The 72,089-nt window shown below is 41.1% G+C and overlaps 2 protein-coding genes across 3 annotated transcripts in view; one reads left to right on the top strand and one right to left on the bottom strand.

Moving 5' to 3' along the window:
• The window catches only part of itih6 (inter-alpha-trypsin inhibitor heavy chain family member 6), a 55,984-nt gene extending 32,792 nt beyond the window's left edge, over positions 1-23,192 (top strand). For both annotated transcript variants that reach the window (XM_034007056.3, XM_034007055.3), the window contains exons 13-18: positions 2,426-2,449; positions 4,465-4,518; positions 6,624-6,668; positions 8,142-8,255; positions 13,159-13,542; positions 16,627-23,192. In XM_034007056.3, coding sequence (XP_033862947.3) covers positions 2,426-2,449; positions 4,465-4,518; positions 6,624-6,668; positions 8,142-8,255; positions 13,159-13,542; positions 16,627-16,883 — 878 coding nt within the window. In that variant the 3' untranslated portion in view covers positions 16,884-23,192. The remainder of the gene's footprint in view (positions 1-2,425; positions 2,450-4,464; positions 4,519-6,623; positions 6,669-8,141; positions 8,256-13,158; positions 13,543-16,626) is intronic.
• Positions 23,193-31,494: 8,302 nt separating this feature from the next.
• On the bottom strand, positions 31,495-70,976 carry LOC117404317 (rab GDP dissociation inhibitor alpha). Its single transcript, XM_034007159.3, has 11 exons — positions 70,769-70,976; positions 60,016-60,123; positions 58,205-58,304; positions 57,562-57,696; positions 56,683-56,881; positions 52,243-52,374; positions 52,052-52,151; positions 51,578-51,749; positions 43,536-43,680; positions 37,682-37,736; positions 31,495-36,494 (listed from the first exon to the last, which is right to left on the bottom strand). The coding sequence occupies exons 1-11, from the start codon at positions 70,811-70,813 to the stop codon at positions 36,342-36,344; spliced, it is 1,344 nt and encodes a 447-aa protein (XP_033863050.3). The 5' UTR covers positions 70,814-70,976; the 3' UTR covers positions 31,495-36,341.
• Between the last annotated feature and the right edge of the window lie 1,113 nt (positions 70,977-72,089).

Here is a 72,089-nt window from a genome sequence, read left to right as displayed (position 1 = left end):
AGAAAACAGAAAGTACTGATTAGAGGAGAAACCTCAAAATGGAGCGAGGTAACCAGTGGTGTACCACAGGGATCAGTGTTAGGTCCTCTGCTATTCCTAATCTACATTAATGACTTAGATTCTAGTATAGTAAGCAAACTTGTTAAATTTGCAGACGACACAAAAAAAGGAAGAGTCCACCATTTCAATTTCGTCCATCGTGCTCCCCATCGGGTTTTCCCATTTTATATGGGGGAAGTTGAAATCTTCATTAGTATGGCTTCTCCTTTGCTACGTGCATTTCTAATGTAATTGTATAACAGATTATTCTGCCCTGTATCCGAATTTGGCGGTCTATAGCATGCCCCTATTATTATGCCCTTTTAATTTGTGTCCATTATTCTGACACATATTGATTCTGTGTTGTTTTCTTCGTCCAGATTTAACACCTGGGCTTCAAAACTATTTCTTATGTATAGCGCTACCCCTCCGCCTCTTCTGTTCTGCCTGTCTTTCCTATACAGTGTATACCCACTAATATTATATTCGTCTCCATCACTCTCAGGCAACCAAGTTTCTGTAACACCTATCACATCGTAGTTACTTGTTAGTGCAGTAGCTTCAAGTTCTAACATTTTGTTTCTGAGACTTCTAGCATTTAGATAAATACATTTAATAGTGGTCTTACCTGAGTTGTTGCCCTTGTTTTGATGTGGTCTCCCTTCTGTTTTTTTGTTTTCTCCCCCCTTCCTTTCTAGTTTAAATGCTTCTGGACCTCCTCAAGGAACCTTTCTCCGAGTAGATTGGTTCCCTTTTTGTTTAAGTGCAGTCCGTCCAGCCTATATAGATAGTCCTTGTTGTAGAATGTGCTCCAATGTTCAAGAAAGGTGAAGCCTTCCTGTGTGCACCACGATTTCAGCCATGCATTTTGATTTTGTATTTCCAGCTGTCCGTATGCTCCTTTGCAAGGTGCTGGCAGTATCTCTGAATTTGTTTTGCAGGGATCTTGGCCTGTCTCTTCCAATGCTGTTTGTACCAATGTGGATGACTACTACTGGGTTGTCTCCTGTTCATTCTAGGAGCCTGTCCATGTTCTCAGTGATGTGCGAGACAGAGGCTCCTGGAAGGCAGCACACTGTTCTAGTAGACTACAAACTGAACTTGCTGTGTTTCTCAATATGGAGTCCCCAACAATCATGACCTTCCTTCTTGTTGCTGCCTGGCCAGCACTATTTATAGGGTCCTGGATGTTGTTCCTTTCGTTCTCTAAATGTTGGTGTTGATCATCAAAATTTTGAAGTAGCTCAAATTTGTTGGATGTTTTGATTTCTGGTGGTTGTGTTTGAAGAAGTTTCTTTTTTTCCCTGCTTCTGCCTACCTGAACCCAGCTGCTTTGACCCTCTTCTAGCTCCCTGGTGGCTTTCAGTCTGCTAGGGGTGCAGACTTCCATGAATTGCATGAATTGTGGGTGCAATTCATGCAAAAGTTGGAGGCAGTCCGAACAATTTGTTGTCTGCTATGTGGTGAAGTCCCATTGTCAAGCCCTGTGTAAGCAAAGGCTGTCCAAGTGCATAGCAGGCACAGTCAGGACTGCCTAAGAGCGAGTAAACTTACCTGCTCCAGAGAAGCTCACTGCCCATTCCACCAGGGGCATAGCAACTTCGTGGTCTTTATTCCAGGGTGCATCTATCAAGGTCATTTGCAATGCAGTGGTGTGGGCTACTACCCATACCTTTACTAGATTCTACAGACTGAATGTCGTAGATCCTCAAAACCCTGGCTTTAAAACTATCAATCAATCAATCAATCAATTATTTTATATAGATCCTTTCATAGTGGACCACCATCACATAGCGCTTTACAAGATAGTGAGGAACAATGCAAATACATTAAATACAGGCAAGTGTCAAGGCCAGCTTCTGAGTCCACCCTTACAGCACAGGTATAGAGGTGAATTTCTCCCTCCATTTTTTAGCCCTAGCTACCTGTTACTGGGGTTCTGAATGGTAACACACAAGGCTTAGCCTTGTAGCATTCTGGTTGTGCAGCAATCTTGCCCTTGCAACGTCTTGGGTATACTGACCCATTCGGTAATGGTTACATTTCATACTTCAAAGGGAACGTTAGGTTATTATCATAACCCTGGTTCCCTGAAATAGAAATGTAACCATTAACCTTCAAGGTCGCTGCGTCCATGATTGCAGCAGGCTTCAAGCTAAAATGCAGTTGAGTTCTGTGTGTGTAGTCCTTTATACCCTCGGGGGCGGGCATGACTGCGTCACAGAGGATCGGATGAGTAGCTTTGTTATATCTTATTCAGGTTTCGGGTCTTAAAGAGGCTAACACCCATTCAGTAATGGTTACATTTCTATTTCAGGGAATCAGGATTATAATAACCTAATGAAATTCTAGAAGTAAAAATGGTTTGTGATCTCTTTCTTTTCAGGTGATTATGACTACTCACAGTATGGTAAGTATCAACAGCCCTTCATACCATTAACTGGGCAACTGAAGAAAGTTGTTAGGCTTCTATTTGTGAGACATTTAAGATGGCCTTTAAATGCTTCAGGATCTTTTTACTATTTATCTTTAATATTTAAGATCTAATTTCAAATGCATTTTAAAAAGTAGAAGGACGGTGGGAAGTCGATCTAATCCCAAAAATCTAGCCAGCAACATTGACTCAAATACCTCGAATTGATTTAGAGTGTACTGTGCTCTAATAAAACCCCTTCCACTATTTTGTAGTAGATTAACCATAGGTGATATCTATAGCTTGAATTATATTCCATGCCTGCACATAATGTATATATCTCAAGAACATGGCAGTGAGACACAGCTCTGCCTTCCTCTCGATTTCCTTCATCTATACAATGAGACACAGCTCTGCCTTCCTCTCGATTTCCTTCATCAATAGAATGAGACACAGCTCTGCCTTCCTCTCACTTCATCTATACAATGAGACACAGCTCTGCCTTCCTCTCGATTTCCTTCATCAATAGAATGAGACACAGCTCTGCCTTCCTCTCGATTTCCTTCATCTATACAATGAGACACAGCTCTGCCTTCCTCTCACTTCATCTATACAATGAGACACAGCTCTGCCTTCCTCTCGATTTCCTTCATCAATAGAATGAGACACAGCTCTGCCTTCCTCTCAATTTCCTTCATCTATACAATGAGACACAGCTCTGCCTTCCTCTCACTTCATCTATACAATGAGACACAGCTCTGCCTTCCTCTCGATTTCCTTCATCTATACAATGAGACACAGCTCTGCCTTCCTCTCGATTTCCTTCATCAATAGAATGAGACACAGCTCTGCCTTCCTCTCGATTTCCTTCATCTATACAATGAGACACAGCTCTGCCTTCCTCTCACTTCATCTATACAATGAGACACAGCTCTGCCTTCCTCTCGATTTCCTTCATCTATACAATGAGACACAGCTCTGCCTTCCTCTCACTTCATCTATACAATGAGACACAGCTCTGCCTTCCTCTCGATTTCCTTCATCTATACAATGAGACACAGCTCTGCATTCCTCTCGATTTCCTTCATCAATAGAATGAGACACAGCTCTGCCTTCCTCTCGATTTCCTTCATCTATACAATGAGACACAGCTCTGCCTTCCTCTCACTTCATCTATACAATGAGACACAGCTCTGCCTTCCTCTCGATTTCCTTCATCTATACAATGAGACACAGCTCTGCCTTCCTCTCACTTCATCTATACAATGAGACACAGCTCTGCCTTCCTCTCGATTTCCTTCATCAATAGAATGAGACACAGCTCTGCATTCCTCTCGATTTCCTTCATCAATAGAATGAGACACAGCTCTGCCTTCCTCTCACTTCATCTATACAGTGAGACACAGCTCTGCTTTCCTCTCGATTTCCTTTATCAGTAGAATGAGACACAGCTCTGCCTTCCTCTCACTTACTGACTCGCCTTGCAGGGGATTAACCTTATATTTGATCTAAAAAAGATAACGTGTATTTACACAGATATAGACCACCTATAGCCCCCCTATCTGGTGCATTATCCTAGGGGACCCTTTACCCTGTGCAGGGCACCTCTTATCTACCACATGCAAATTTTTCAAATTTTTCTTGCTGTGCATCCATTTTTAACATGAGCTCCATCTATAAACAATTCAGTCTTCAGTGTGTTAAAGAGATGATTTTATTTAAAGATGGTGCTTGCATTCGAAAATGGAGTAAAGTAGGAGAAAGACCTGATCAAAAATGCACCTGCAAAGGATTCATTACACATGAAAAAAATAAATGTGGCAATAGTTCATTTTTTGCAAGTATACCCTTAGGTAGTTCCATTAAAGGTGAAACTTTAAATGTGGCAAAATTCCCATCTTAGAGAGCCTTGTCCTGTCCATCGAACCCCTGTGTGCCTTCACCGTTACTAAATGATTTGATTAATGTGTGGTTTTGGAGCCCAGTTTTGTGATTGTCCGCTCACATTGCAGATGACCATATGAACCCCCATGCGAAGGGTTTGAAGATGAAAGCCTCAGTGTCTGGTAAGTGGATGGATCACTCAGGGGGCTGCAGCTGGGACATCGCAGCATTTCATTGTGCTTTAGTGCTGGGACGGGCATGGGCTTTCATTTTTTAATATTCTCCAAAGTTTGAATATTATCATAACTAGGCTGTATTTTTTTCATGGTTATCATGATTTCCGTGAAATGTACCCATTGCTGTGTAATATGTAGTTACCCGTGAAAATTCACATTTCTGAAAGAATAATGTAAATATACTTATGTTTTTATCATTTAAAAATACCGTTTGCCTTATTGGCGGTTTAGTGTGCTTCCGGTAAATGATTGAACACTGCATAGAGCTGCACAATCTCTTTAACAAAAAAGACACCAACAGCATGAAAGATCAGGAATATTTCAGCTAAAGATCGCTCTCTCCAGTATAAGAGGACATTTCACATGTCTGTTGTTATTTTTACATTTATTTATGTTTTTATTTAGTTAGGTAATTGCATTTACTGTTTTTCAGGTAGCATTTCAATATTTTTTTATTATTTATTATTATTTGTTTATTTAGCAGACGCCTTTATCCAAGGCGACTTACAGAGACTAGGGTGTGTGAACTATGCATCAGCTGCAGAGTCACTTACAATTACGTTTCACCTGAAAGACGGAGCACAAGGAGGTGAAGTGACTTGCTCAAGGTCACACAGTGAGTCAGTGGCTAAGCCAGGATTTGAACCGGGGACCTCCTGGTTACAAGCCCTTTTCTTTAACCACTGGACCACACAGCCATTTAGGAACATCTGTTGTATAATAACTCTGCTTTAATAAAAATTGTGTTTAAACGTGAAATCCCTATTTTTAGATGGTAAAAGCAGTGAAATAAGCCATTTGTACCATGAAAAAAATACAGCCCTATCCATAACTGTTAAACACTCAAATTCAATGACAAAGTAAAAGCATTGCCGTTCTGTCTGCATCCTGAATTCTTCTTTTTTTATGCACATGGATGCTACACTTAATCATGAAAAAGACAAAAAAGGAAAGAATAATGAACTTGCTGAGCCCAATTTTTGGTTTTCTTTTTCCAGTCAACAGTGTGCCTTACCCTAGATCTGCCGTTCTGATCGCACGCCTGCTTGACTACCATAGTATTACCATACTAAACAATGGTAAACTATGTGCTTTGTGCAAGTGTTGTATTCACCAGTGGCAGGCAACCTAGCATGTGGAAAAAAGTCTTTTAAATAAAACGAATAATGTTAATGTGGGGAAATGTATGCAAGTGACGCCACAAAATACAGCGAGGGAGTTATTTGATATGCAAACCATATTCACTTAAGGGCGCTAACTTTACTAGGTAACGCAGCGTATGTTTTGTGTATTTGGTTACTACACCAACAGGGTCAAGCAAATACCGGCTTCACGATTGGTGAATTCCTCACACTGTACAATGACATAACATGTGAGTCACAGGTGGGAAGTTTAAAATGGTTGATTTATTAGCTTGCAGTGTATGATTAACTTTAAAATTGCAGACAACTGACAAATCAAAAAAGCTAAATTCATTTCAACAGAAGATCGCGTTCAGAGCTACGAAAAGGGGGCGTTGCGTGCAGATGGTGGGATTTTGTTCAACTTGTAATGTGTCTTTGGATCATCTAAGAAAAGGTACTATTGACAAGCATCTTGACAGTGCAGTACCCAAAAACAAGAAAATCAAACTTGATGTTCAGGCTAAACAATTACCGAACAAGCAGGTCACAATCACAGGATGGTGAAGTGGAGAAACGCGTAATGTCAACACGTCTGAATTAGTGGAGTTTTTTAATGAAAAAAATCCTGAATTGTGGAGCCGTGCCCAACAGTGACACACTCAGATGAGAGTATCTACCTAAAGTGTATGCAGCACGCGAAGAATATTTAAATGGCAAAATGAACGAGATTGTTGTGTATTGCCAGGGATTATTATTTGGTCACCAGACCTGGAAATAAAATAAACCTTTTCCCAAACTCGATTACAAACCTCTCTGTCTGCTTAATTACGCACTGCATCACTCCTGCACCTGTACCCAATCAACCACTTTGCCACAGGCCCACAGTTGGCTAATGATACAAAGACATGACATTGTTTTTCTTTTTAGATTTGGTCATTGCGCCCCACCCAGGCACAATGTTTTCATCTTCAGGTAAGCTAGAGAGCCAACAAGTTGTTATTACTCACTGAGCCTCCTCTTCAATGTGTTCTATCTGTTTCTGTTCGTCACTGAGCCTCCTCTTCACTGTGTTCTTCTATCTGTTTCTGTTCCAGTCACTGATCCTCCTCTTCAATGTGTTCTATCTGTTTCTGTTCCAGTCACTGAGCATCCTCTTCAATGTGTTCTATCTGTTTCTGTTCCAGTCACTGATCCTCCTCTTCAATGTGTTCTATCTGTTTCTGTTCCAGTCACTGATCCTCCTCTTCAATGTGTTCTATCTGTTTCTGTTCATCACTGATCCTCCTCTTCAATGTGTTCTATCTGTTTCTGTTCCAGTCACTGAGCCTCCTCTTCAATGTGTTCTATCTGTTTCTGTTCCAGTCACTGAGCCTCCTCTTCAATGTGTTCTATCTGTTTCTGTTCCAGTCACTGAGCCTCCTCTTCAATGTGTTCTATCTGTTTCTGTTCATCACTGATCCTCCTCTTCAATGTGTTCTATCTGTTTCTGTTCCAGTCACTGAGCCTCCTCTTCAATGTGTTCTATCTGTTTCTGTTCCAGTCACTGAGCCTCCTCTTCAATGTGTTCTATCTGTTTCTGTTCCAGTCACTGAGCCTCCTCTTCAATGTGTTCTATCTGTTTCTGTTCCAGTCACTGATCCTTCTCTTCAATGTGTTCTATCTGTTTCTGTTCATCACTGATCCTCCTCTTCAATGTGTTCTATCTGTTTCTGTTCCAGTCACTGAGCCTCCTCTTCAATGTGTTCTATCTGTTTCTGTTCCAGTCACTGAGCCTCCTCTTCAATGTGTTCTATCTGTTTCTGTTCCAGTCACTGAGCCTCCTCTTCAATGTGTTCTATCTGTTTCTGTTCCAGTCACTGATCCTTCTCTTCAATGTGTTCTATATGTTTCTGTTCATCACTGATCCTCCTCTTCAATGTGTTATATCTGTTTCTGTTCCAGTCACTGAGCCTCCTCTTCAATGTGTTCTATCTGTTTCTGTTCCAGTCACTGAGCCTCCTCTTCACTGTGTTCTTCTATCTGTTTCTGTTCCAGTCACTGAGCCTCCTCTTCACTGTGTTCTTCTATCTGTTTCTGTTCCAGTCACTGAGCCTCCTCTTCAATGTGTTCTATCTGTTTCTGTTCATCACTGATCCTCCTCTTCAATGTGTTCTATCTGTTTCTGTTCCAGTCACTGAGCCTCCTCTTCAATGTGTTCTATCTGTTTCTGTTCCAGTCACTGAGCCTCCTCTTCAATGTCTTCTATCTGTTTCTGCTCGTCACTGAGCCTCCTCTTCACTGTGTTCTTCTATCTGTTTCTGTTCCAGTCACTGAGCCTCCTCTTCAATGTGTTCTATCTGTTTCTGTTCCAGTCACTGAGCCTCCTCTTCACTGTGTTCTTCTATCTGTTTCTGTTCCAGTCACTGATCCTCCTCTTCAATGTGTTCTATCTGTTTCTGTTGACAGTGGATGGAGATCCTCATTTTGTGGTTCATTTGCCAAAATCTGGTGAAAATATCTGCTTTACCATTGATGGAAAAGCAAATGACGTTCTCCGACTGGTAGATGACCCTATTACAGGTGACCTCAATTATTATTAGAGCTTTGTTTTTCGGTCTTTGTTTCAGTATGACTGGATTTCATTTCTCACCCGTATCTAGTGATGTAATTGTGAGGGATTCCCTGGTACTATAAAGTGACCCAATAAAACCCAGCTTTGGCTCATCAACCCCTCAGTTTTCTGTGGGATCTGTGCTCAGTGCCAGATGTTTATTTATATTATTGTTTAATAGGAATAAACAATACTACTTTGTATTAATTGCATGTCGAATAACACAAGTTGATGTCAGTTTTTGAAATTAATTGTGCTGCTGAACAGTTCCTAACATGTACCCTCACATGTGCTCTGAAATATACTGACACATGCCCAGTGAAGCGTTGTATAAGCTATATTACCTCCATGTGGAAACACACTAGTCTGTGTGACAAACATGGTCTGTCTAATTTTCCATAAGGAAGGAGCTTGTACCTGCTTTCGTTTTGTTTAGTAGACATCTTTCACACCATACACGTTTCCTTCGCATGTTGTATTTTGATGTATTATTATGATTAATGTTGCATTCAGTAAAAAAAAAGGCTGTCCTGTGTAAGTGGTTGCGGGGAAAAGAAAACCCAAGATGGAGTTGTTCTCATTTCCAACTAATGAAGGGACCTACCCACAATTACAGCAGCACTGTGTTACTTCAATTACGTCCCCAAAGTCTTAGATACAGCTCTAACTGATTCAGAATGTTTGAAGAATGGACATGTAGCAAATAAACTAGCAAATGAGATTCGGAAACGATACATTTCCTTTAGGAATGAGGTCTTTGAGGATGATTTGCATTTCCTAACACAAAACACGCATAATCATCTACACACCGTTGAGTGGGAAAGTCAAATTCGGACTCAAATTCCATCTCCCTATCAGTTTCTGGACAATTTCATGTTGAAATATTGTCTGGCATTATTTCGGATGTTCCCTGTGTACAGTCACACTGTGTTGCTGAGGAAAATTTGAATTTAAACTGTTAATGACACAACTTCTATATTTATCAACGAAAACGCACATATTGCATAATTTACTATACGGCATGAGGTTCCATTATAATAACGTTCGTGGTTCCAGTTCACCCTGCAAATCCTGCAACTTGTGGCAGTGGAATGGTAGAGGGAGGAGAGTGGGGGTGTTTATATCAGTTCCATTTTTTTAGTAGTTCTGTTTTTTTAGTAGTTCGTTTTTCTTGAACAGGTGGGGATAGGATGATTCTAAAATTCGAATGACGTGCATATACATTGACACCAGTCACGCAACCCGCGACTCTCAAAAAATGAAAGCGACGTTTAAAAATACAAGCCCAATTCTGCTTCTTGTAAGTGGACTTAGCACTGCCATATCGAAGTTTCTTTAATATATAATTTTTCACAACAGTCTGGGACTGACAAATTGCTGAGACAGAAAACCAAACAGTAGGCTACATTCTTAAAACTTAATTACATGTCTTTGGATCCAAATAATTAAAATGCAGTATTTAGGAATCTTTGGAAACACTCATATTCGCTTTCTATTGGGCAAAGTCGTTATAAATAATACAAAATAGTCTGCACTGTAAATGTTTATCACATTACTATTTACTTCCCACCTCAGCATAATTATGTGTGCCATTTAAAATGTTTACAGTATCGAAAACATTAACACTGAAAACATATTCAACCAGCCGCTATTACTGTTAATAAAATGCAACCACGGTAAGAAACAAAATCCGTCAAATATGAGTATTGTGATGACTCTTTATATTTACCTGAGCATTTATACTTCTAAAAAACGTAGAAACACTGTGCTTCACTGATACGACAAGCTGAAAACAGCAAAGATCATGAGCAGCACAGAGTGCTCTCCAGGCACAATCGCCAGATGCCTGCTTCACCTATAGGGCTTCTGATTTTCAGTTTTAACCGATAAAACCTGATAAAACACCCCCGATACAAAAAAAATTTAATCGGTGGATAGCCAATAAACACCGAAAAACACCGTAAAAACTCGTTGACTTTACCCTTTTCACATTTAAAAAAATAAAACCTACTACAAAAATAATAATAAATACATTTCCCAGTGCTGCTGGGCAATGTCCCGCCTTCCTAACTTGTATCTGTCATTGATTCGTTCTGAATACTTTAAACCCGCCCCAACTACTGAGTGACAGCACATTCCTACATTTCTATTGGAGACTCCGCTTGCGAGATTTAAAACGAGATTACAATCAGGATGGAGGCTTCTTAGTGGGATTTCAAGCTGTATTACAGTTAAAAACTGGAGGATTTAAAACAGAATTGTGGCGAAATGTACAAAAATGCCTACACACAAAAACCGCAGAAGAATGTGCCCGTGACCATAGGGGTTTCGTTGTAGAAGACAGCAAAGGAAAGAAGGTACAACTTAAGTGTGCAAGTACTGTCGACACACACACAAAAAAAGAAACGCTCAAGCATTTTGGAAAGTAACCAAAAACACTAATTTCATACAGTATATCAAAAACGAAAGCCCCGAAATAAAACGATTTACATAAAACTCGAAAATAGCTAAAAATAAGCACCGAAAAATACAATTAATAAAACCCGAAAAACAGAAGCCCTACCTATATATCAGAGTGGAAATCCATGCAATCGAAATCACGCATGTGTACAGGTTCGAAAATGTGGACATGTCACAAAGACGGCCGGAGTGGGTGGCGTCAGACCAGAAGCAGGAAATAAACAGACAGAGAGGTGTGGTTTGGTGAAGCTGAGCGAATGCTTTCGCTCAGCATTTAATAAACAGAACAGAAAATAAAAGGTTTGAACACACAAAAACACTGGACACGGCACTATACGCCAAAATAAAAAGACAAACAAAACGAACTAAACAGTGCACAGACAGACGAACAAAACACGGTGAGCAGATTTATATTTACGTTCTTTTACTATTTTAGTTTCTCCTTCTCCACACTCGTTCTCCACTCACCGAACACCCAACCCCGAGTGAAAGAAAATGTGTCTATATATACTGTTGTGCTGGGATTCAATTACTAATTAATTATTCACTTGAATCCCAGCACGTGAATTAATTCTGTGCAACCCCGTGCTCACATATTACATTTAACCAGCACGTGAAGTGATTTGTGCCCTCCTCGTGCCTAAATACAAATCTACATTTTAAATCACACGTGAAACACAGACCTGTTTATATCCCGTGTACCAATCTATACACCAACATTAACACACGCACGCAACATACAACACATAATATGCACACAGGGGCAGGGCACATTGCCACAGGACATGATAGTTTTTTTTTCCCCCATTAGCGGTTCACTTTTCATAGATTCCTTCTTCAGTTTCAGTATCTCCCATATGATATTTATAATGCACATTTTTATTGCCTGCGTGCAGTACCTTACACTTTTCTCTATTAAATGTCATTTGCCATGTGTCTGCCCAGACACTGTCTGTTAGGGATGTAAACTTCCAAGAATTGTGAGTGTGCCACCTATTCAAGCTCCTGTTGCTGTCTCATTTCCTGCAGCTCCATTTCTAGCATACTTACTAGTTTAAGCAAGTCCTGGATCGTGCGGCACTTTACACATACTTGGTTTAGCACTGCTGGGTTTTCTCAGATTTCCCATATCATGCAGGTGTCACAGACTACTGGCTTGAAGGCCGTGTTATTCATTTTTGTTTGTTTTTTGTTTTTTGTAAATTTTTGTTTAATTTCTGAAGATGTCAACCTGCTTCAAACTGCTTCTAACTGCTCTGTACTTGTCCCACAGAGTCCTTCTCCCACGCTGTTGCTCCCACGCTGTTAAAACTGCCTTGCTATAATTGTGGGTAGGCTCCTTCTTTAGTTGGAAATGAGAACAACTCCATCTTGGTTTTCTTTTCCCTGCAACCCCTTACACAGCAAAGATTTTTTTTTTCAACTGAATGCAACATTAATCATAATAATACATCAAAATACAACATGCAAAGGAAACATGTGCAGCGTGAAAGATATCTATTACACCAAACAAAAGCAGGTACAGATTCCTTCTGGAAAATTGGACGGACATTATGGAAAATTAGACAAACCATGTTTCTCACACGGTCTAGTGTGTTTCCACACGGAGGTAATATAGCTTATACAACGTTTCATTGGGCATGCGCCGGTACGTTTCAGAGCACATGTGAGGGTACATGCAGAAGTCATGTTCTTTGGCTCAGAAGAGATGCTTGAGAACAGTGATTTTGGACATAGCAGTGTGGCATTATGCAGATGTTTGGGCGCATACAGATTATTATACAAAGACCCAATACATTCGGAACAGCAAGGTGGGATAGTTTATCTTTCATGTAGTGCTGATGTACCCTTTAACTGCAGTACAGGAACCAGGACCAGAAATTAAGTGGAGATTAACTTAGGACAGAGGGAAGGAGACACTTCTTCACACAGAGAGTGGTGGGGGGATGGAATGGGATACCTAGTCATGTTGTTGAAAGAGACACTTCTTCACACAGAGAGTGGTGAGGGGATGGAATGGGATACCTAGTCATGTTGTTGAAGGAGACACTTCTTCACACAGAGAGTGGTGAGGGGATGGAATGGGTTACCTAGTCATGTTGTTGAAGGAGACTCTTCTTCACACAGAGAGTGGTGAGGGGATGGAATGGGTTACCTAGTCATGCTGTTGAAGGAGACACTTCTTCACACAGAGAGTGGTGAGGGGATGGAATGGGATACCTAGTCATGTTGTTGAGGCAGAATCACTTGGATCCTTTAAGGTCCAGCTTGACAAAGTTCTCAGATCAATCAACTTGTGGGATCAGATCAATTGGGGAGAAAATGGGGGGTAACATAATTGGCCACTCTAAAAGTAAAAAAAATGTAGGATCCAGGCTGACGCCCAACTCATCGTGTTGACCTCTGCTACAGGCGTGAAGGTGACTGGACACTTGATGTGGGCTCCCGCCAAGATTGGTTTTGAGGATCGAACCCGCACCTACTTTGACCAGCTGAACATCTCCATGGAGACAAGTGGTTCAGACCGCTGGGTCGTCCTGGTAACAATGGATTCCATTACCCTGATTGGGGAGGACCGTCTCACGCTGCGTACCGATAAGCCAGCCACCATACAGAGGCGGGGCTTCACGATCACTGTGGACCAATTACTGAGGGTCTGGATCCAGTTGGACCGAGGTGTGGAGTTCCTGGTCCTGTTTCATCACTATAAGCACCCGTCCTATTTGCAGCTCAGCCACCTTGGCTTCTATATCTCACAAGGGAAGGGGCTGTCTGTACAGACGCATGGGCTGCTGGGTGAGTATCCCTTATACACTGCCATGAAAAATCACTCACAGTTTTACTAATGTTTGCAAATCATGTTGCAGTATATTATATTTTCCTAGCTTCAAATGTTATTGCATTGCTTTTGTCCCGTACAGTTTTATGTTGCCTGCAGTCATCCTCAGTAGTTCTGGGTTCTGTTGCTATAAAACTGGGTTCTCATTTTTCTTTACCTGGCTTTGAGCTTGTCTGGGGTATCCTAAGTGCTGGAACTGAACTGCTGCCCTCATTTGAATCACCCCACCTCCCCCACAGGCACGGATCTGCCACCAGTTCTGCACATTTTACACTACATTCTGAATATGGTTTTTTTTTTATCCTGGACCTACCACATTTTGATCTCATCAGATCAAATTCTCTGCATTAATTAGGCAACTCCTTTGAGTTGCACATTTCAACAAACAAAATGCATTTCTTGCACACTCCAAAACATGAAGTTATATTCTATTCCTAGAACAATGTATCCACTAACTTAACAGCATTAACTACAGTTAATTTTTCGAGTCATAAAACGTTTAATATTTGATATGTTGAATACATTCGGTTTTCAACAAAGAAGTCTCCTTTAGCGATGAAAACACTGCAGTTCCTCCCATCTCTCTCAGTTCCCCCAAAAGAAAAGGGTGGTTCTTGGGAAGTAGGCATTATATTGCATCGGCTCTCGGCAAAGCAATAGTTCTTTTCAAAGGGAGGCAGCTGTTGATTTCTAATAGTCTTGCAACATTATCTTTAAGTTGTCGGAAGGTTTCCAACTGGAAATAGTTCAGTTGATCAGACGTAACGTACAGTTCAAATAATGTGTTGCAATTCTTTGGTATGGTTACGGAACCTTCCAGAGGCCCAGCTGCTGGCTAGTTGCTTCAGTTTGTTTCATGGTTGATTTCAAGCAGCAGGGCAGAGAGCAGGGCCCTCTTCAGAGCTGATTTCATCCTCCTCTTAGCCTTCTCAGAACATGATTTTAGCCATTTTCATATCCCCACTTCAGAGCAGATTTGAGAAATGATTTCAGACGCTATTTCAGAACCACTTTCAGAACACATTTCAGACCCATTTCTGTCCCATTTTCCGTCCATATTCCAGACCTTGTCCCGGTATTTTGAATTAAACCTCGACCCGTCTTTATTGGATCATTGAATTCATGGGTGGTGTTTAACATCGCACAACATGCCTAAACATTGGTTGGTTCGTCTCTGAACCACTCCTTGGTCTTGCCCACAGCTCATGATTGACAGTTCGCGCAAAGTCTTGTCAAGCATGATTGATGCTCTTCCCCCCCTCTCTGCATTCTTGAGGGTGGAAGAGAACTGGTTCTCGTCAATGTCCAGAACTGCCTGTTAAAAAGCAAGTGTGGTTTTTCTGTTTATTTATTTTTAATTTAGAGTGACCAGTTATTATTTTGATTTATTTTTCCCCCAATTTGGAATGTCCACTTATGTTGTGAGTCCCCACACAGCACAGACGTTCTGATCTCACAAGCCTAAAACCAGAATCGCTTTCTCGCCGAGCAACCCAGAGCAGAGGTGGGCGAGCTACCGATCCCGGAGAACAGAGATCAGCCCTGCAAGTGTGGTTTTTGGCTGGTTTAAAAAACAGAATGTGGCTACTTTTTGGCAACACTGCCCTTGATTAACCTCCCCCAGCTGTCAAAACATGGACGCACATTCCAGCCCACCGGCAGCACATTCCTCCCCCACCAAATCATAGCTTAACATACACTTTCTTTCCCTTATCAAATTTACACTGTTACCCCCAGGGCACAAAGTGCCATACTAAGCCAGTTGCAAGGGCAGTCATTCATTCCAGTACACGGGCCTCTGCACTGACCGATATACAAAGCAGATTTAAAACCGTGTTTATGGTCGTAGGATGCACTTTTGCTGTCTATGCATCAGCATTTTTACAAAAAAAAATGGTTAGTCTTCTTAAAGTAGTAATGTAATTTGTAATATAATTCTCTAATGTTCTCTCATTGCATCACAAGGTGCTGGTAGCTAATTCCAAAGTGTGGGGGCTCTATAACAAAAAGCCCTTCCTCCCCATTTAACATACTCATTTTTAAAAGCCAATAAAAGTGCACATTTTTCATTTAAATGCTGGATCTATAGACTGCACGTATGGTTCGGTTTATATTTGCTTATTAATAAACCTATTTTTATGCAACTTTCATAATCGGAAAGAAAATGTCTCGATGCTGCTAAATGCACCACCTGCAAACCACGACTACTGATACTACATAAAATGATGAACCTGTTTTGAGGTGCGACATGTTTTGAGGCGAGTGTTTGATGTGTTTCAAGGGTGTTAACCTTACTTCTGATTGGTCAGTTTCATTCCAGTCGCGTGACGAAAAGAAAAAATAGAAACAGGTTCTATTTTAGCGATGCAAAATTTTCTCAAAGCGAAGTTGCTCGCGTCGCTCGCTGCTGGTGTGGATACTCCCATTTGTCTGCAGTGACATCTAAATGATTTGGTCGCGTCGCTCGTATCCAGTGTGGATGCAGCTTAAGCATTTTCATAACAAATTGGTAAAGATTCTTAAGTTAATTAAGTAAAGACCTAGAGAACAAAGTACCGGAATGGCGTCCCAGCGCGTTCTGGCTCGACTGTACCATCGCACTTGATATTGTGTTCTTTTTATATTATTTCTATTCCAAACCACTGTTACCATCTAGAATACACTATACAAAATACATACTAGTCTTCCGTGCTAGCACTGCCTCTGAATAACATTACAAAGAAGAATTAGGGAGGGCATGATTTGAAGTCTTTAAAATCTTAAAAGGAGTTCACATCGTTAACCTAAACCATTACTTTAAGAGCAGTACAGAAACTAGGACCAGAGGACAGTTTAAGTGGAGACACTTAGGACAGAGGTGGTGAGGGTATGGAATGGGTTACCTGGTCATGTTGTTGAGGCAATATCACTTGGATTCTTTAACAAAGATCATTCAGCTACTGGGAACCGGACAAGCTTAGAGGGTCTGAATGGCCTCCTCTCATTGGTAAATGTTCTTCTCTTCTTCTCTTCTATTACATGCCCTTTCCACACTACTCTAGGTCAGTTCCTGCATGCTGATATCTCTGTTGTGAGAATGAAAGACACGTCGGGGTCCCCGGGGGCCCACAGTGGTGAGAAGCTGGCGAGTGGAGAGCTGAGGAGGGGAGGGGAGAGGATTCCTGTGGTGCTGGAAGCCAAGCAGCTGAAGGACACAGTGAGACGGAGACATAATGGACAGTGCTGGATCCTTACCAGGCAGTATGTGGAGCGGCTGATTGGTGGCTCTTACAAGAACTATATCGTCGAGCACATGTAAACTACCAGACATTTATAATAACATATTCATTTATTTTAAACCATGATATCTAGTTCTAAATCTGTTTAAAGAAGTATCTGTTTGCAAGCTATGCTTTCAGTTAGTGTTGCACTTTCATGGTCACCTGGAGGGTGAAATGTTTCCAACCCTTTCAATGGCTTTTTTCCTGTAATTAACTAGCTTCTAGAAATATTAAAAGAAACAAAAAAAATGGCAAACTAGAAGTCTTTTTCAGCTTTGTCAGTTTGCTGTAACATTTCAGCATGTTGAGACCTATGTAACTGATGAAAGTGTAGAACAGTATGTAGGGAATTAGTCTCTGATCGGGCATTCCAGCTGCAACAAAAGAATGGCCCATCTGTGCTTGTCCGGTTTCTTGATCCCAATACTTTGTCAAGTTGGGTCTTAAAGGATCCCAATAATCTTAAATATAGGTGCCACATTTGCAAACTGTGTCATCTCCTCAAACATGTCTGCCAGCGGCTTGGCAATGACCTCCCTTGTCTCTTATATTGCTGTGTCCTCTGCACTCCTCGTGCTGTCTCTTATATTGCTGTGTCCTCCTCCTCTACACTCCTCATGCTGTCTCTTATATTGCTGTGTCCCGCTCTACACTTCCCATGCTGTCTCTTATATTGCTGTGTCCTCCTCCTCTACACTCCTCATGCTGTCTCTTATATTGCTGTGTCCTCCTCTACACTCCTCATGCTGTCTCTTATATTGCTGTGTCCTCCTCCTCTACGCTCCTCATGCTGTCTCTTATATTGCTGTGTCCTCCTCTACGCTCCTCATGCTGTCTCTTATATATTGATGTGTCCTCCTCCTCTACACTCCTCGTGCTGTCTCTTATATTGCTGTGTCCTCCTCCTCTACACTCCTCATGCTGTCTCTTATATTGCTGTGTCCTCCTCTACGCTCCTCATGCTGTCTCTTATATTGCTGTGTCCTCCTCTACACTCCTCATGCTGTCTCTTATATACTGATGTGTCCTCCTCCTCTACACTCCTCATGCTGTCTCTTATATATTGATGTGTCCTCCTCCTCTACACTCCTCATGCTGTCTCTTATATATTGATGTGTCCTCCTCCTCTACACTCCTCATGCTGTCTCTTATATTGCTGTGTCCTCCTCTACACTCCTCATGCTGTCTCTTATATTGCTGTGTCCTCCTCTACACTCCTCATGCTGTCTCTTATATACTGATGTGTCCTCCTCCTCTACACTCCTCATGCTGTCTCTTATATTTATGTGTCCTCCTCCTCTACACTCCTCATGCTGTCTCTTATATATTGATGTGTCCTCCTCCTCAACACTCCTCATGCTGTCTCTTATATTGCTGTGTCCTCCTCTACGCTCCTCATGCTGTCTCTTATATTGCTGTGTCCTCCTCCTCTACACTCCTCGTGCTGTCTCTTATATTGCTGTGTCCTCCTCTTCACTCCTCATGCTGTCTCTTATATATTGATGTGTCCTCCTCCTCTACACTCCTCATGCTGTCTCTTATATTGCTGTGTCCTCCTCTACGCTCCTCATGCTGTCTCTTATATATTGATGTGTCCTCCTCCTCTACACTCCTCATGCTGTCTCTTATATTGCTGTGTCCTCCTCCTCTACACTCCTCATGCTGTCTCTTATATTGCTGTGTCCTCCTCTACGCTCCTCATGCTGTCTCTTATATTGATGTGTCCTCCTCTACACTCCTCATGCTGTTTCTTATATATTGATGTGTCCTCCTCCTCTACACTCCTCATGCTGTCTCTTATATTGCTGTGTCCTCCTCTACACTCCTCGTGCTGTCTCTTATATTGCTGTGTCCTCCTCTACACTCCTCATGCTGTCTCTTATATTGCTGTGTCCTCCTCCTCTTCACTCCTCGTGCTGTCTCTTATATTGCTGTGTCCTCCTCCTCTACACTCCTCATGCTGTCTCTTATATTTATGTGTCCTCCTCCTCTACACTCCTCATGCTGTCTCTTATATATTGATGTGTCCTCCTCCTCTACACTCCTCATGCTGTCTCTTATATTGTTGTGTCCTCCTCTACACTCCTCGTGCTGTCTCTTATATTGCTGTGTCCTCCTCCTCTACACTCCTCATGCTGTCTCTTATATTTATGTGTCCTCCTCCTCTACACTCCTCATGCTGTCTCTTATATATTGATGTGTCCTCCTCCTCTACACTCCTCATGCTGTCTCTTATATTGCTGTGTCCTCCTCCTCCTCACTCCTCGTGCTGTCTCTTATATTGCTGTGTCCTCCTCCTCTACACTCCTCATGCTGTCTCTTATATTGCTGTGTCCTCCTCTACACTCCTCATGCTGTCTCTTATATTGCTGTGTCCTCCTCCTCTACACTCCTCATGCTGTCTCTTATATTGCTGTGTCCTCCTCTTCACTCCTTGTGCTGTCTCTTATATTGCTGTGTCCTCCTCTTCACTCCTCATGCTGTCTCTTATATTTCTGTGTCCTCCTCTTCACTCCTTATGCTGTCTCTTATATTGCTGTGTCCTCCTCCTCTTCACTCCTCATGCTGTCTCTTATATTGCTGTGTCCTCCTCCTCTTCACTCCTCATGCTGTCTCTTATATTGCTGTGTCCTCCTCTACACTCCTCATGCTGTCTCTTATATTTATGTGTCCTCCTCCTCTACACTCCTCATGCTGTCTCTTATATTTCTGTGTCCTCCTCTTCACTCCTCGTGCTGTCTCTTATATTGCTCTGTCCTCCTCTACACTCCTCATGCTGTCTCTTATATTTCTGTGTCCTCCTCTTCACTCCTCGTGCTGTCTCTTATATTGCTGTGTCCTCCTCCTCTACACTCCTCATGCTGTCTCTTATATTTCTGTGTCCTCCTCTTCACTCCTCGTGCTGTCTCTTATATTTCTGTGTCCTCCTCTTCACTCCTCATGCTGTCTCTTATATTGCTGTGTCCTCCTCTACACACCTCATGCTGTCTCTTATATTTCTGTGTCCTCCTCTACACTCCTCATGCTGTCTCTTATATTTCTGTGTCCTCCTCTTCACTCCTCGTGCTGTCTCTTATATTGCTGTGTCCTCCTCCTCTACACTCCTCATGCTGTCTCTTATATTTCTGTGTCCTCCTCTTCACTCCTCATGCTGTCTCTTATATTTCTGTGTCCTCCTCTTCACTCCTCGTGCTGTCTCTTATATTGCTGTGTCCTCCTCCTCTACACTCCTCATGCTGTCTCTTATATTGCTGTGTCCTCCTCTACACTCCTCATGCTGTCTCTTATATTTCTGTGTCCTCCTCTTCACTCCTCATGCTGTCTCTTATATTGCTGTGTCCTCCTCTACACACCTCATGCTGTCTCTTATATTTCTGTGTCCTCCTCTTCACTCCTCGTGCTGTCTCTTATATTGCTGTGTCCTCCTCTACACTCCTCATGCTGTCTCTTATATTGCTGTGTCCTCCTCTATACTCCCCATGCAGTCATGTCAAGTCAATTCATATGTTGTAAATCCCTTAAAACAAACCTCAAATCTCACATTATAAAATACACACATAAATAATAACATTGTGGCAAAAACATGGTAAATATTGGCATTGCTGTCCCACTTCAGCTGAAATGACCCAGAAAGTACAGCTCCATAGAGCAGCTCTCTCGTGATTTTGTTTTTTAAATATGTAACCTTTTATTGGTTTTCAAGAATAAAACTGAAATACTTCCAAAAAATAAAAATATGTTGATATGATATCAAATATCCTTACAAAAAAATGAACTGTGTGTATTGAATACGACACACAAATACTTAATCTTAATGGATTATTGTTTTTATTGAACATATAATAGCTTTTTATTAGATATTATCAATGTGTTTGTTTGGGAACTATTTGGTCTTGCAGAATAGTTCATGTATTTATAAGAGTGTTTCATGTTAATGTGTTGCTTCCAGATTTCATTGCATTGCTTATGTTTTCCATCTATGGCATTGTGGCAGAACAGGGCTCTGCCCTTAGAAATACTGGCAGGGATGGAGTTAAATTCTCCTCCCTTCCCAGGTTGATTGCGTCAGGTGGGAGCAATCAGTCAATTAATTATTCAAATATTACTCAGCCACCTGGCACAAAAGGAGGCCTCAGCCTCCCAGTAGAGAGTGAGTTCTAGGAGAGGAAAAATAAGGCTTCCAGGCTGGGCGTTACCTTCACTGGATTCAAAAATAAAAAGAACAGCACACACACACAAAAAAAACCTCTTGCTTCCTCCCCTTCTAGAACTCTCTCTCTACTGGTGTATTTCCCTGACCAATTCTCCACGAACTAGGAAGGGGTATAATAGGTATGTGTACCCACAATGTAACAGGGTAGGTAAGGGATGGGTTGTACTGGAAACAGAAATGCAAGTGAGGGTAAAACTAGAGATGACAATTTATTAGAAAGTGAAAAATGAGTAAATTGGTGACTGTCAAATCAAATACAATGTACAAATGACAGACAAGCAGACTGAATGTTCTTGTGTTGTATTGTAATAAAAATCTTGATTCTTAATAAGTTTTACGGATAATATATTGATTTTTTTTTTTTAAATCTCCTACTTGAAAAGTTTTAGTAATTAAAAATATCTAGAAGCCTACATGTGTTAATGCTAAGAAAGAGATCACTGTCCTGAACATTGCTGAAAACAATATGACTGTATCCATTTGTTCATCTTGTCATTCAAACCTGTTGCTATTGTGGTTACTGTATTGCTGCTGACAGCAAACACTATTCTGTTTTTTTAAAACTTAATTTGCTGTACCAAATTTAAACAGATAGATTGACCGTATAGCGAGGAAGTAGACTTAGTCTACAGTTGTACAAATGTTCAAAAGTTTAGCATCACCCTATAGATATCTAATTTTGCTTCATAAAGTCAAATCAAAACTTCTGAATAATGTTACGTTAACGTATTGAAGGTTTCCATATACTTAACGAAAAACTGACACAAATTTAAAAATTTGACATTTTGAAATCTAACATGATATACTGTACTATTATTATGGCTTCCGGTAGACTTTCGCAATATCATGTTGTAGTTTCTTTGATTACATGATGTTAAATAAAAGATATAAATGATGTTCATACAGTTGTTTTTAAATGATGTCTCAATCCTAAAATTCTAGCTGATGCAAAACTCTTTGCCAGAGCTGTATTGACAGCCAGCATTCAGAGGGGTGTACTGGATGGAGATTCTTTCATCAAGCAGAAAAAAAGGTCAAATACAGGAATACTGTATTTACGTATTTTCCAACGGATTGATTTGGAACAGAGATTAAACAGAGTTTGAAAGCTAACGTTTGAGGTCCTTTACCAGAGCTTAAGGACCTCCTATTGACAAATCCAGTTAAAGGAAATCCCAACCCATTTCCTAATATGTCATAGTATCCCACCCCTTTATTTATGGTTCCTAGTCAGAGCGGAGCTTCACGTCATTTCCGTAGTTTTTAAATTGGTACAACTCAGATCAAGCTTCATTCACGCTGTATCCTGTATAAAGGAGGCACCTGTTTTCATGGGAGAATTCTTATATATTTTACACAACTGCATACATGAAATTTTATACCAGATTATAAAAAACTATCATTAATGTCACTGACTATATCGGAAAATATAAGTGTGCCACAAGAAGAGAGAGGGTCATTTTAGCCCTTATACGAATGCCAGTTTCTTACCTCATCTGAAGAACTCCACACACAAAGTGAACTCCCGGTCTCAGGAGAACAAACCCATCTCTTACCCAGAGATCATTGTGATGTAACCCTTTTTCTCACCATCGTCGGTGTCCCTCTTCCATAAAACCCCACGTCATTATAGATCATTGTCCAAATTTGAAAATAAGTTCATCATCCTACGAAGAAACCGTGTAACAGGTCTTCTTACCTCATCTGATGAACTCCACACACAAAGTGAACCACACCGCAGGATGTAGACAAGAGGGTGGGAGGCTAGATGTTAGTGGAGGAAGCCACAGGTAACACAGTGAGCAAAAGCAGGCTGAGAACAAGACACATCCCTGGTTATTATATGACCATGTTTGTATTCATTATATAGCAGAATTACTATATCAAAAATATGCAAAAGAAACCAATGCCTAAATGACATCTGAAATAAATTGGAGTGCCACCCATTCTACTGTAAAGAGTATTGATTTCTCCTCTAATCAGTACTTTCTGTTTTCTACATGTTAACCACTCCCTAATCCATGTGCATGCATTTCCTTGAATCCCTACTGAGTTCAGTTTGTGAATTAATCTTTTATGCAGGACTTTGTCAAAAGCTTTCTGGAAATTTAAATAAACATATGCTTTGTAATTATTCATTGTCAATGTTTCATCCTCAGATAAATCAAGCAAGTTAGTTAGACACGATCTCCCTTTCTTAAAACCATGCTGACTGTCTCCCAGGATACTGTTACCATATAGGTAATTTTCCATTTTGGATCTTATTATAGTTTCCATAAGTTTACATATAATAGTAGTCAGGCTTATTGGTCTGTAGTTACCTGGTTCGGTTTTGTTTCCCTTTTTGTGGATCGGTATTACGTTTGCAATTCTCCAGTCTGTCAGTACAACCCCTGTGTCAAGAGACTGTTGCATGATCTTGGTTAGCGGTTTGTAAATAACTTCTTTCATTTCTTTTAGCACTATTGGGAAGATCTCATCCGGCCCAGGGGATTTGTTCATTTTAAGAGCTCCTAGTCCCTTTAACTCTTCTGCCTCTGTTATGCTAAAGTTATTTAAAACTGGATAGGAACAGGTCGACATGCGGGGCATGTTGTCCGTATCCTCCTTTGTATTTTTTTCTCTTTGTCTATGATTTTTCCATTTGTATCTCTTAGACATTTTACCTCCTCTTTGAATGTTCTCTTGCTGTATAATATTGGAAAAACATTTTGGAATTGGTTTTAGCCCCCTTAGCAATGCTCATTTCTATCTCTCTCTTGGCCTTTCTGACTTCCTGTTTGACTTGCATGTGCAGTTCCAAGTACTCTTTCTGTGTACTTTGTTTTTGGTCCCTTTCAAATGCTCTGTAAAGTGCCCTTTTTCGCTGAATATTTTTTTTAATTGATCTTTTAAACCACTTTGACAATTTTGTTTTAGATTTAGATTTGTCTGCTTTTGGGAAGTAATTGTTTTGTGCCACTAGTACTACATTTTTAAAAAGCATTTTTTCTGTGGATATTTTCTCTATTTTCCAATCTACTTCTGTTAGGCCCTGTCCACACTACATAACCGATCTCGAGAACCGTACTCGAAACCGCTCTAATTAATCCAGCTCAAAGCGTCCACACTTAAGTACCATTTCATATTTAGTCGGGCTTATTGCGTCCACACACCATTAGAATAGTTCAGTTACAATTCCCAGCAGCGCAACGAACCGTGGAAATTAATACGATATTATCCCACCATGCACTGTATTTTATTTTAAAATAATGTGTTATGCCCCATATTAACAGAGGTCCATATTGGATAAATGAAATATAACAAGTATTGCGGAAAAAGTAAATCCGAACACACACAAGTAGGGCTTGAAGTTTTCAGGTTTTATTTTTAATCAGGTGAAGTCCCTTTAAACAAATTGAGCTGATTCTGTTTCATAATTAAACTCAGAAAAAGCTGTTAATTACAAAACAATCTTTGTTTTCACCTTCATATCTTGCCTGAGCCTAATTCCAGTCCTCTTAATTTTATTTCAAACAGAGCTGACAAATTACGTGATTTGTTCATCACCGATCCTACTTTTAACTCGCATTTCATTTTTGAAGTCGTCTAATTGAACGTTGAGTTTTTGTTTTTTTCCCCACTAGTTTAACAGAGATGTGCTGACAGATTTTTTGAAGAATAAAAGTGAATACCTAGTGCGGAGAGTACACTGATAGCAAGTCTTTCGGGCGCCTGCTCTGAGTATTTCGTCAAACATACCACAAAGCATTTTGGGAGTTTGGAGGATACACAAAAAATGTAGTTTGGTATTACAGCGTCCACACTTGTGATAAACCACACTACCTGATGCGATCTAATTAGAACCAGACTTGAGACTACCTCCTGAGGTGGTCTCGAGTCCGGTTCTCGTGTACGGTATTAAATGCTGCGTAGTGTGGACGCAAACCGTATTTCGCACTTTTAATCCGGCTTAAATTTAACTAATACGGTTTAAAGGCATAGTGTGGACAGGGCCTTAGTCTCTGTTTCATGCCTTCATAGTTTGCTTTTCTAAAATTGTAAACCTTAGCTTTAGTCATTACTTTTGGGGTTTTAAAAAGCACTTCAAATAAGACCATGTTGTGGTCTGAGTTTGCCAATGGTTCTCTGACCTCTATTTTTAGTTATTCTGTCTTCGTCATTTGAAAAGACTAAATCAAGGCATGCCTCCCCTCTAGTCGGTGCCTTGACAAATTGCATTAGGAAGCAGTCATTTGTCATTTCCACCATTTCGATTTTTTCTGTCGTGGTCCCCATCGTGTTTTCCCATTTTATATGTGGGAAGTTGAAATCCCCCATTAGTATGGCTTCTCCTTTTCTACACGCATTTCTAATGTCATTGTGTAACAGATTATTCTGCTCTGTATCTGAATTTGACGGTCTATAGCATGCACCTATTATTATGCCCTTCGAATTTGTGTCCATCATTCTGACCCATATTGATTCTGCATTGTTTTCTTCTTCCAGATTTAGCACCTGGTCTTCAAGACTATTTCTTATGTATAGTGCTACACCTCCTCCTCTTCTGTCCTGCCTGTCTTTCCTATACAGTGTATACCCACCAATCTTATATTCGTCTCAAGTTTCTGTAACACCTATCACATCGTAGATATCTGTTAGTGCAGTAGCTTCAAGTTCTAACATTTAGTTTTTGAGACTTCTAGCATTTAGATAAATACATGTAATGGCTATCTTACCTGAATTTTTGCCCTTGTTTTGATGTTGTTTCCTTTCTGTTTTCTTGTTGATTTCTCCCCCCTTCCTTTCTAGTTTAAATGCTTCTGAGTAGACTGGTTCCCTTTTTATTAAACTGCAGTCCGTCCCGCCTATATAGATAGTCCTTGTTGTAGAATGTGGTCCAATGTTCAAGGAAGGTGAAGCCTTCCTGTGTGCACCACGATTTCAGCCATGCATATTTCCAGCTATCCATATTGTCCTTTGCAAAGTGCCAGAAGTATCCCAGAAAATACCACAGCTTTGGTCTTGTCTTTTAATTTCCTTCCTAGCTCTCTGAATTTGTTTTGCAGGGATCTTGGCCTGTCTCTTCCAATGTTGTTTGTACCGATGTGGACAACTACTACAGGTTGTCTCCTATTCATTCTAGGAGCCTGTCCACGTTCTCAGTGATGTGTGTGACAGAGGCACCTGGAAGGCAGCACACTGTTGTAGTAAGGGGGTCCAGACTGCACACTGAACTTGCTGTGTTTCTCAATATGGAATCTACAGTAAAATTGGTGTTGTGTCAGAAATGACTGGGTCTGATGGCCGCAGCTTCATCAGCCCTGCTGCTGGGGTTACTCCATATGCGCCTGATTCAAGCGTGGCTCAATGCCTTCCGGCTACATCCCAAACACAACAGACACCGCCGGCTGACCGTGTTTTGCATATGCAGGGAAACCTGCGCAAAGGTGTAAAGATGGGAGTGATCCACAGCCGTCAGGTGGTGATGACAGACGCATCCAACTCAAGTTGGGGTGCGGTCTGGACAGGCAGAGGAGTCTGCAGGTCCTGGTCAGGTCGCTGATCATCCCTGCACATAAATGCACTGGAACTGCGAGCGGTTCACTCGCTCTCCAGCATTTCCTTCCGGTGCTCCAGAGGAGACATGTCCTTGTCCGTATGGACAACATGTCTGTAGTCAACCGCCAGGGAGGACTTCGGTCTCCGGGGTTGCACCGCATAGCTTTTCAGCCATTGGGCAAAAAAGAACCTGCTATCCCCCCCTGGAGTGGTGAATTGGGTGGCGGACCTCCTCTCCAGGGAGGGTCCTCACCCATCAGAATGGCGACTCCACCCTCAGGTGGTAAAGTGCATTTAGCAATGTTTCGGGACGGTCAGAGTCGATCTCTTTGCCACGGCAGAGACAACTCACTGCCCACTAAGGTTCTCCCTCCACTGCTGCAACGGTCCACTAGGCGTTGAGTGGCCCAGGAAGCTCTTATACTCATTCCTGCCAATACCGTTGCTCCCGGCCTTCCTAGAGAAGGTCTGGAGAGAAAAGGTGACAGTTCTCCTTGTGGCCCCCAGATGGCCCAGGAGAATCTGTTTTTCAAACCTTTGCAGCTGCTACAAGGCCAGCCCTGGGAGATCGTGCTATGCATGGATCTCCTCAGTCAGGCGAGAGGCACTCTCTGCCACTCAGAACCGGGCAGAATCACATTGTGGGTCCACCTTAGGGCACTTAGATGCAGTTGTCAGTACACTGCAAAATGCTAGGGGCTCCTCATTGTATGCCTATAAGTGGAGGTATTTTCAAAATTGGTGTATGACCAGAGGTCATGACCCCATCTATTGCCTTATAGCAATCATTTTACAGTTTCTGCAAGACCTGCTAGAGGATGGCAGCTCCCCTCTTTGCTAAAAGTGTATCTAGCAGCCATATCTGCATGTCATGTCCCCATTGATTCAGTGTCCCCAGGCGCTCATTTCCTGGCCACATGTTTTCTGAAGGGTGCTTGGCGGTTATGTCCTCCTAGAAAAGACCTCTCGAAGCAGCGACTGTCCCACTGGATTGTGGACACAGTCTCGACTACATATAACAATGCCGGTCTACCTCCACCTGGGAGGGTGACCGCACACTCTACCAGAGGAGTGGCTATGTCATGGGCCCTCTTCAGAGTTTCATTGACTGATATTTGTACTGCGGCTTGCTGGGCTACTCTGCATACATTCACCAGGTTCTACCGTCTTAATGTGGTAGATCCCTCTATGCCTTCATTAAGCACAAGGGTCCTTGAGGTTGTACGCTCACACACCACATTAGTTTGGCGGTAACGAGACGTCCCTCAAAAGCTGTCTCCGCTCATGCTCCCTCGCAATGTCTTTGATATACCAACAAACCTTGCAAGGTTGCATCACTTGCATTCGCGGGTTCGATGCAAAAGAGAACGTGATCTCCGCGGTGTGGAGAACTGAGGACGTCACTCCCCAGAGGAGCCTATCGGCAGCTCTGACATAAAATACTCACCTGTGGCAGGCATATCCCAAAAGTATTGGTTGTTGGTCGTCTTCTCTTTCAGGGAACCAGGGTTACATAACCTAACGTTACCTTTTCTCTGTTTACACCTACATTAGTGGTCTTTTCTTTAGTAAAGTCTTTAGTAAAGTATGTTTTTTAAATTTGCTTCGTGGTTTTGGCTGGCATCAGTATAATTATTTAAAGTAGCCTGTAGCGTCTCCATGCCACCAGCTACAATATGTGAACATCATGGAAGCATGCATGCCTGCGTACTGTAGATACGAAACACGATGCACGCGGAAAAGCACCTTCAAAGTGCTGCAAAATAAATAAAAATCAACAGAGAGAAAAAAAACAATTAAAAAAGGCAGACTGTAGCTTTTGCAATCAGGGAAGCAGTGCAAAATAATTAGCTTCAGATGATGACACCACAACTGAATCATCAGTATAGACGTGTTTTGGCTTCAAAAATAATGCAGGCGGCGTGGTAATTGGATTGCTTTCCAGTGTGCCGAACCTGCAAGGAAAAAAAAATTGCTGCAAAAAATTGAAATACATCCAACATGTTTGTCCACCTCCATGATCATCATTCCACACTCTACAGAGAGACAGTGGGAACTGCATCTTCCAATGGAAGTGAAAGTCGACTAAGATTATTATTATTATTATTATTATTATTATTATTTTATTATTATTATTATTATTATTATTATTATTATTATTATTATTATTATTATTATTATTTTAAACTTTATGTGGCTTTGCAAAGCAACCTGTCAGATAGTACTGCAAAGGATTAGGATTTTATAACACTGGATACTTAATATTGAGGTGCACAAGGATCAGCTAATGCACAGCTGAGCAATACTCTAGGAGTCTAGATATCATATTTGTTTCGTTAATTTGTGGGGGGTTAATAAATATTTTTTAAGATCTTTATTTTTTAAATGCAGTAACTTTAAATATGCCTTTTTAGTGTTCAAATTGTTTGTGGAAATGTGAATTTAAGAATGATGCTTGAGTGTGAATAGCTGAATAAGACATTAGTTTGGGTATTTTAGGAGCATAAACATAAAAAATAAAATTGTGGGTATATTTTTGAAACAATTAAACAGACTCAAATTGATGATTCTGTTTCTTATTTTTCTATGCCTAATATCAGTAGAACTTCTCGCTTTTATTTTGAGGCAGGCCTGATTTCCATAAAAGCTGTTTGTTTTTACAGAGATATTCATTTTTTTAAGAACACCAAGGGCCCCATTTTGAAGCAAGTGCAAAGTTTGCTCTCATTTGTCTGAAAAGAATAAAACCATTTTAAGATTGTAAAACTAGTAAGAAACAACTCAAAAGAATAATGCAATTCCTCCAACCTGCAACAAATGTGTCTCTTGATAGTCTCATAATATTGATGATGTTTTTTTCTTTCAGAAAAAAAATGGGGGAAAAGTTTGCAATTTCAACATCGGGCCTATAATATTGTGATACTCAATATATCGCGATAATTCCTGGACTAATATCACGATAATGAATAAGTTAATATCGTGACATCCCAAGTCAAAAGTGATTTTCCTTTCAATAACTGCCAAGACCAATTTCAGAAAGCAGCTCACAGAATTGCTTTCATACAACCTTTATCTGCACAAGGTCTTCATTTAGTTTTTACGTGGCTAATTGCGTGCGTGCGCACTGTGCAATCAGAACTGGAAGCAAAACCACATTAACTACATCTGGATGTGACTACCAGAACCCCTGGACTAATTACACTCACGTGGGAAAACAGTACAGGGCTCACATTGATGATACAAAAAGCCATTGTGGGATTCTGAAGCCAGGCTAGTTGAAAAGGTCTTCAGCAGCTTGTGGCTGTTTTAATGAGGTGATGGAAAAATAGAAACAAGAACTGGAAATCAAATAACCCCCTGTATGACGCTCTTTCCATTCGAACTGTAACCAAGGAAACTTTCAAAATGGTGTTGAATATAATGGGAATGTTTGTGCGATGATGTGTCTTTGCGGTGAGCATGTTGCAGTTCAGAGGGTTTGGACTCAGGTCAGACTTGCAGTGTATTTATTCAACAGCTTCCAGGACGTTCTGTTGTTTGAGTAAGCAGACCGCCAACCTCCTCAGGTATAGGAAGCTCTTTATTGAGTTTGAAACTTGCTTACTTTTCATTTGGACGTATTGCACTGCCAAGACTGGAAAAGGACTTAAAGGTACAGCGTCCCATGCGGTTGTCAAGTTTGTTTTTACATATTTACAACTTCTCCACAGCCCAGCGTGCTCAAGTGGACATCAGCAGGGCTAGCCGGTAGCTTACAGTGATTTGTATACAAAATAATAACTCTTCCAGGTTTTGTACTTCCAATCATTATGTACATGTCAAATGTCCAGTTTTCAGGCCCACCTCTTCAGCGGCTTCTTTCCTGTCATAAACCAATCAGCTGCTTCCTCTATTGACTGACATGCTTTCAACCAGTAACATGACCCAGAAGACACTGTGAAATGACCCAGGAAGTGCAAACAGATAAGCTGAGAATAATGCTCAGAAATGGACAGCTTACTACAATCAAAAGTACAAGATATCAGGCTTTAAAACTAAAATACGTGTGCTATAATGTGTTCCTTACCGTTGTAGCTAGTGGAAGTGTAAAATACGTATGCTTTATGGAATGATTTGTTATCGAAATCACTTCAAACTGATGTTGCTGGTACCTTGTTTTCCGTGTCAGACTCTCATAGCCTGTGGAAATAGCATGGTGGCCTGTTGCACTGATCCCAGTTTGGTGATATTGGACAGAGCTGTGCAGATACTCAGATCATCACAGTAATTCCCTTTAACATGTTGTGTGTCAGCAGGTATTAATTGAAACCGTAAACAAGCCATTTAAAACGTGTTAATTACACAACCTTCATTATCCCTAATCTATATAACTGAGTATCAATCAATGGCAATGAACGTCTACACGGATTGATTTAAAAGCTGTTGGAATCAAACATTTCTTTCATCCGTGGACACTGTCGAGAACTTAAACTGATGTGAAACCAACAAATGCAACTGATTAATAACCCACGTGACCTTTCCTTAGAGCTACCAGACATTTACAGCATTACGTATTTCTTTTTCCAGTCTAATCAGAGGTTCAGTCTTGCCCAAGATTACAATACCACAATTCACTGCAGGATGATACATTTCTGAGGAAATTGAACTGATTTTATATCAAAAGGATAAAAGAAAAGGTAATAGACACAGAAGGTGCTGATGGGATGGAATAGGTGACCCAGTCATGCTGTAGAGGCAGACTCATTGGGATCCTTTACTTGACAAAGTTTTGAGATCAATCAGCTACTAGGAACCGGATGATCTGAGATCTGCTGAATTGCTTCCTCTTGTTTGTAAATACCCTTATGTTCTGCTGTTTACCTCTTTATAATGACATCACTTCAGTATCAGACATCTTTTCACACATTCTGTTGCTTTATTTTTTTGTTTTCAAAGACATGAAATGAAAAACACCCAACACTGACAGATAACCTTTCATTTCACTTGTAATTCAAAATTGGAGAGGGTGCGCAAAACAGACATACAGGCCCATCTCGAGGAAGAAGCATTCATGATTTTAAAGCTGAACTCTGTGAATAACAATCAGAATCGTTTGAAGTAAAGCGTGAACCACTATACTGTACCTCTGAACTCTGTGGAAATATACCACAAGGAAAACTATTGTTAACAGCTTTGTAATATCTGCTGTTAATGTGGACCAGATACCACTATCTGTTATGTAACAAGTGCCCTGTAGATGGCAGTGATGTATATATGGGTATGGAGTTGTAACCATTGAAAACAGTATGGGTAAAATACATATGAACAAGAAATTCTGGTTGGACTAGATATTGTGTCCACAAGTCCTGATCCAGGATACATTCAGAATAAATCCATAACAATAAAAAGCTTGATAGTGGTACATTTAGAAATAATAAATAAAACATTTCATCTGAAAGTTTTTCTCACTGTTTCAGCTTTGAATTTAGTTTTGGTTGACATTTTTGTTTATCCAGCGTTCCAAAACTAATTTCAACATTGAGATAGTTCAGATTTTTAGTCGAAACATTTGTCACTGAATTTCTTTTCCCTGGTGATGTGAAATGGTCGTTTTGTACTTTGCAGGCAGTCAGTTCTGTGTTCTGTTCAATCTTCTGGAAAGGTATGTATGTGCTGAGTTCTGTTCAGTCTTCTGGAATGGTGTGTATGTGCTGAGTTCTGTTCAGTCTTCTGGAATGGTGTGTATGTGCTGAGTTCTGTTCAGTCTTCTGGAATGGTGTGTATGTGCTGAGTTCTGTTCAGTCTTCTGGAAAGGTGTGTATGTGCTGAGTTCTGTTTAATCTGCTGGAATGGTGTGTATGTGCTGAGTTCTGTTCAGTCTTCTGGAATGGTGTGTATGTGCTGAGTTCTGTTCAATCTTCTGGAATGGTGTGTATGTGCTGAGTTCTGTTCAGTCTTCTGGAATGGTGTGTATGTGCTGAGTTCTGTTCAATCTTCTGGAAAGGTGTGTATGTGCTGTTTTTTAATTTGTGCACATTTTTTTTTTAATAATGGTTCATAATCAAATCTAAACTTTGAATTAATAAAAGGCACCAAAACAAACCCTGCGTTTTTTACTTCACTGTACCCATCTCAAACCAAGCACACTCTGCAGGTTTTCCTACTATAGGTGTTGTTAAGATTTCAATCAATATATGGAAAGATAATCAGCTTCAAAAGTTAGCAGATATAATATTGATCAGCGATACGGAAGAATATTTGAAAAGCGTCAATTAAAGCAACGCCTCACAGAAGGCTTTTAATGTCATTAAGCAGACAGGGGCTGGAATTAGGGGACACAGTGTTCACTGTGGTACATAGCATTCCAGTTACTACCAATTGCCGAGCAATCGCACAATCTCTTATTTTGTTTGTGAAGATGACTTCACAAAAAAAGGTTATTATCCAGTTGTGTTTCCAGTTTCCAAATAGCACCATTTTGTCACTGCCATTTTCACAATTGTGTCTGTTTTTATTATATTCCACAAGACATTAGGTACTGTTCACATATTAGTGTTCAAATGATGCCACAAGCAAGCTACTTGTAAGTCCTAATAAGTTAAGACAATTGTAAGAGGCTGCAGAAAACAAAACAAAAAAATAAGAACAAATCAAAGCTGCCCTTTAAATTCAAGACCTGTTGTCATTTTATAAATGGATGCTTATACCGTAAAATAACTAGTCAAGAAATCTGACACTGCTTCAAAACGTGTTCCTTTTTAGTTCTTCTGTGACGTCCTAAGAATCATAGGAGGTACAGTAATAGGAATCCCTATGGTTGTTGGGAGTTCCATGTTTCCTGGGAACCAGGAAATAGAAGGCAAATATGGGCTGAAAATGATTTAGTCTGTTACTAAAAAAAAACAAGAGCTGTCTTAGCTTAGGTTCTCGGTACAGTTAAATATTGTTTTCATTAAAGAGCAGCTTTTTATGTTTTTCTTTACAAAACAAAACTGACAATGAAATTGTAAGACACACACAAATAAAGATGACAACGCCAAGGTGTGATGAAACAATGTTCAGGGCTGCTTCTGCTGACACAACATACACAAAAGTGTTTGAGGAATGACTTGGAAATCTCAACACAATCTCAGTGGTACACAGGAAGGCTTTGGAAGAGGGAGGGAAGTTAAAAGGAGGGCTCTACAGGAATGCATGGTCTGTGCTGAGCAGTCAGAGTTAGATTTTTTAAGAAACCATATTCTTCCAAAACAGAGCAGAGAGGCTTCTTTTCTAACTGTGTTGTAGCGTATAATTGTGCAAAGAGACATATGTGCTTAGTAGTTGTAGCAAACAACATTTTTCCTAAATTTTATAGGTTTCTAAGCTTGAAAGAAACACATTTTCATTTTTCATTTCAAATCGTCTGGTCCTAGACTAGGTTAAAGAAAGTTCTCGGTCTTCAGGGTCAAAGCCTCTTACTGGCTGCCAAGCCTGTCAGTCATTAGGGGGAGCAGCTGTTTGGTTGCTGACAGGAAAGGTGTGGGGATGACCAGATGACCAAGGACATGCATGTTTGCACATTTGTGAGCTATAAATTGAATTGGCATGAAGAAAGAGTCACAAGATCCATCACTCAAGGCTTTGATATTGGCTTCTATCCCTGGTTTAGGCCTTTACTAGGATGTCTTGGTCATCTTAGTCTTGGGCCAATATATGAAACTGCATTTTCACAGAAAACAGCTCCACCCAATAAGATAAGCGTACATGCCTCTTCGTGTGGGTATACGATACTCTTACTTCAGAGCGGATGTCGGCTTAATACTGGCTTACAGCTAGAGCATGCATTCAGAATGAGCTGATTTGTGATTTCACCAATGGTAAAAATCTTATCAGCACAGTTCTTTTCTAAAATATTGCACTGGTACCATCTGTAGTTAAGTTGTTGCTACAGAACCCGTTTTTAACTTCCAATCCTCTGTGTTTTGGAATTTCACAACAAAAAGTGGTTAAGAAAATAAATCATATTATAATGTCTTTAATCTCAAGGGGTTAGGGATCGGTCTTAATTAGAGTGGACACTCCTTTTCATCTCAGAGCTGAAGCTATTGTAGTAGACATAATTGGTATTTGTTTTTTAGGACTGTGGCACTGTCATGAAATCAGGATATTTTTATTGTAATTTTACTTCCGTATACTGCATTCTTGTAAGGTTTTATCATGACTCACTATGATATGTAAATTAATCTGTCTTATTGTTACCTGGGTCAACTATGAAGGCTTTTCCAAGTCAATCAGCTCTAACCACTAGGCCATACTGTCTCCCTCCCAATTTCTGAACTGTGTCCACTAGACCACACTGTGTCCCTCCCTCCCAGTTCCTCAACTCTAACCACTAGAGCCACATATCTTGCTCTCTCCCAATCCATCTATACCAATGAGGCTGATTCTCTCCCTCAGTGCCTCATTCTAATCCCTAGGCTGCACCTGTCCACCAGCTCTCATGACAAGCCCATACTACTTTGTGTTGTCAGCTCTAACAGCTACACTCCTCCCCCCTCGTCCTTCCTTCTACAGCTTTTTACACTTAAAAAATATTTATATTAAATAAATAAAGTCTTATTGTTGTGAAATAACACCCCTATTTCACGCTACAATGTAAACACTTACAAAAATAACAGAAATAATAACAATTATAATAATGTTCTTAACAATGACAATAATAACAATGTGCAGAGCTGGTTAGCTCTCTATTACAGTGGAATTTTGAAGCAGTTACGTGTTATGTGCGCTCTCTGTTTTTAGTGTACCTCCAGCCCAGTTCTCTACAAATGGGAGTCAATAGATTGAAACACGCAGAGTTGGGAGAGAGACGTAGAGTTGGGAGAGACGTAGAGTTGGGAGAGACGGAGAGTTGGGAGAGACGGAGAGTTGGGAGACGTAGAGTTGGGAAAGAGACGTAGAGTTGGGAGAGAGACACAGAGAGTTGGGAGAGAGACACAGAGTTCGGAGAGAGACGGCGATTCGGGAGAGAGAGACGTAAGATACCCTTCTTGCTTTTTCCTGGTATTTATTTATTTAAGGCTATTTGGAGGTCCTGCTTTTCAATGACTGCTGTGGGTCAGTACTGAAAATTGTACAAGTTTTAATAATACATGGTGCCTCCAATCAAGTTGAGAGTACATAAAGAGCTTATGAGAAAATGCAACTTGATTAGAGGTAGCAACCAAACCCTTTTAAAAGACATAAAACAGACCCATATTAATGTGTTTAATCTGTTTATATATACTGTGGTGTGGTTTAAACGTTAACAATGCTTTGCCATTGCAGCCGTATGCTGAAACTTGACTTGCACCCAGATTTGTGGTCTTAGGTGTCTATAAAAACAATCAGTATAGGGCACTTCAATTGTTTAACTGTTTGACTAGAAATAAGAAATGACAATAAATTCAATGACAAACGTTTCTCCTAGAAGTCTTTTTCCATGTTGAAATGTTTGTCACTGACTGTATCACTTTTCTTTTAGTGTTTCTCTATTGAGCACGACTGAATGTGTGTAGGGGTGGGTGGTTGGTGTCCGGTTTCTATGGGAGGGCTCATGCTAAGAGCAAACAATGCAGTAGATAGTGACATTTAAGATGACATAACTGCGGGTGGGGGGGGGGGGGGGGGGCAGCCCCCTCTCTATTGGTGTGTTTGAGATGACATCACCGTTGGGGGGCAGCCCCCCTCTCTACTGGTGTGTTTGAGATGACATCACCGTGGGGGGGGGGTAGCCCCCTCTCTATTGCTCATCCTCCCCGAAGACGTCGTTCTGTTTGCGCTTCATGTTCTCGAAGTCGAAGTCGCTTCCTGTCATCCTCTTGTAGATGTCTTTGATGTCGTTGCAGGTGGTCTCGAAATGAGTGGTGGCATCGTAGGAGCGAGACGAGAAGATCTGAGGAAGAGCGGCATTACTGAACGATCCACCCACCTGGGAAATAAGAGTTCCCACAGTGCAAGCACAGCAAAGTCTGATACAGCTCAGTGAAAGCATGGCAAAGCATAGCTAAGCACTGTAAAGCCCAGTCAAGCGCATTAAAACTGCTGTTAAAATGTGAAATGCATATAAGATAATATGCAATCAAGAGCCTGTATAAGCATTCATCATTCAATTAATATTTCTGGTCTCCTATTCCCTTGTGTAGCTGGCTGCTCAGTAACATCATTATTTGATTAATGGTCCTGCCCCCTATTCCCTTGTGTAGCTGGCTGCTCAGTAACATCATTATTTGATTAATGGTCCTGCCCCCTATTCCCTTGTGTAGCTGGCTGCTCATTAACATCATTATTCGATTCATGGTCCTGTCCCCTATTCCCTTGTGTAGCTGGCTGCTCATTAACGGAGGCTGTTCTTGGACATTGCTGGACTAAAGCTCTTCTGCTTGTATTAGTTTTGTGATGAAAAATGTGAGAAACTAATAGAAATCTCTTTCCACCCTGCACTGTGGCATGGTTTTGAGAAGCAGACAAAGACAGATATACAAAGTTACTGTTTTAACCAGTATGCTGGAAACAGACATTCCCTGCCACGGCTCAAAGTCCACATTTAGAGCTGTCAGTATGAGGTCTGTTACCATGATGTATATCAACACCATGTAAAATATAGGAAATGACAATTCAAAGTTTCCTGAAAAGTGATTTCCAAGATCGTGTGACGTATCCATCAAGGGATGTACCTTCACATGTGCTCTGATTGTGTCACTCTCTATAACTTATGCTAGAGAACTAAGAACTACTTTATTGTGGTTTACACCAAGTGTCATCTAAACCAGTCCCAGCATCCACTTGTAATGGATCTCCTCCTAACAGCTCATGAGTTAATAACATCAGTGTGAGACTGCAACTGCCTCTCCACTGCAGAGCTTGCACTTCACTTGAGTGGGAAGACGTTCGTCTTTGAGCCGTATGGTTTGTGGTTTGTCTTCAGTCCTTTACTTTCCGTTCACTTCAGTGGTCTGACATGCCAATTCATTATAGCCTCCACTAAGTCCCTGTTGCCTGGGATTTCATCGTCTTGATACAAATAGCAGACAGTAGGAACAGAAGCATGAATGACAGCTCCAAGCATGCAGAGAGACCTACCTGACTCTCACTGCCATCGTCTGTGGATTCGTACAGGTCACTGATGGCCACAAACCTGTCAGAAACACACACCCAATACTGTTTCATTCAGATTCTTTTACATGTATCCAAATGCACTAAAATATACTTAATACATACAGGTAGACTAAACTGTGGCCAGAACTGTTTTGAAAGTTTAAGACATAAAACAGAAATGAACAAACGTATTTGGCATATATTTTAAATACACTATAGACTTTTTGTGTTGTAGTTACTAAACCCAACCCCAAACCCAACGCCAACCGTAACCCCCTGACCCTAACCTCCTATCCCTAACCCTAACCCTAATAGTAGAGAGGATAATAGAGATTATTGTTCAAATGATGATACAACATGAATATGTCCATGGGGCCAGTCAACAAGAAAAAAACGTTAGGCACCTGAAAATCTTAGATGACTACCATTGTTCAAGATGGCCGCTGATTTTCTCCATTAATGTCCATTTCTGACACAGAAATCGATTGAGTTGTCTGATTTCAGCGATCTTAGTGTATATTTGAACTGATTCGTATTTTTGTTTACGACTGTAAGTCACCCTGGATAAGGGCGTCTGCTAAGAAATAAATAATAATAATAATAATAATTCTGCTATAACCTTTGACGTCTTATCAACATGTGTTTATGTCAATGAGTCCCATCAGCCATACAGACGAAAGGCTTACAGTTACAGATAAATTAACCAGGCATATTAAATTATTATTATTATTATTATTATTATTATTATTATTCATCATTTAGCAGATGCTTTTATCCAAAGCGACTTACAGAGACTAGGGAGTGAACTATGAATCATCGACAACTGCTGCTACTGCAGAGTCACTCACAATAGGACCTCGGTTTTATATCTCATCCTATTATTGTTTTCTATCCAACTACTGTGGATCTGTAAAGCAGATGAGGTTCATTAGATTACCCAGCTAGTCTTGGCACATACAACTACATAATGCTGTGAAACTGAGACCGCAGCTACAGCACTTACACCTATTACTAGCCTGTCTTGCAGACACATTTTGTCAGTTCCTGGCAACTTGTCGCAATAGGTGGAAGAGCAGTCCAAAAGATCTGCCACATTCCCCTTGTTTGGTCCATCCCCAGTCAGCAAGCCTTTTGGTGTCTGGCTGTCAGACTGAGTTTGTGGAATCAAAATCATATGACGTCTGCATCCAGGTGAAAAGGTCCTGCCTTGCATCGGTTAACATTTGTAGCTGTACTGGACCTGTCTTACATTATGACCAAGATCTGTAGGTCATCATCATCAACCGATGGTGGATGCTGACTGAGTTTTTCTGAATATGCTAGATGCTTCATCACACACGTTCCAGGTTTGCCATGCAGATTTATCCCCTTTGCCACGTAAGGCAGACACAACCACTAAAGGCATGGAAGAATGGGATTCCACTTGCTTTCACGGAATCTACTGTTGAGACCATGTCATGTATTGAAATCCATTGGAAATCCTGTCCTTGACCAAAGACAATCCACATTTTCTCAAGGCCAAGCTCCTTTAGAGATCGCAGAACAGATATAGCTATGACTACAACATATGTGGTATTGGCATCAATCATGAGTACCTTGTTGCCCTCCATTGTTGAATGTCTGGCATGTAAAAAAATGTGCGTGTCTTCATGGGTACAAGCGCCATATCCTCTAGGCAGATCACCTGGCTGCTGATGACATGTTCTCCCTTTGTCACAATGATTGTTTGTTGTACTCATTTCAGCTATTTTACCTGTGAGAAAGTGGCACAGCTCTGTCTTGTTGTTATCATCTCGCAGAAAGCTCTGCCAGATTGTTAGGGTTCCAGTCGCCCTCCTCCTGATACCCTTTCCCCACTTGGACCTTGCTTCAGACATAAGACTGGACTGCCGGTACACATCAAACACAATGTCAGTTCTCTTGTACTTGGTGCAGTATGATTCTAATTTGGGAAGGACGTCTTCTGTGGCATAGTCATCAAATGTCTTTGATGTACGTGGTGGTGGGATATTCACCAGTGCTGAACCATCTATGATGATAGCATCTGCCTCTGGTTCGGTGTCTGGCATCGTCGCTTCAGCTTCAAGCATTTCCATCAGCTGATCCTGTTGACATGTATGGAGCTTCCCATTGTCACAGAGAGGCAGGGACTGGCTGGTTCTCATTTTGGAAGAATTTGTGCAAGTCTGGTCTGACATGATATGAAAAGTCAAGGGAACAGGTGACAATCTTCCTTCAATACCTTCACCTTGGAATTGCTGGCAACTGGTGCATGTTTGAAGGTGATCTTATTCTTCCTAATTGACCAAAAGAATGAACATCTGTCTTCACTTTGTAGCTCCTCCATGAATGATTGGAAGTGGTCCCTGCCTCTCTTGTAGTATGTACCAATCATTTCAGCAACACTAGGGTCAGCAATGTTCTTTGTGTCTAACACAAGCAGATCCCATATATCACATCCTGTATTACTGTGGTGAGTTTACTCACATTTTCTAAAATGTCCTTTGAGTAGCCTCTGTTCACGATGACTGCTGTTCTTCATTGCATCTTTAGCTCCTGATACTGCCTCACATTCAACAACCAGACGGCTCACTTCAGGCCACTATCCACCTTCTATGTGCTAAGCCGATCGCTCCTCCATCACCTTTAAACAACTGTGTTGTTCTGTTCATGAGCTTGATCAATGGCCTACCAGATTTGTGTACAACAAAGTTTCCCTTGTGAAACTCCCTAGCCACTTCAGGGTGTTGTTGCTCAATGGACAACATCTCTGAGGTGAATGGGAAGCCATCGTGCATAGTGAATATCATCATTGGCAAAGAAGTGGGGTATCAGTTCACGATACACTGTAAAGTTTGCTTTTCTGAATGATCGGATCATTGTGAGAATGGTCAGTTCTATGTTCAAACAAGGTACCAAAAGTGAAATTGTGGGCTCTCAAGTCTCTCACACCAGTCCTCAAAATGTATGACTTCTTCTGGCTTGCAAGATGCCTCACTGCTGTAATTATTGAATGCTGCCTTTACGAGCTTGTATAATAATAATAATAATAATAATAATAATAATAATAATAATAATAATAATAATAATAATAATAACTTTAATCTACTATAGCGCCTTTCACAATTAGATGTCATAAGGGTATTTTTAAATGTGGCTACTGTTGTGGATTCTCTAATGAAAGTTGGTAGTGAGTTCCAAAGGAAAGGAGCAACACAGCTAAAACTACGCCCTCCGAGCGTAACACGTTTTGGAACCATACATTTTAGCAATCCAAAATTATTGGATGTAAGCTGCCTCTCAGGGATGTAAGGGCTACAAAGGTCCATTATATAACTAGGACCCTGACCAAAGCCTTGCAGGTCAACAAGAGTATTTTAAAGGAAACACAGGACTGGATAGGAAGCCAATGCAAACGCTTGAGGACCGGAGTTTAATGTGTTCTGTTCGCTTGGTAGCGGTAAGAACCTTTGCTGCTGCATTTTGCACCATCTGCAATCGATGTAAAGAGCGAACAGGAAGATTAACAAAAAGAGCATTACAATAATCCAAACAAGACGTAACAAATGCATGAACAAGAATCTCAGCATCCCTAGGGGGCAGAAAAAGACTTTTCTTTAAGTAATAAAACCTTGTCTTTACCACTGAAGAGATATGTTTCTCAAATAAAACCTTTGAGTCAAGTTGCATATACTTTGAGGCAAGTTGAGTATAGACTGCATGCTGTGATTTGATGCGCTTGGTGTGTTTTGGTAATGCAGCTGATAGAAATGATTCTGCGGTACCAGATGAGGCTACCCCTGCTTCAACAAGGCCCATTCACTGTCTTGAAGTGCTGTACCTATCGTTCTCAGTGCCGCCATCTGAATGCTCCAAACATTATCACAAACTTGTCCTCTCTGTACCACTCTGGCCCATGCCATTGAATCTTCTTGGTTAGCACAGAGTGGCTGGTCAGAAGCTACGACGGGAGTCTGTCCTGGATTCAAGAATGCCACTGTGTCCCTGATTTTGTTCATGACATGCTTTATGGTGGCAACAGAATGTGCCTGTTCTCGAAGATGGAGCAATAGTGATGCGATGCCGACTTCAAACTGTTGACTCCTCTTCTGTGATGTGTGGTGGGCTGACCATGTTAGTAAGCATCACCTTTTCCAGCCAGTCATACTCCAGCACTAGGTTTCTCCTGAACAGGTTGGGGCCTGGTAAAGACAGACTGGGTGGTGGTGGAGGATGTTGAGTCTTATTTATGAAGTAAGCTGGTTGACTTTTTTTTCACTTTGCTATCTCTTATTTTGAGTGGTTCTCGCACGTCGCCTTGATTTTCAGAATGTGGATGTTGGAAGATGGAGATACTAGTGCCATGAAAAGGTGTTAGCTCTGGTTGCTGTTGGGTTGTAATCAATGTTGTCCATTGCCGATGTTGTGAATGAAGATTGGTTGGCACACAACCCCCCCCCCCCCCTCCACATACTGAGTTACCACTGTTTCTCCTAGTTGTGATGAGATTTCTAAAACTCTGTCATATGAAATGCTGATCCCATTCACATGGAGCATATCTATTAGTTGTCTTTTCCTGGTCTTTGCAAATACGGTGATGCCCACATATATAGGGAATGGACTCTCACGATCTTTGGAGTCCCTGTGGCTTCTTTATACTTTGTGTAACTGGTGTGCTGCCACAGCTGTGCAATGGCTAGGTCTGATTTGGACGCACAATGTTTAAGCTGTGATTTGATATCTGCACCATGTTTGATCATGCACACAAACTGAAGTGCTGGTCGAACAGACTCTTCAACACATCCTTGATGGAATGTATTATCGAATTTTGACTTGTGATCAAGCACCTGTCTGTGTATGATTTCACAGCTTTGGCTAAATGAAGAGCATCACTGTATTCACAGGCTTGTGACAGAGCTGAGCCTGATCTTCAAGGCAATGAGTACAGCCCTTCCTTTCTGATTACCGTATGCACTTGGAAGTGTGGGATACTACTAGGTTTGTGCCTTTGCCCTACACCTAACTCGATCGTTCATCCAGTGTCATTTAAGTCCTGTTCGATCTCTACACCGTCTGGATAACCAAAACCTAACCGATATAGGGTTGGTTAGATGGCATTTGGGACACTAAATTATTGCTACATGTTGAGCACAAATCATTTAGCTGACACTGAACCCTGTGCTGAGCCCCACAGAAATGATGTCACCAGTGTGTACTGGTAGTGCCTTGACATCACTCTTTCGTCTGTGTGACAACGTTTTTTCTCCTGAACATCTGACTGCACTAGCAACTACTTGGAGCCATAAGTGAGAGTTGGGGTGGGTATCAGCAGTCCATCCAGAGAATGTGGCTGACTGCTAAAGCAAAGCTACTTCCTCTACTACTACTACACCCTTACACCGCAATTAGTAATATACTACAAATGACATTGATAGTGCCATGCAACAACATTTGTTTTACATTATTGCAACTTTAAATGATAAAAAGGAACACTGGAGGCATTTATAGATAGCAGAATTAGCTTCAGTATGGTCAAAAACATATATCAATTTATGTGTTGAAAATGGACATTGGCGTGGAAAATTGGCGGCCATCTTGGATTTTCAGGTGACTAACAATTTTTTCTTGAAAAATGACCCCATGAGAATATCTGTGCCAAGTTTCATGCTTGTATCATCATTTGAACAATTCTTCCACAAAACCTCTGTTATCCGCTCTGCTATGGTTGCAGGGGACAAACTTGAGTACTGTAGAGAAGGGTTAATGACAGTATTCATTTTCAGTGCAGTGCTGCTCCCCCTAATGCAGACAGGGTCAGTAGCTGAGTGAGTGTACTGACTTGTGGTCGATGGGGTCCAGTAGCTCCAGGGCTGGGTCAATCTCTTTCTCCGGCTCGCTGGTCTCCACTGTGGTGCTGACAATGGCAATGTACTTCCCCTGGGCCGCCACGTTGTGAGCATACGAGATCATACATACATAGATATCTAAACAGGGAGGAGGGGAGGGATTAGAGATCATACATACACAGATATCTAAACAGGGAGGAGGGGAGGGATTAGAGATCATACATACACAGATATACATACAAAGGCAGCAGTGTGGAGTAGTGGTTAGGGCTCTGGACTCCTGACCGGAGGGTTGTGGGTTCAATCCTAGGTGGGGGGACACTACTGCTGTACCCTTGAGCAAGGTACTTTACCTAGATTGCTCCAGTAAAAAAAACAACTGTATAAATGGGTAATTGTATGTAAAAATAATGTGTAAAAAATAATGTAATTGTATGTAAAAATAATGTGATATCTTGTAACAACTGTAAGTCGCCCTGGATAAGGGTGTCTGCTAAGAAATAAATAATAATAATATCTCAACGGGGTCGATGGGAGGGATTAGAGTTCATACATACACAGATATTTAAACAGGGTTGAATGGAGAGACTATTCATATGGCAGAATTTGCAGCACAATCAAGGTTGTTGTGAGGTGCGATTTGTTTAACCAGCCATTATGTGATTTGCACGCTAGAGGGTGCTACGTAGCTAGAAACTGGCATTTCAAGAATTATAACTGAAATCCGTCTGTTCACCAGCAGGTGTCACGTGCTGAAGATCATGTTACAGTGTTACAATCTCTAGTGCAGTGGTTCCCAACCCTGGTCCTGGGGACCCCCTGTCCCTTCTGGTTTTCATTCCAACTGAGCTCTCAGTTACTTATCTAAGCCCTTAATGAACTAATGCAGGTCACATTTAAATAATAGACATTTGAATGCAAATAAAGACAGAAAAAAACAATTGCATGCATACATTAAATGTGAATCCCATTGCTTCCCATTCATTATTACTGTACATGATGGTTGTTATCTTCTGACGTGACCGGACAGAAACTGCCAACAAAACTTTCGCTGTGATAAAAAAAAACTAAAAACACAATCCTGCACCCTGTTTAGTGGTTTGTCTCCCAAAAGCATTTTAATTTTTTTTTAAATACATTTAAACCTTGTTCAAACTTGTATCGGAACAATGCTGGTAAAATTAGTTTTGGTTTAGAGTATACCAGTACAATACCACTTTCTGTCCGAACTCACTTTTCAACACCAGTACAAGACCGATAGTGTTAATCTGATTTATATCGATACACTTACATAAAAGATATTCTATTACACCAAGATACTCAATTCTACTGATTCTCTATGGGGACCTCTGTCACACTGTGTGCAAAGGGTTGTGGGGTATACCGAGCTCGGGAGAAGATTTTCGATTGAGTCAATGGAGCAGTGTCGGATTGAGCTGCTTTGAGCTGATTAAATCAATGTTTAAAAATATAAAAAACTTGTGGAGTCCGTTTTACTCTTGCCCAAGGTGTCTTGACGAAAAACATAACCCGTGGTAATGATGACATACCGTAATTTATACAAAAAATGCATTTTACTGAACAGATGAGCGTTTCACACAGTACAGAGAGACGGGTGCAATTATAAAACAGATGACCGTTTCACACAGTACTGAGAGAAGTGCAATTATAAAACAGATGAGCGTTTCACACAGTACAGAGAGACGGGTGCAATTATAAAACAGATGAGCGTTTCACACAGTACAGAGAGACGGGTGCAATTATAAAACAGATGAGCGTTTCACACAGTACTGAGAGAAGTGCAATTATAAAACAGATGAGCGTTTCACACAGTACAGAGAGACGGGTGCAATTATAAAACAGATGAGCGTTTCACACAGTACAGAGAGACGGGTGCAATTATAAAACAGATGAGCGTTTCACACAGTACTGAGAGAAGTGCAATTATAAAACTCGGATTTATTGGTATTAGATGTCAGTTATGTGTTTTTAGTTTTTAACCATTTATTGAATTTCACTTTGATCATTTACTCCTGTAACTTATCTGTGAATAAAAAAAAAGCATGACGGAATTAAAGGCGGAGTTGAGAATCTTGGTAATACAGAATATCGCTGGTGAAGTGTCGCATGCCTCAGACTCCAATCCACACTTGATCTGCTCAAGTCAATGATACCGGTATAAAAATGCAAGTGTGAACAGGGCTTTAGTGTGTCCAATTATTATTTTACCCTGGATTTTCTTCCAATTTGGAATGCCCAATCGCTTTTCCCCTCACCGCAGCGATTCCCCACATGGCTGAGGAGACCCGAGCGAGGCAACTTCCTCTTCTACACCTAGGAACTTGAGAGCGGATGTCAGCGAGCTACCGGCCTCTGGAGGACAAAGGCCAGCCCTGCAGGTGTCCGTTCTGAGCTCACTGAGCACCTGGCCAGCAGGGTTCACTGTAGAGTGATGAGGAGAAACAGTCCCTGTCGGTTTTGACTCCCTAACCCATGGCAGCGCTAAAGCCTTCCAGTCCCCAGTGAAGACCGGCCTGTTTCACACAGCTAGGATGCGAACCTGCGCTGTATGACTCACCCTGTACACCACGTGGCAGTTATTTTAATGTTGAAGGCAGGAACAATCAAGAGCTGCTGATTCAAAGTTTTCCAGAAAATTCACAGTTGCTGCCATGTGACAGCGTCGTGACAGGAGGCATGCTGTGATCTACAGTGCGGGGGTAGGGACATGCAGCATTCACCTACATACCAAGTGTATGGATACAGCATTAACTAAATAAGCAGAACTGAGTTGAAGTCCAGAACAGGCGGTGGTCACTCTTGACCTGTGATTTACTGAAGCTTTCCATTGAAGTTTTACTGTGATTGATAAGTTCATTTGACTAAATATTGAGTAGCTTGTTCCACATTACTAGTACTTAATCTGGTAGGGTGTGGCTACATTTCTTTTTGAATTGCCCTGTGACTTGGCCCAGATTGGTGCAGATACTGTGCTAATTGCCATTGGATCTATAAATTTCTAAGACCTCCACCAGCCCTACTAACCTGTGAGAGGCTGCTGCTGGTTATCTGTATTTGTCCTAGCTAGCCTGCGAGAGGCTGCTGCTAGCTGAGCGGAACTGTGTGTTGGGTCCAGAACAGGGGTAAGCCACCCGTAACCTATGCTATAATTTTACCATTTTTTCATCTGCTCTATTCCTTGTTAAATCCTATTTATTTATTGTCTTCCCCACACTATGGATTCCAAAATGTGTGCTTTGATCTGTATCTCTTGTGAAATGTATATGGTGGTCAACACATTTCAATTTAAGGAAGACTTCATTTGCAAGAAGTGCTCTGTCACGCATTCTTTAATGCTGAAGGTTTCCGAACTTAAAAAACAAATTGGAATACTTAGAAGCATAAAAGAAAATGAGCAGTTCATTGAAAACAGTTTTAAAAAAATCAATAACACTCGGTTAGTTTTGGATACTGAAGGTGAGACTCTGATTTTAACTTTATAAATGCGCCTGCTCCATGTGTTTCAGTGCCACAGCATGACAGTGGAACTGTATGCTTACCGAGGGACCTGAGAAGGTAAATATGGATGAAAGGCAGGAAGTGAGTGGGGACTGGGTAACTGTTAGAAAACGTACGAAGAGGAGGACGACACCGAGCAGTCAACATAGAGAGGAGATTGATCTAGCTAATAGATTCTAAGCACTGAGCAATGACGATCTAGTGCTGGATGAACACAGGGGTGAAGTGTTGTTAGTAGGTGATTCAATTCTACGCTATGTCGACATTTAACCATAAAGATCCTGTAAATAGGGTTGTTACCTGCCTCCCTGGAGCAAAAGTAAAGGATACCGAATCAAGAGTGCACAGATTATTAAATCACAAAAAGGAGTCTGTGGTCATTGTACGTGCTGGTACAAATGACATGAGGAACAGAAAATCTGAGATTCTGAAATCATTAACAAGACAGCTGAAAAAGTTAGTCGCAGAATTATTCTCTAAGGTCTACTGGGTTGGCTGGTTGGTGTGTGCAAGAAGGGCTGGGATTTATAAAACAGCTGGGATTGCTTTTGGAAAAGAAATTGATATTATAGGAAAGATGGACTGCACCTAAATAGGTCAGGGGCAAGCAGGCTAGCTGATAAATCTAGAAGAAAAAAACAATGCAGAATCAATATGGGTCAGAATAATGGACAAAAATGCAAAGGGCATAATAATAGGGGCAGTGGCGACGCATAGGGGGGGCACGCCTGGTCACGTGCCCCCCCAGATTTCTGCCAGGCAGTGGCTTAGCCACTGTGTTAGGATCGTTCACACTGAAACATGTGTAAGAAATTGCAATATTGTTATATTTTTCGCTTACCATTATAGCGGGGCGGACGTGTCATGGGCGGCGCTGATTTTTCTTTTCGCTCACGGAAAGAACTTTTTATTTACCGCGTTGCTATCAACCAATGAGAATACATAAGCAAGCTGTACTTGCTCAACCCCAAACACAGATGCATGAAACATATAGGCTATGATTACTGTATATGCTATGTAGCCTAGCTACTACACACATAGATGTGGAAGAGGACATCTACTATGTAATGAGTAGCCTATGTATTTACATAGAATGCACTCGCCTCATGACATATCTTAATGCCAGCTGACCTCTCTCTCCAGCAGCCAGCCTACTAATAAGATTATCATTTTTCACGGATTGTGCAGCCAGCTTCATCAAGGGACGGTAACCAAGTCCATCCAGGTCTTGGAGATGGAGTGGTAAATGTACAACCTGTTATTAATTGAATAACTAAAGAAATAAATCAGAATGAAAACAGTTCTGGACGCTGCTGAGAGAAAACCGGCAAAACTGTTTCAATTCCTGAGTTCGGTTACCTACTTGTTTTCGTTCTGATTATTTGTTTAGGCTACAGCGTGTCTCAGCTCAACTAGCGAATGTCAGTGCAGTGTGATACCAAAAAAAATGAGTGGTTGGATTTGCTGTCAATCAACCCAAGTTTTTTGTTGGATCAGCTGTTTGTACATTTTTTTTTTGTTTTTAAAGGCGCTGTAGTTATACAATGTAGTTAATGCAACTGTGTGCACAAGTCCCTCCTCCCCCGAACCTCCAGAAGATTAGGTACCATCGGCAGTCCTGCGTCAGTCAAAGAGTAATTACATTAGTCAGGATTTGTGAAATTAAATAAAATGGTTTGCTTTGCTTTGAACACCAAATGTGAAATGAACAACCATAAGTACGAATGAAATTATATATAGTTATTTATTATCATAATGTGAAATTTAAATCTGATGCGCATGTTAAAAGTTCAAGTCCTTTGCTTCGTATTTCCTTTTTTGTTTTTAAACGGAAGTGTTGTGAACTGAATCTCTCTTTTTAACTATTTTGCACAACAGTGTATTTGGTTATTGGATCTTCTGTTAAAAAAAAAAGTTCTTTGTTTTTCGAAAATAAAACGTCAATGCACTAATAAGAAATCAGGTTGCCAATTTCACCACTGTGACTATTCACCTTAAAAATGTTACCATTGCCACCCTCTCCCGAAAAAAAATCCTGGCTACGCCACTGTTGCCAGGGTTTATTATAGTTTATTTCAAACGTTCAAAACATAATAACATAACAAAGAGTGTCTAAGACCCTTCACCGTTATATTTGTTCTCGTGTGAGACTTTCACTTTTTCAATCAACGAAAATATGTGCTAAAACGGAGTGAATTTGAGCCCTGTTAAAATGGCAAAAAGACAGCTACGTTTAGAATTTTTCTACAACAAAAAAGCTAAACCTCCAACACCAGAGACATCAACAGAAACCGAACCTGACTCTTCTGTAGTTCAGAATGTTACGAACAGCAAAAGAGTGTGACGATACTTCCATTTCAAACGCTCAGGTTAGTGCAGGTGTAGCTGTCTGTCGATAAGAGACTCTTGCCTAAAGTGTTGTTTGCAGCTCTTGATTGTGACAATCTGGCGTAGAACTGTTTGTGATGAAATATCTGGTAATGTTAGAAAGCTAGCTTAATGTTTACATTAAAATGGTTAAAATCGGGCATCGGGTTTGAGCACGTTTTTTTTTTTTTTTGGGGGGGGGGGGGGGGGGGCTGTGCCCCACCAGTTTTTCAAGCCATGAGTCGCCAATGAATAGGGGCATGGTATAGACCGCCAAATTCAGACACCGAGCAAAATAATCTGTCATACAATGACATTACAAATGCGTGCAGCAAAGGAGAAGCCATATTATGGGGGATTTCAACTTCCCCCATATAAAATGGGAAAACCTGGTGGGGAGTACGACAGGTGAAATTGAAATGGTAGAAATGACAAATGACTGCTTCCTAACACAATTTGTCAAGGCACTAACTAGAGGGGGGGGGGGGGGGGGGGTGCATGCCTTGAATTAGTCTTTTCAAATGCAAACTATGAAGGAAATAAACAGAGACTAATAGAAGTAGATTGGAGAAAAAGGATGGCTGTTTTTCAAAAATGTAGTACTAGACAGATGCACAAAACAATTACATCCCAACAGTAGACAAATCAAAATCTAAAACATATTATTAGCTACTTGCCTTACAGACATGAAGCAGTGGATGTCATAGAATTTTCTAATGTTGAATTCAGATAAAACAGAGGTTATGCTAGTGGGCTCACAGAACCAACTAAAAGGACATGTGGGATTACATGAGCTCGACCCTTGCAGTCTCTCATCAAAACTTAAACTAGAAATTAAGAGTTTGGGTGTTATCTTTGATCCTGATCTGTCATTTGAGACTCATATTAGGGAAGTATCTTTTTACCATTTGAGAAATATAGCCAAACTTAGAGCAATTATTTCAGTATCTGATGCCAAGAGGCTAATGCATGCCTTTATTTAATCTAGAAGTGATTATTTTAATGCTCTTTTTTCTGGTGTCCCAAAACATGTGGTATCTCGCTTGCTGCTTGTTCAGAATACTGCTGTTAGAATTCTGACTAAAACCTGGAAAAGTGAACATATTACCCCTGTTTTGGCCTCTTCACACCAGCTCCCTGTGCAGTATAGAATTGATTTGAAGATTTTGCTGTTAATTTACAAGGCCGTCAATGGATTAGCACCTAGTTATTTGCAGGCGTTACTGACCCTGTATCTTCCAAACCGCACTCTGAGATCACAGGATGCGGGGCTGCTGGTTATTCCTAGGGTCAACAAAAGCAACACGGGAGGTAGGGCTTTTTCTTGTAGAGCTCCTAAATTATGGCATGCTCTGCCATTGTTTGTCAGGGAAGCTGGGACTGTTACAGTTTTCAAGTCAAGACTAAAAATGGTTTATAAAATGGCTTTCTAACTTTAAAATTGCTGCTTTTGTATTATTATGTGTATCCTGTTATTTAAATATGTTATTTAAATGGTCTGACTTTAGCAGCTCTATGTGTGATATGCTATACAAATGTATTGTGGTTTGTTCTTTTTTCTGCTATGTACTGTACAGTGCTTTGCGATACTTTTGTATAAAAAGCGCTACATAAATGCAACAAATAAAATAAATAAATAAATACCAAGTGTATCGATACAGCATTCACCTAAACGTCACTAACTCAAATTGTATCTGAGATGTAAGGCTTTGACACTGTGTAGGCGTCAGATTTTTTAAATAACTGGTGATACCCACAATCGAACTTAACCAGGTAATCGCAGATTGAAGACCTGAGGATGCAGCTGGAAATGAAGTAGAGACACATTTAGGAGAGTATGGTATGGGTGACCTAACCACGTTATTGATGCCGATATCATTGGGATACTAGAAACAGATCGATCACTGATGAGCCTTCCTTACTTCTGTGATGTTATTGTGTTTACACAACAGTGTAACGAGTACAAAGCCAACATTCTGAAACATTAGGTCTTAAGAAAATCAAAAAGTCCCATGACGCCAATATGGTGGCCATCTTGGGTCTGAGGTTAAAATGAGTACCATTAGAGGAGTTTCCCTAACATTGAAATCCGAAGCTGGATTGGTTTATGAGATCTCATGAGCAGGAGCCTGGGGCTGGCAGCACATACCTGACTTGCGGTTGACCTGGTTCTGCGGGATGATGATCTGGCAGGAGTTGGCCTCGTTGGTGTTCTTGATGGGGTGACTCAGCACACAGATCACCCGGATCACCTGACCTACCTTCTGCACGCGCTCCTGTAAGTAGCTGGGGTCACAGATAAGCTGTTTACAGCGCGCCACCTGTGACAGAGAGAGACAGGGCTTAGCTATGTGACTCCTGTGCTGTTTCTATTGGATAATGATTTTAATATTCAGTTATTCACAATGCTGTGCAGGACCTCGCTGGTGTACTCCAGTAATGGTGGTTGTCTACCTGGCTCGCGTTGGCTGATTAATTATTGCTGTTGCTTTGGAACCCATCATAAAAGACAAGGGAACACTAAAACATGTGAAAGTACTTCCTCTAAGTCTGTGATTGTGATTTGGGTTTCTGTTTTTGGATTAGGGATGGGGTCATGGTTAGCGTGCTAGTTCAGGGTTACCTCTCCCTCTGACTTGACTCCGATGACATGACCATTCTCCATAACAATCTCCTCCACAGGCTTGTTCAGCATGTACGTCCCTCCATAAATTGCACTTAATCTGTTGAAACACACACGCGTAGGTCAGGTTACACTGCGTCTCCAATAAACCCTGCAGAGATGATTCTGAATAAACCCCTTTACTTTCTTACCTGGCAAATCCCTGAGGCAGCTCCCCCAGCCCATAGAGAGGGTACAGGTACGGGCTTTTGCCATAGCGTGCCAGGGACTCGCTATACAGCTTGATGCGGTTAATAGTCTCCAAGCAAGACTGGTCCAGGTAGCTGTGATTGAGAAAGAGGAGAAGGGTTTGTCATGGGTTCTCCCTCAGCTCTAACCACTAGACTAGGCCACACTGCTTTTATCTCTCCCAGTCCCTCAGCTCAATCCACTAGACTAGCCACACTGCTTCCCTCCCAATCCCTCAGCTCTAACCACTAGACCAGGCCATACCGCTTCCCTCCTTCCTAACCACTAGACTAGGCCTCACTGCTTCCTCCTTCCCAGTCCCTGGAATGAATAGCAGATACGGCTACTAATCTGAGTGCAACTGGGCAGCAGTGTGGCGTAGTGGTTAGGGCTCTGGACTCTTGACCGGAGGGTTGTGGGTTCAATCTCTGGTAGGGGACACTGCTGCTGTACCCTTGAGCAAGGTACTTTACCTAAATTGCACCAGTAAAAACCCAACTGTATAAATGGGTAATTGTATGTAAAAATAATGTGATATCTTGTAACAATTGTAAGTCGCCCTGGATAAGGGCGTCTGCTAAGAAATAAATAATAATAATAATAATAATAACAAACGTGTGTTTCCAAACGCTGGTGAAAACAACATTGAAATCGGTAAGTGAATTACAGTTCATTTTAATAGTTTAAATCTTTGCTTGCTAAGGTAACCAGACTGCACTTAAAAATAGTAATTTAGAATTCCTTTGTGTGCTGGGCTGTGTTGAATTGGGAGGCTGATTAGAAACGTGTGTTAAGTATACGGCTCCAGGCCTACAGGATAGTATAAATTGGCAATCGGTGTCTTAGAACGCCAGCCGGTCTAAGCACCAGCCGTCAAAGGGCCACAAGTCGAAGGGCAGTCTGAGCTGTGGCAGTCTGAGCGAGGACAGGTGGAGTGAGGATCTTTCCCAACTCCCACCCAATGGCTACTAGAGGCCTCATTCCTACTTTGACACCTAACGTCTGGATCCCCTGGACACACGGACTCACTCGTTCTCCACTCCCAGAATGCACACTGGTAAGCACCTGCTGCACATAACTTTACTAACTCCTTCTCCCCTTACGCTACCTGCTACAAACTTGAAAATCTCCTTTTTCAATTGTTGCTCTCTGACTAACAAATCTATGCTTCTCAGCGAACTTATAACCGATACCAATCTTGATCTTCTCTGTCTAGCTGAAACCTGGCACTCTGTAAACGACATGCATTCGCTGCATCTAGCCACACCAAAGGGCTGTTCCCTCTTTGACAAACCTCGCCTCACTGGTCGAGGCAGGGGCACTGCTGTTATTACAAATTTTGCGCTCGCTTCCTCAGTTCTTTCTTTGCCTGCTTTCACGCTCCCCTCTCCCATGTCCCTCACCCTTGCTGTTATCTACCATCCACCTATGAGCAACTCTGCTTTTATTGCAGAGTTTTCAGAATTCCTCTCCCTCGTCTGTACTTCTACTGACAAAATCCTACTCCTAGGTGACTTCAACATTCATGATGACTTGCCTTCCTCCCCCCTAGTGACCGACTTCAACACGCTTCTGGACTGTCTTGGATTCTCTCAATCTATCAACGTCCCCACTCACACCCGAGGACACACCCTGGATCTGCTCATCACCAGGGGCCTTGATATCTCCAATCTCTCAGTCTCAGATATCTCTCTCTCTGACCACTTCTTAATCACTGCTAATATTAATCTCCCTGCTCCCTCCTCCACTACTGATACTTTTATCTCCTTCCGTCCCAAGAATCCTCCGAAACTCTTGGAATGCATCTCTGCATCCCCTTTAACTGGTACTCTCCCTTCTCAGTTGATGCGGTGACCCTCTACAACGCCACCCTTACTCATATCGTCGACACTGTTGCCCCACTTACAACCAGAACCGTCAAGAAAAATCAAAACTGCCCATGGTACACCCTCGATCTTTGAGTGCTTAAGTCTGCCTGTTGCAAGCTTGAACGCAAGTGGAGGTCGTCTGGACCAACCATCTCGCGAGCTACAGGCATCCGCTCGCCGTGGCCAGGGTGAAATACTTCTCTGAAACCATAACTATGGGATACGGTAAACCCAATGTTCTTTAAGACCACTGACTAAATCCTACATCCAGCCACCGAAAGATCCATCTCCCGTTCATCCTCCTCTCTTACCTGTCATGATTTCTCCTCTTTCTGTCGGAACTAAACTGACATCTATTCTACGCTCTCCCACCACAAACCCAGTTTACTACTCGACCACCTTGTCGCTCCTCCGGTTGCCCCTCCTGCCCTCTCCTCCTTCTCTCCATTGCTGATGTCTCCGGCCTACTGCTGAAATCAACTACTGCCCCCTGGACCACTGGCCAACTAACCTTGTCCGTCTCTGTGCTTCTGATCTTGCTCCTTCCATTATGTACAATCTCAACCTGTCCCTGGACTCTGGCTTGGTTCCTGCTGCCTTTAAGCTTGCCCAAGTTACGCTGGTACTCAAAAAACTCTCCTTCAACCTGGCTGACTTATCTAATTTCTGTCCCATCTCCAATCTCCCTTTTCTCTCCAAAACTCTCAAAAAGGCTGTCCACAGTCAGCTGATGAAACATCTCATGGATAACAATCTGCTTGAATCTCTATAGCCTGGCTTCCGGCTGCATCACAGTACTGAAACTGCTCTGCTCTGGATTGTGAATGATCTCCTGCTTAATGCTAATGCTGGTGCTCCCTCTGTGCTTGGTCTCCTTGACCTAACAGTCGCTTTTGACACCATAGTATTCTTCTTGACCGCCTTCAGAAGTATGTTGGAATCTCTGGAACCTGTCTCTTCTTAATGTCCTCTTACCTATCCAGACGCATGCAGTCTGTTTTCTATGCTGGATGCAGTAGTGTCACAAACCCAGTCACTTGTGGTGTCCCCCAAGGATCTGTACTTGGGCCCCTTCGCCTCAACATCTACATGCTTCCCTTGGGTCACCTCATCCGCCAACACAGCCTCATGTTTCACTCCTATGCTGACGACACCCAGCTCTACTTAAAACTCGACCCTGGAAGCCCCTCTGCCATGGTCCGGCTCTCAGCTTGCATTCAAGACATCGAGGCCTGGATGTCTGCCAATTTTCTTCAGTTGAACACTAGCATATCTGAACTCCTTCTAGTAGGATCTAAAACTTAAGAATCTCAATATAGCTGCCCTGAACCTCGGAAACTGTCTGCTGCTGCCTTTCCCCACAGTACAAAGCCTTGGTGTACTTGACAGAAACCTCTCCTTTGATGCCTACATCTCCTCCGTGATCAAATCTTCCTTCTACCATCTTCAAAACATCCCCAAAGTCCTGCCCAGCTGCACTGGCTACCTGTAAAGTTCAGGATTACTTTCAAAACTCTCCTGCTCACCTACAATGCCTTTCATCACATAGGTCCTGAGAATCTCCTCAACTTGCTGACCCGCTATGTCCCTGCCAGTAAGCTAAGGTCCTACCACTCAGGCCTGCTTCTTATCCCCAAGCTAAAATGCACCACACTCGGAGAACTCTTGTTTAGCTTCATGGCTCCGACTCTTTGGAACTCTCTCCCAGCTTTGGTGTGTGATGCTCCCACCGTCGCTCGCTTTAACTCTCAAGACCCACCTGTTCTCTCTTGCTTTCCATGCTCTTTAAGCCTGATATCTGCTATTAGCTGCTGTGTTGCTGCTATTTTCATGTATTATGCTACTATCATGTATTATGCACTGTTTTTTTTAACTGTATATCATGTATGATGCATTTCTCTGTATTTAAAGTATTATGGATTTTCTTGTTGTTACTGCATCTTGTAAAGCGTTTTGTGATGGTCGCAGTGTATGTATTGTACTGTAAAGTTTCATCCAGTTTGTGTGAGCTGTTCCCTTAGCCTTCACTAGCCCAACAAACAATAACTTGGATTCTAAGAATTGTGCCCCCCCCCCCCCCCCCCCCCCCCCAGGGGTTCAAATAAAGTAACAGTGCCGTTCTCGTCTGTGGACTGTCAGTTTTGGGCCGCATTGCTCAGACTTGCACAGCATAACAAGTGTGATAGCCATTGGCTGTGCTATGGTTGCTAGGCGATCCTGGCATGTATATAAGTTATTATGGGATGTCTTGACTGCTGCTTGCTTTAAGAGCACATCAAAACGGTTACTTTTGATAGAAAAAGCATTCAAATATAAATACATTTAAAAAACTGTGTTCTCTTACTGTGAGGATTGTTCATTTTTTTCAATAATTTACCCGAAGGATCCATGTTATGAAGTCTGCATTGTTAAACTCTGTCCCACAGACAGATCTGTGGACTACTTAATTGAATATGGACAGAGGTAGACATATTGACAGATGTAGACATATTGACAGAGGTAGCAATGTTGGTAGAGGTCACTAGTTCCACTCACTCATCTGTCCTGTAAAGCGCCAGTGCATGACCAGTGAAATCAATCACATCCTGACCCAGGTCAAACTTCTTGTAAACATCCCTCATGGTGGTCAACTTGGGGTCCACTCCCTCATAAGTCTTGGGGTCATTCTCGTCAAAATTGGCCACAAACACCAGGAACTTCCTGAACCGGCGTTTCTCAAACATTCCCATCAAATCTGGAGGTCAGAAAATAAAAGTGGTTAGATCAGCTGTGCTGGGTCCATCTCTAGTGGTCAGATCAGCTGTGCTGGGTCCATCTCTAGAGCTGAAGTTCAGATCTCAAGGTTAAACTCACCTCCATCTCAGAGTTCATCACTGTCATTAAAATAGCTAAGCTAATAGTTAACACACTGTAAACAATGTATTCACATGACTTGATCATCCAGTTCCTGCACATACAACACTTCTACTGTGACTTGCATCACAGGACTAGAACAGAACAACATGCTTTTTGAAATTGTTGATGGAACATATCTGACCACCACTGGCAATAGTAGGGATGGAATTATACATGATTATTTATCGTACTGCAAAATGATTCGCTATAATTATATTCTCATCAATAACCTTTCATCTGAAGCTTCAAAGGCTCAGTGCCACAGCTACCAGGATGGTTTGTCCTGCCTGCAGACAACTGGTTTGTTCATTAAGAGAAGTGGTGGGAGAGAACAGCGATGTGGCTTTATTTTAAAAAGCCAAAGAGCAGAGTGAGAAAAGAAAAAAGTTGTATGACAGAAGAGAAAAAACTACTAGGGAGTAAGTCGCAATTAATGGGAGTTTAAAAAAAAAAAAAAAAAAGGCAGCATTTTTGGCCACTAACGGCTCTGCGTCCAGCCTCAGTGTGCAGCACACTTACTGGAGGCCAGCGCCTCTGTCTCTGTGGACGGCACTTTGTAGATCTTCCCCCCCTTGTAGACGAAGCTTCCTTCCACCACCTTGAAGTCGAGGTACCGGGTCACCTCCGTGTACAGCAGCATCTTCACCAGCTGGCCTGTGACGTCACAGAGGCAAAGACAAACACAGGTGAGATGCCAAGGACTGGACTGACCACCGACAATTAAATAGCTACACCTTCACCTTCCACAGGGTATATTAGCAGAAATTAATGTTTTTTTTCCTTCACATTCCTTGTTCTTCCCAAGTGTATCCAATCTTATGTAGGCCCACTTGTGCAATTTTACTCATTTTAAGGTCCGTTTTTTTAACATGAGTGCTTTCTTTAGACAGTCATGTTTTAATAATTATCATGTCTCAAGATGCTAAACAAAAGAATTGTTTAAAGATGGTGCTCACGTTAAAAAATTGATGCAAAGTAGAAAGAATTACCTTAAAATGAGCAAAAGTGTACCTACTAAGGATTAGAAAAAATTGAAAAAATAAAATAAGATACTAGAAAAGTTAATTTCTACAGATCCTCATTATAGTAGTTCCATTACAGTGTTTTAATAAAAGACAGGGCTGAGAGGACATAGATGAGACGAGTTCAGTGAGTGACTGACCGTTTGCCATGAGGAATTTGGGGATGAGGTCAACATTCCAGTCCCGCCCTCTGCCCATGGATTCCGGAGGGCCGTCAGGAATTCCAAATCGCTTGTACAGCTGCCAGGAAGAGATGTGAGAAAAGAGGGAAAGTGAAGTCACAGAAATGGGAGAACATGATACAGCAGTTCAGCTGGGCCAGGTCTTCCTGGATTGTGATCCGGTCTCAGTACATAAACTGTTCCTCTATTATAGCTGTGAGCAACTTCTAACAGTAGCAGGGTTTGAATGGTGGCCTGGTTGTCCCAAGGCACCAAATATTTATTTAGCCCTGTGACAGGATAGTGTAGGTGCAGAGGCTTTTAGGCGGCAATGCAGAGACCCCAAGACACAGATGGCAGATTTAAGCTGATAAAATGCTTACCGGTACCACAAAACACACTTCTTGAACAAAAACACAATATCATACCTTCTTCAACGACAGTAGTCAAGTCTCCACTAGGGATGCACCGAATCTAGGATTCGGTTTCGGATTCGGCCTGAATACCTAACTTTTTGAGCAGGGATCGGATTTGGCCGGTGAACCGAGTCTGAATCCTACATCCACCCAGATGCACATCCATTTTAATATATCCCTTCAATGTGTGCAGTTCTTCTTTAAATAAAATAGACAAATCCGGTATTGAACGTAATTGCTGAATGCAAACATTCCCCCGTATGCAACAGCACAGTCACATCACATGCATGTGTGTGCTTTTGGTAACAACTAAGTAAAACAATTCAATTAATTTAGCGACAGTTCTCACAATCCACACTCACTTTACTGAATGCATTACAGTTTAGAGAGGTGAGTTACAAAACCAGACTTTCCTTATAGTGTCCCGAGATTCTGGAGCCTGTTGGCAACCCTACTCTCAGAGAAGGTGACACAGGTTGAAACATCATTAAAGAGGGTTAGGCAAAGAGGCAGCTCTCCTTTCTTGTAAAGGTAAAGTAAACAGTTCTGTATTTTGACGTTTCTATTGTGGGGGGAGGGGGCTAGCGGTAAATTTCAAACTGAAATCTTATTCAGGGATATATTTCCATTCAGTAATAAAAATACTATGAACTAAAAGGCTCAAAACTATAGACTCTGCACGTCCCTTGTTAGTAGCTGCCAGTCTGTTTTTCATTCAACAGTTTCCTTCAGTTTTTGTAGATTCAGTGTTCGGTTCGGTATTCGGCCGAATCTTTTGAGATGGATTCAGTATTCGGCAGAATCTCAAAATCTTGGATTTGGTGCATCCCTAGTCTCCACGCGCATACAGGCTTAAGCCAAAGGCAAAGATACGCCTTTGCAGTGCCTTAAATACCTGGCCTGAATAGCATCTGAACTAAAGCTAACTGCTGGCCAGCTAGGCTGAGTGCAGCCTGCTATGAAATGTAGTTTTTGTCCTAAGCAGCCATCTTAGCTCCCAGGACTACACTTATTTAAAAGCAGAGCTCCTGCTCTGCCACAAGCCCCCAAAATCTAAATTTTCAACCGATATCCGAACACTACAATCCCATATTCGTCCCAGCACATCATAAGACAGATCATTTTCCCTCCTGCAACAATAATGCTGCTTTTCTGTGCGGCAGTCATTTCAATCACAGCACTGCTGCAGGACGATTCTCTTTCTCCTGGCGAACACTCCTGAGAAAAAAGTTCATTCTCGAGTTGATTAACACTAAAGTTTACACACTAGTGACACCTGGTGGACGTTGAGCACATTACAGTCACAGTGAAATGAAAAAGCAGATGGTCAGGCTGCAGTTAGAGAATGAGTCCAGTCTGTCACACATCTCTTACGTCTTCAAGGGGCGTTATTGAAGAGCTCTCCCCTCCATAGTAAGGATTCCGATCCATGTGAAGAACTTTCTTGCCATTCACAGACATGATCCCAGAGAGAATACATTCCTGGCAACGACAAAAAACACACAGCTCAGTTCCAGCTCCTCGGTCACCCCTGTGCTAAATGAAGGAACTGGAGGAAATGGGAATGCTGCAGCCTACAGAACAACAGATTACACATTTTAAAGGAGTCGACAATATGTTTAAAAATATAACGCTGTGATGGACACGCCCAAGCTAAATACAATAGTGTGATTTATGTAAGAAAACATTAGTATAAAAGACAGTAAATCATAGAAATAAAATGTTTTGCTCTCACCGCACTCAGAAGGAATTTCACGCTGCTGCTGACACTGGTGTTACTGCTGCGGACACTAGTGTTACTGCTGGTGTTTTAGCTGCTGACACTGATGTTACTGCTGGTGTTACTGCTGCGGACACTAGTGTTACTGCTGGTGTTTTAGCTGCTGACACTGATGTTACTGCTGGTGTTACTGCTGCGGACACTAGTGTTACTGCTGGTGTTTTAGCTGCTGACACTGATGTTACTGCTGGTGTTACTGCTGCGGACACTGGTGTTACTGCTGCGGACACTAGTGTTACTGCTGCGGACACTAGTGTTATTACTGGTGTTACTGCTGCGGACACTGGTGTTACTGCTGCGGACACTAGTGTTACTGCTGCGGACACTGGTGTTACTGCTGCGGACACTAGTGTTACTGCTGCGGACACTAGTGTTATTGCTGGTGTTACTGCTGCGGACACTGGTGTTACTGCTGCGGACACTAGTGTTACTGCTGCTGACACTGGTGTTACTGCTGGTGTTACTGCTGCTGACACTGGTGTTACTGCTGCTGACACTGGTGTTATTGCTGGTGTTACTGCTGCGGACACTGGTGTTACTGCTGCGGACACTAGTGTTACTGCTGCGGACACTGGTGTTATTGCTGGTGTTACTGCTGCTGACACTGGTGTTACTGCTGGTGTTACTGCTGCGGACACTAGTGTTACTGCTGCGGACACTGGTGTTATTGCTGGTGTTACTGCTGCTATTATCTCTTCATTATTCAGTTTTGAAACAGAAGACTGCTCAACACTCATCAGCATGATCCCCTCAAGGTTATGTGTTGTTAGTGAACTCCACAGACGTGTCTTGATAAGTTTTAGTTTTGAAAGAGATCTCTCACAGTGTACCTGAGTCACTGACAATGTTAGAAGTACCTCGTAACCCAAGTACAATGTATCACATGATTTGATGTGGAGCAAGAAGGATTCCAGCAACTTGAATGCACACGTCGGACACTTTCTACATCTCTTGTATGTTCTGCAAAAGGGTTCTGAAGTGACTTTCTTGGTAATTTCTTCTGATATTAGAGATTTGGAGTTCTTCATCTTTATTCAAAATCTGTTCTTCTGTAACTGTATAATGATCATGTAAGCTTCTCTGCATTTTGTCATAATTTCCAGCAAAGTGGGTCAGCTCTGATTTCAACGGTGCTGCATCCACACCAAGCATAAGTTGTACAATGTGATCAAGAGCTCACTCTGGTAAGCCATTTCTAGAGATGTATGCAAAGCTCTTTGGATCAAAGTCAGCATTCAGTTGTCCATGTGAAGAAAACCTTCTGTCAATGCTATGAGTAGCAAAGTCATACATCACTACAAAAGCCGGAATTCTGTATCTATCCAGCGAATTATTTGTTGCACCTTCATCTGAAGGATGTTCATCAGGCATAGATTTTTTCTTCCATTTACAGCACTCTGGCAGTTCAGTAGATACAAGGATTTCATTATGCTCTTCAACATCAAAAATGCTGTGCCAGTTTGTACTCAGTTTCATGTTTGTATCACAGACAAACTGATTTACACGCATTACAAGGCCATCAAAGTTGTCTCTTTTCTTTTTCAATGTGTTTGATGCTTCTTCAATCTGTCTCCAGGCCTGAACAAGATCAAGGCCGGATGTCTACAAGTACTCTGAGATGGGCGTGATCTCACTGAAGATGTCCTGAAAAATGAATGCAGTGAGAATGGTTTCATACTTCAGGAAGGCATCGAACATGGATTTTGTCTCAGGTCTGGTGGTTGTATCTTGTGACCAGGATTCAAATTCACCAATAATGCTGACGAAAAGCATTTGACACCAAATATACTTGTAAGAGCAGTTGACTTTCCAGTCCAGCGTGTAGCTCCAATGAGTTTCAATTTCTTCAATGTTCTTGCCCAACTTTCTTTTCAAGCTCAGATGTCCATATGCTCATTCTCTTCTAGGCTGCTTTGAAGAAAGCAGCAACCTTCTGAAGCAAATTGAAAAGAGATACAGCTTCAATGCATGCTTTGGTTGTATCTAGAACAACCAAGTTGAGCACATGTGCATAGCACCAGACATGGACATGTGTAGTAGCAGCCTGTGATAGTTTTGCTTGAAAGCCATTATACTCTCCATGGCAAGCTGCAGCTCCAACTATGCTGTCTGAAATGCAGTGCCTAATGTCTATACCTAACTTGTCAAATATGTTCTTCACAACACCAAACAGCCCTTGCCCTGTACCGCTGTGAGAGGGTACTTATCTCTCCATCTAACAACTGCACACTGGTCAACAGTGCAGTCCTGGGTTGTATCTAACTGTACAGAAAATACCTTTGTTTTTTGTATTTCATCAGAAATAGCCTCTTGTAACATGTTTTTGATTGTATATATCAATTTATTAACAGTTGATTTGCTGATCATGGTGAAAAGGCAACCTCTACCTCTGCTTCCAGAATGTTTGTGCTCTTTAGACTTTGCAACAACGGTATTCAGGGTGCTTTGCCAGTGGGGTATCATGATTTATTTCACTGTTATCTAAACATATGCTGCCTCTCCCGTGCCCTTGAAATGCAAGGTTCTGTTTACCAAGTAACTTCACAACAGCAATAATCCAGTACATCACAGCTTGTCTGTCAGAAACATCCCTTTTTCACTTATCTAGCATGGAAGTATTCACGTGGGACATCATATTGCACCCACGCTTAGACATCATAAATGCCTCAACATTTTTTTCAATCTTTCTTTGATGCCTCATGCTCTGATACCCTCTGGTGTGTCGCAAGTCTTTGCAGCCATGAACAAATGAAGAGTTGCAGTGCCCATCACTGTAAAATACACATATGTTGCAAAATATTTTTTTCTTCTTGAAGTGAATAAGACAACCATTTTCTTGCAACTCTTCTTCCACCTACGAATTCCCGTTTGTAAACAGCACAATCAAACGGAATGCCGTCTTCCGGCTGTACAGGGTGTTTTGAAAATAACTCATGTTGTAGTTCAGGTTTTGATGGCTTCACAAAAAGACTGGTACCTTCCAGCAACATCTTTAAAGAACTCTATCTCATTTTGTACTTGTATTGTCTCAGTGTGATCAGCAGCATTATTATGCATGTCTGAGGTTTCCTAAAATCGAAAATAAACACAATTTACAATTAAAAAGCTAAAAGCAAAACTCATCTGAATACTTGGGTAAATATTTTGTGACACTCATGTTATAATATTTTGTGTATTATGATTAGCGCCCTGCGAAATTCACGACTTTGGGGTAGATATAGGCCTATGTAATCGTTGCGAAGCACATGCAAACCAGTCGGAAGTCTAAACAAACGCAACGTTGTTAGCATCATTATACATGGGTTCGTATATCATATCATGCCACTTTCCAATGAGAACAAATAGGAGCCATATTTGGGGATGACAGTGTAAAAAAATGACTTTCAAACTAAAATCTTGTAAAATAAGACTCACCACATCTTCTTCAAGATCTGTGTTGTCATCTTGTGAAATTTGCCCAACAATTACATTCTGTTCGTTGCTGTTATCTGATGCAGAAATTGGTTTCATGGTTGAAAAGATGCTTTTTGTAGTTTTGCTTCCTTTAGTCGAATTCTGCAGTCGTTTTAATTTGGTTTTCAACCTCATTTGGTGCCTGGATTTTGGCTTTCGTTCAGCCATTTTAATTTTTTTATTTCTCTGGAAATTAAATTCACGGTGCCAATGTATTCGCTTCAACTATGCTTGTTACACACTTCTTTTTTTTTAATCCTTCAAGCCCCTCCCCTAACACACTCTCTTCATTTGGTGCATGTCTGGGTCTGTGTTACTGTGCTGATCTGCCGACATGAGGTTTAATTTAACATGAACATTTTGCGGGCCCTTCATAGTGGCTGAGGGCCCCCGCCAGGGTGGGGGTGGCAGGCTAGTCTGCCCCTGTGTGCTAGGATATTCTAAAGCAAATCTGACTTAACAACGGCAAAAATATATTAATAAAAATGTGTATATAATCAAAATGTATTATGTATTAATATTAAAAGCTAATGAATCTTATTGGATGTGTGTCCCTTTGGTTTGCAAAATGTCGATTTCATAATCAATCAATCAATCAATCAATTTTTTATATATACAGTACTGTGCAAAAGTTTTAGGCAGGTGTGAAAAAATGCTGTAAAGTAAGAATGCTTTCAAAAATAGACATGTTAATAGATTATATTTATCAATTAACTAAATGCAAAGTGAGTGAACAGAAGAAAAATCTAAATCAAATCCATATTTGGTGTGACCACCCTTTGCCTTCAAAACAGCATCAATTCTTCTAGGTACACTTGCTCAAAGTCAGGGATTTTGTAGGCATATAGTCAAGTGTATGATTAAACAATTATACCAAACAGGTGCTAATGATCATCAATTCAATATGTAGGTTGAAACACAATCATTAACTGAAACAGAAACAGCTGTGTAGGAGGAATAAAACTGGGTGAGGAACAGCCAAACTCAGCTAACAAGGTGAGGTTGCTGAAGACAGTTTACTGTCAAAAGTCATACACCATGGCAAGACTGAGCACAGCAACAAGACACAACGTAGTTATACTGCATCAGCAAGGTCTCTCCCAGGCAGAAATTTCCTGATGTGCTGTCCAAGCTCTTTTGAAGAAGCACAAAGAAACGGGCAACGTTGAGGACCGTAGACGCAGTGGTCGGCCAAGGAAACTTACTGCAGCAGATGAAAGACACATCATGCTTACTTCCCTTTGCAATCGGAAGATGTCCAGCAGTGCCATCAGCTCAGAATTGGCAGAAAACAGTGGGACCCTGGTACACCCATCTACTGTCCGGAGAAGTCTGGTCAGAAGTGACCTTCATGGAAGACTTGCGGCCAAAAAGCCATACCTCCAACGTGGAAACAAGGCCAAGCGACTCAACTATGCATGAAAACACAGGAACTGGGGTGCAGAAAAATGGCAGCAGGTGCTCTGGACTGATGAGTCAAAATTTGAAATATTTGGCTGTAGCAGAAGGCAGTTTGTTCGCCGAAGGGCTGGAGAGCGGTACACGAATGAGTGTCTGCAGGCAACAATGAAGCATGGTGGAGGTTCCTTACAAGTTTGGGGCTGCATTTCTGCAAATGGAGTTGGGAATTTGGTCAGAATTAATGGTCTCCTCAATGCTGAGAAGTACAGGCAGATACTTATCCATCATGCAATACCATCAGGGAGACATCTGATTGGCCTCAAATTTATTGTGCAGCATGACAACGACCCCAAACATACAGCGAAAGTCATTAAGAACTATCTTCAGCGTAAAGAAGAACAAGGAGTCCTGGGAGTGATGGTATGGCCCCCACAGAGCCCTGATCTCAACATCATCGAGTCTGTCTGGGATTACATGAAGAGAGAGAAGCAACTGAGGCTGCCTAAATCCACAGAAGAACTGTGGTTAGTTCTCCAAGATGTTTGGGCCAACCTACCTGCCGAGTTCCTTCAAAAACTATGTGCAAGTGTACCTAGAAGAATTGATGCTGTTTTGAAGGCAAAGGGTGGTCACACCAAATATTGATTTGATTTAGATTTTTCTTCTGTTCACTCACTTTGCATTTTGTTAATTGATAAATATAAACTATTAATATATCTATTTTTGAAAGCATTCTTACTTTACAGCATTTTTTCACACCTGCCTAAAACTTTTGCACAGTACTGTATATATATAGCGCCTTTCACGACCGGTCGCCACAAAGCGTTTTACAAGGATAAAAGTGATACATATTACAAAAACAATAAGCAGTAGAACAGAATAAAAACAAACCAATAAAATATGTAAAAAAAAGGGTAAAAAATTAGGATATATAAGCTATATTATAAAAATGTGTTTTTAATCTACTTTTAAAAAGAGCAACAGTGTGAACAATATGGAGACAGGAAAATATGAGCTCCTCTAGAGGAGAATGGCAGGATATAAAAATTGTTTTTTAGTCTAGATTTAAAGGCATCGGCTGAAGGGGCTTCTCTAACACAGCACCCAGTGATCGGAGCGGGCAATTAGGAACATAGGGTTCTAAAGATCTTTAAGGTACGGAGGAGCAAGACCATTTAAATCAAATCAAAAAAGTTCACAGCAGCACCATAAAATCTACTCTAAAACTAACAGGGAGCCAATGCAAATGTGCCAGTGCACATTTAAACAGTTGCAGCAGTGTGGAGTAGTGGTTAGGGCTCTGGACTCTTGACCGGAGGGTTGTGGGTTCAATCCCCCGTGGGGGACACTGCTGCTGTACCCTTGAGCAAGGTACTTTACTTAGATTGCTCCAGTAAAAACCCAACTGTATAAATGGGTAATTGTATGTAAAAATAATGTGATATCTGTATAATGTGAAATAATGTATAATGTGATATCTTGTAACAATTGTAAGTCGCCGTGGATAAGGGCGTCTGCTAAGAAATAAATAATAATAATTTCAATTTTATCAGTGTCTTATATTCAAATTAATAATACATTTTCTAATGATTGCCAAGTTGTAATTATTATTATTATTATTATTATTATTATTATTATTATTATTATTATCAGTAGAAGCTGTTTACAGCCTTATAGATTATGTAAGAAATGAATTTTTATTTGCCATAAACATTACATTGAACATTGCCATTTATCGTAACATTTTCAAGCATCATTTCCCTCGATTGTAAACCAGCATTAGATGACATGTGGACTAAACGCGTTCCGTGTCAGTTTGCGCAGTGCCACAGTCCTTCCTGTCCGCGGCGAGCACAATAGAATTCTATGCCGAACCTGACCTTGTTTAAAAGCCCAACGTTTGTGTCAGAAAAGAGCAGGAGAGATTTTAATTTTGTTTTAAATATGTTTCTGAAATCGGAGGGAAGTGGCGTATCTGTTGTGTCGAGTTTAAACATCTCATACTCACTAGTCAGTTTTATAAGGAGATATTTAGCGCTGCATATATATGACATGCTGAGTAAGACTTGCGTGGTGATTTCTCAGATGGCTTTTGAATAAAGTGTTACTGCTACTCAGAGTTTTCTTTGTTCTATTAAATACCACAGTATATTTGCCATTTTTTCTGTAATTCTTAGAGACAGAGATGAAAAAATAAACATTTGATTGTTGGGTGATTTAAATGCTGTTTCAATTGTATGTTGACATTTTTACCTACAGAAACACTGTTTAGATAATTGTTACTATTAAGGTGCAGTAATATTAATAGATCACGTAAGTAAGTTGGTCTATGATGTCATAACCGCACTGTCATGTGATCTTGTTCAGCCAATCACAGCACTTAATTTATCCAAGCCATTTTATAAATTAGAACTCCCAGAGTTTACAGTCTTATTCTGTACAGGCGGCTGTAAGATTATAAGGTTTATTATGTACAGCTGTAAGATTATCAGGTTTGTTATGTACAGGTCTCGTGGGCATCTTAACTGACTTCACCACAGCACAAAAACTGCCAGTTTAATTAAAATGGCGACCAGTTACTAATGAAAACAAAGACGTGTTCATTAAAAATCAGGAAAATGCTGCCAAAAGAAAAATTAATTTACTAACAGCGTAAATGGAAGAAAATGGAGAAAACAGGAAAATTCATCAAATACCAGTACAGTAACTCAACAACATTACGCTATACTCGGAAGCAAAGACAGGTATTTAACGCAACACAAATGTAAAAATGGACTTCACAAAAACAAAAGTATTAAAAAAAAAAACAGGGAAGGGAAATTGTAAACGGCTACAACTAATTATAACAAATAAAGTACATCAAAGTGTGCAATAAAAAGCCTGCAATTGTATCTCTGGCTTCTGGTGACGTGGATCCTCCCCCCACGGTCTCCTTTTATCTTGCCACGAGAGTTTATTCCTTATATTATTATTGATGCTTTATTTTTTTAACTGCCTGCTTTGTCACGTGTAACATAAGAAAAGTTGATGTTTCTATGCCATGCTTAGGGGATGAGTCATGATTAATGGTATATATTGAGAGAGTAAAATGATTAGAAATTGAACCAGCATAACAGATTTGTGAGCTAGTTTTGCCCCCTAATTTAAGTCTGTATTTCAAATAGGTGTATTTGTAGTTTTTATTGTTATTCTGGACTATTTGGTTGTAGTTGCTCTTCTGTCTCGGTGGCAGTGTGCTGTGTTTGTTCATTTTTAGAAAGGGAAACGGTGATGTAGTTTGATGTAGTGCTGAACTGGGGACAGGGAGAGAGATCATTACCGCGGGGTACTCTCAGCAAATTCCACTAAGCTCCAAATTCTAATGCTTCTAAAAGCAACAAACCTGTGCCAAAGAAATAAAGAATACTGCTAAGAGGGACATGGGCAACATGGGTAACAACATCCTGGCTATGCGACTGCTTGCTGCTATATAATATGAGAATGTCACTGTAATCACATGTAATCATAAATAAACGTTTACCTCTAGAATTGTTTTGTCACTAGGATGACATTGTAACAACAGTTTAACAGCACTGTATGAGATATCTATCTATCTATCTATCTATCTATCTATCTATCTATCTATCTATCTATCTATCTATCTATATATATATATATATATATATATATATATATATATATATATATATGTTGAAAATCGATAGATAGATCTAACTCAGCATAATCTATCGTTTGTACCATTCTAGTCTAGCACCAATACAGTCACATTCACAATGAGTGCCGCTTGTAGGCTGAGCTCTGTGCTCCACCAGCACAGTGCAGTCTGGGATATCTCCGGTCATCCAAACCACACCCTGTTTTTATTATAGAAAGACGGCTAAGGATGTGCAAGTTGAATTTGCCAGAATCAGACACGACTGATGTACAAATACCTAACACAGCGGACAAAACGACTGATGCACAGATATGTAATATAGTCACTCCGTGACTATCTGTTACATTAGAAGTGTGCAATATATTATTTTGAAACACACAACTCTCCTAATATTATCATACAGATTTTTATTGACGGGTTTAATTAACATGATTTTAATATTTTTATTTGAAATATAAAATATCGTGTTATAAGTAGCAATATGTTTTTTTATTGTTAAATCAATAATTGGTAATAGGTAATTGTAATTATTATTATTTTGAATGTAAAAAATGTTGAAGCTGACACCCTGGGATCCTTCAAGAAGCTGCTTGATGAGATTCTGGGATCAATAAGCTACTAACAACCAAACGAGCAAGATGGGCCGAATGGGACCTCCTCTCGTTTGTAAACTTTCTTATGTTCTTATGCTCTTATGTAATGCTTTGAATTAAAGTGTATGTGTATCCAGTCCTAGTAAAATGTGTTCTTCGTCGAGTCACACATTTGCATTGCTTTTTGTTAATTTTCCATTCTGTAACATGCTAATTAGAAGGATTTTCTTTTCTTTAGATTTGTATTACATAATGTCCTTATTATTTGCTAATAACATATCATACGTGCTGTTAATTTATAGCGATTATTATTATTATTATTATTATTATTATTATTATTATTATTATTATTATTATTATTATTATTATTATCACCTGACTTTAGTAAATGCGTCTGTTATATTGTATCCAAACCCCACAATCATAGCAAACAAACAACTAACTCCATGTTATAATATACCTGGCTGCAGCACATTTTTGAAAAAGTGTAAAATCGCTCAAATGATGTCAACATTATTTTGTGTTGCCCTGTAGACTCCATTTACAGCCCGTATAAAACGCTTTTCAATAACAGTTAAGTGTTTTCATTATAACCCTTATTTTGAACGCCTCATTCATATTTCACACAAGCCTTCCGTTACAGTATATCTGTTAAGTCGTATTTCTGAAGGTCTATAAAGAGAGTTTTTACTACCTGTCGCTATATTTGCGTAGCGAGGATTATTTGTATAGTCACTGGGCGTGATATCTGAGAGGCTATTCAAGCCTGCTGGAGAAATCGTTTCCTTATTAATAATTTAAAAGGTTGTTTTTGTCCACCCTTTCTTTTCAGTGAAGGGCTGGTCTGTTTTGGCCATTTCATTTTTATTATTATTCAATATTATATTGGCTGTAAAATGAAAAGCCACTCTGCAATTGATATAAGTTATGGCAATACTGACAGTACGCAGTAGCCAGTTTGTCTAGTGGTAGAAGTACATTAAGTGCTATTTTGTCTTGATTAAAAATACTCAATACAGGAGACGAAAACTGATATAATTAACTGTACAAATGTAATTGGACAGTAAAGCTTACCTCTTTAAACAAACAAACAGGAAAATAAAAAAAAACGTTTAATTGGATAAAATAAAAAGTACATGTACCACTACAAATGCTGTATAATTTAAAGAAATTATGTTTACATCCCTGTTCATTCATTAAAGACAAGGATGGCTGGCTATAGTCATTTAAAAGCAATATACGTACCGTAAGACCAGTGCCCAAAACAATAACATCGTATTCTTCATCCATGGTTTTTGGTAGTTTTTTTTTATTATTATTATTTAGCAAATACGAGAAAAAAGGGAACCGGAGGTAAATGTTCAAATAAACGGTTTCAGGTTATAAAGACACTGATGCCAGAGACGAGTCCGGCGAGAACGACCCAAGATGGCCCTGTGCAGGGAACTGCTCATCCAGCTGCTGTCGCCAACTCCGCGGCGGAAAATAGTCCCTCCATCTTCATATAATTAGAGTCGCGGGTTTATTTTAACCTCCATTTTATTTTTTTTTTTTTTATTTTTAAAGACTGGAGTTGACAGTGTAGTTTAAGGGTAACAGGAGACGATGGGCTTGTTTTCATGTATTTATTTAGTATAAGGCCCAGCCCTTTTTTTTTTCTTTGCTGTGAAAACGGTACTGCCTGTGACCTTGGTGCGGAGGCAGGGAAATCACTCCGCTGGAGGCTGCATCACTGGATGGGAAGAGAAATCGATACCTCGAAGTGAGCGAAGAGATGCTGAGGATAAAACGGGGTGTGTGTGTGTGGGGGTGTGTGTGTGACACTGTCACAGTGAGTGTGTGTGTGTGTGTGTGTGTGTGTGTGACACTGTCACAGTGAGTGTGTGTGTGTGTGTGTGTGTGTGTGACACTGTCACAGTGAGTGTGTGTGTGTGACACTGTCACAGTATGTGTGTGTGTCTGTATGTGTGTGACACTGTCACAGTATGTGTGTGTGTGTGACACTGTCACAGTGTGTGTGTGTGTGTCTGTGTGTGTGTGACACTGTCACAGTGAGGGTGTGTGTGTGACACTGTCACAGTGTGTGTGTGTGTCTGTGTCTGTGTATGTGTCTGTGTCTGTGTGTGAGTGTGACACTCACAGTATGTGTGTGTGTGTCTGTTTGTGTGTGTGTGTGACACTGTCACAGTCTGTGTGTGTGTCTGTTTGTGTGTGTGACACTGTCACAGTCTTTGTGTGTGTGTGTGACACTGTCACAGTCTTTGTGTGTGTGTGTGACACTGTCACAGTGTGTGTGTGTCTGTGTCTGTGTATGTGTCTGTGTCTGTGTGTGTGTGACACTGTCACAGTCTGTGTGTGAGTGTGACACTCACAGTATGTGTGTGTGTCTGTTTGTGTGTGTGTGTGACACTGTCACAGTCTGTGTGTGTGTGTGACACTGTCACAGTCTGTTTGTGTGTGTGACACTGTCACAGTCTTTGTGTGTGTCTGTTTGTGTGTGTGTGTGACACTGTCACAGTATGTGTGTGTGTGTGTGTTTGTGTGACACTGTCACAGTCTGTGTGTG

Source organism: Acipenser ruthenus, chromosome 56 (assembly GCF_902713425.1).
Source record: "Acipenser ruthenus chromosome 56, fAciRut3.2 maternal haplotype, whole genome shotgun sequence".
Classification (NCBI taxonomy): Eukaryota; Metazoa; Chordata; class Actinopteri; order Acipenseriformes; family Acipenseridae; genus Acipenser; species Acipenser ruthenus.
This window is presented reverse-complemented; position numbering and strand designations above follow the sequence as displayed.

Bases quoted from the DNA above. Each gene is read 5' to 3' on its own strand.
- LOC117404317 (XM_034007159.3), bottom strand. From the start codon at position 70,813: ATGGATGAAGAATACGATGTTATTGTTTTGGGCACTGGTCTTACG. The intron at 57,697-58,204 runs GTCAGTCACTCA...GTGACGTCACAG, and splicing joins CAAATTCCTCATGGCAAACG to GCCAGCTGGTGAAGATGCTG. The intron at 52,152-52,242 runs GTAAGAAAGTAA...GTGTTTCAACAG, and splicing joins CTGCCTCAGGGATTTGCCAG to ATTAAGTGCAATTTATGGAG.